This window comes from Myzus persicae, unplaced genomic scaffold (genome assembly GCF_001856785.1).
Source record: "Myzus persicae strain clone G006 unplaced genomic scaffold, MPER_G0061.0, whole genome shotgun sequence".
NCBI classification, from domain to species: domain Eukaryota; kingdom Metazoa; phylum Arthropoda; class Insecta; order Hemiptera; family Aphididae; genus Myzus; species Myzus persicae.
In genome coordinates, this window is record NW_019100802.1 from 47,938 (window position 1) to 120,026 (window position 72,089).

The 72,089-nt window shown below is 28.6% G+C and overlaps 4 protein-coding genes across 12 annotated transcripts; 2 read left to right on the forward strand and 2 right to left on the reverse strand.

Moving 5' to 3' along the window:
- Positions 1-16,573: 16,573 nt before the first annotated feature.
- On the forward strand, positions 16,574-20,898 carry LOC111043148 (vesicle-associated membrane protein-associated protein A). The gene is made up of 6 exons (XM_022328008.1): positions 16,574-17,166; positions 19,084-19,236; positions 19,465-19,580; positions 19,771-19,881; positions 19,948-20,055; positions 20,129-20,898. Exons 1-6 carry the CDS (start codon positions 17,106-17,108, stop codon positions 20,300-20,302), a joined length of 723 nt encoding a protein of 240 aa, XP_022183700.1. The 5' UTR covers positions 16,574-17,105; the 3' UTR covers positions 20,303-20,898.
- A 1,885-nt stretch (positions 20,899-22,783) lies between these two features.
- Positions 22,784-23,951, reverse strand: LOC111043069 (COP9 signalosome complex subunit 8). Its single transcript, XM_022327862.1, has 2 exons — positions 23,684-23,951; positions 22,784-23,597 (listed from the first exon to the last, which is right to left on the reverse strand). Exons 1-2 carry the CDS (start codon positions 23,722-23,724, stop codon positions 23,066-23,068), a joined length of 573 nt encoding a protein of 190 aa, XP_022183554.1. The 5' UTR covers positions 23,725-23,951; the 3' UTR covers positions 22,784-23,065.
- Positions 23,952-25,810: 1,859 nt separating this feature from the next.
- LOC111043068 (NEDD8-activating enzyme E1 regulatory subunit) lies at positions 25,811-30,365 on the reverse strand. Of its 3 annotated transcripts, none has more exons than XM_022327861.1 (11): positions 30,071-30,365; positions 29,911-29,999; positions 29,030-29,194; positions 28,781-28,963; positions 28,345-28,697; positions 27,390-27,541; positions 27,198-27,331; positions 26,934-27,136; positions 26,284-26,420; positions 26,102-26,219; positions 25,811-26,010 (listed from the first exon to the last, which is right to left on the reverse strand). In XM_022327861.1, the coding sequence occupies exons 2-11, from the start codon at positions 29,976-29,978 to the stop codon at positions 25,898-25,900; spliced, it is 1,626 nt and encodes a 541-aa protein (XP_022183553.1). In that variant the 5' UTR covers positions 29,979-29,999; positions 30,071-30,365; the 3' UTR covers positions 25,811-25,897. The 3 variants fall into 3 exon arrangements, with proteins under 3 accessions (XP_022183553.1, XP_022183552.1, XP_022183551.1); XM_022327860.1 differs by having other exon boundaries at positions 29,911-30,002; XM_022327859.1 differs by lacking the exon at positions 30,071-30,365 and having other exon boundaries at positions 29,911-30,064.
- A 166-nt stretch (positions 30,366-30,531) lies between these two features.
- LOC111043067 (F-box/WD repeat-containing protein 7) lies at positions 30,532-39,275 on the forward strand. Of its 7 annotated transcripts, XM_022327856.1 has the most exons (14): positions 30,532-30,653; positions 30,719-30,861; positions 30,931-31,122; positions 32,467-32,803; positions 33,272-33,363; positions 34,366-34,489; positions 34,575-34,709; positions 34,775-34,966; positions 35,113-35,292; positions 35,392-35,573; positions 35,661-35,886; positions 36,044-36,254; positions 36,319-36,423; positions 36,491-38,116. In XM_022327856.1, exons 4-14 carry the CDS (start codon positions 32,468-32,470, stop codon positions 36,652-36,654), a joined length of 1,947 nt encoding a protein of 648 aa, XP_022183548.1. In that variant the 5' UTR covers positions 30,532-30,653; positions 30,719-30,861; positions 30,931-31,122; position 32,467; the 3' UTR covers positions 36,655-38,116. The 7 variants fall into 7 exon arrangements, with proteins under 7 accessions (XP_022183548.1, XP_022183545.1, XP_022183550.1 ...); XM_022327853.1 differs by lacking the exon at positions 30,931-31,122; XM_022327852.1 differs by lacking the exons at positions 30,532-30,653; positions 30,719-30,861; positions 30,931-31,122 and adding exons at positions 32,017-32,174; positions 38,173-39,275 and having other exon boundaries at positions 36,491-36,672.
- The last annotated feature ends 32,814 nt before the right edge of the window (positions 39,276-72,089 follow it).

The window sequence follows — 72,089 nt, forward strand, 5'->3', positions numbered from 1 at the left end:
GAAACATAAATTAGTCCCCTCTGCAATGTTTTCCCACTTTAAACCCTGTATAAACAGGAGTCCAGGAAAAGTGATGCAAGTCATTCCAAAATCATAATAAGTTATAGTTTAATTAAATAAGTACTCAAATGGTCATCCCCCAAAAATAATTTGTATGCTATTTAAGAAACTGCAGTAATTCAATTCAGAATTTATCACTAGCTTTAACACTTAAAAAAAAAGACATAAACCTACGTAAATTATTAATACAATAATAAATAATTTGAACTCTTAAAACAATTAAATAAAACCCAAATTAGAAGAAAGTATATATTTTACTAAATAGGTTACTGCATAATACAGCTCGTCAGTTCAAATAATTTATGTGCCATGAAAAACTGTTAAAATATCTGCCATCTTCGTATTCTGGTTATTAAATATTATTTAACTTCAATTATAATTAGGTATATGTCGCAACTTGCAATTAAGTATCTTCAACAAAACAGTATCACATTATTTGTAAAAGTTATAATATAGAATGAAATGTTTTGATTTTGTGGTTTCAGAAAATAAAACTTACCTATCATTAAAAATAAAAATATGTTTTCAGTCAATGAATTGTTTTACAGGAAGAGAAAATTTTTATTCACTTTTGTGGTTTGCCGTTTGAATGAATTGAAAACTCTCCGTAGATAATGTAATTCGTATCATTTTATTGAATAATAATATAATTTATATAACTAATGATATGAACAAATTTCATTTTCTTGAACATGAAGTAACGTTGTAACTGTAATCTAAATTCAGAAAACTATAGAAGAAAATCGTTTCTCGTCGAATTTGAAATGGTCACAATAATTTATTTTCTAATTTCTAATTTGTATGTATACCTAATGCTAATTTGTACATGTATAATATAACAATATTAATTAGGTACTTGGATAATGAATTATGTTACTTATAATTATGAATGTATCGATTTATTATTATTTATTACAGCTATAAACTATATAAATATGTTAAACTTTTTCAATAGGTTAAAGTAATCCAAGTTTAAATGATCTACAACTATCTATATATATATATACATCTATAGATAGTTGTAATATGTTTATAATATTATATGTATATATCGACACTACATTTGTTTATAAAAAATGTTATGTATTAGTAGGTAGCCATAAATATATATATTATATGTTGTTCATATTAAAATGATATATTTATATAATATTGTCTTAAAAAAGAGTAGATAGTATACAAAATTATACTTTTGAATAAGTACCTATACAGTAGGTATATATCTATCTGACCCCCTAATTTTTATTTAAAATACATCGTTTAGTAGGTCAGTTGGTGGATATATTATAATATTATACATTATTATTAACAAGTATAATAAACATTTAGTAATTTAAGTGCCCGATTGCAGCTTCCTTATCTCGGGTACGCATTAGAATATTAAATCATAAATTAATTTACTATGGAACATTATCTAAGACCTACGCATTTGTAACGCCCTGTATTCTGTAATAGCCTGTCTTGCGTACCATATAGGTAGGTACCACAAAATTATACCATTCGTTTTGCAACTATTTAATAAAGTAATAAGACATTAAAAAAGTATCCGTTTCAACTATATTGCCAAGGTTTTTTTCTAAATTAAAACGTACAAAATAAATCTATATACTGTAAATCTGACATCATGGTGTAGCCGTGAATCTAGTTATATTAAACTATTTTTGACACTCCATCACGCACGGCACACACTAAATGTTGAACAACTAATTTTATTCTTTTGAGTATTCCGCCACAATGATTATTCTGTTGACTGTAAGTTCTATAATATTTGCTGTTGCTTGCGCAGGCTGCAGTAATATTTGCATTCGTAAATATCGTGTATAGCCGTATAGGTATTATTGTAAATGACCGATTGTATAGTCACGCACGCATTCATAGTTATCTTCATATTTTTATAATATTTTTATTCTTATGGTCGTGATAATCACAATAGACTGATGAAAAATGTGTGCTATGACTTGAGTCTCTCGCTATATCACACTCTCACGGACATAGACAGAGGCTAGTGTCCCGTCCCGACAAAAGTATGCCTTGCCACTTTTCACCTGTTATAAAGTAAATTATTTGAAAAAAACTATAAAATATTTAAAAACCGTATAAGTAGTTACTAAATAGTACATATAAATAAGATCACTTATAGCTATATAATAGTATAACTCTGTATACCACTGTACCAGCGCCGGAGTTTATTGAGTTTGTACTTTGGCGGATGCCGGGGTACGCAAATGATTTATTGAAACAACATTTTATTTTAAATTTCAGATAAGATTTTGTAAAAATTACCTACCTACCTATAACTTAGAATAAAATAAGATCTACGAATTAAATATTAATTGTACATTTATTTTATATATTCATAAAAAAAAATTACTCAGTGGCAATAAGAGGCAAGATGGTATCCCTTCACTTTTTTACACATTAATCTTCCATCCTATCACTTATCTTATCCAAAAAATGTAACCCCCCTTAAAAATGTATACTTAAAAAGTATGTGCATTATTGAAATAGTTTTTATCAAAGCGGTCTTATACCTACATGATTTATTGAATTTTAAAAAATAATATACATTATTATATATTAGTATATTACCTTATATTACCTGTTATTGATAAACCTTGTAGTGTTTTTTACTTTTAAAAAAAATTTTTGTGGGATAGAAATTTTTAAAATATGAAATGAAGAAAATTAGTGAAATTTTTTTCCAATCGATGCACAATCGTTGTTTTGTTCCTCCTTCTACACCCCCCCCCCCCCCCCAAAAAAAAAAAAGGATATCACCTCTATTATAGTTGTGCTAATATGCTGTCGTAGCATGCAGACAAACCGCCTTGTCGGCGTGTTGTAGTCGTTTGTTTTGTTAGGACACGGGCAATCGCGGTGACCGAATATGTATAAGGCACAAGCGAACAATTACGCCGACAGAGATGTCTCGTGTCTGCGTACGTCTGTGCGTGTGTAATAATAATGAATATGCGTGTGTGCAGTGTGTATAACATTAAATACGAACGCACGCGGAAACTCGCGAGTGGGTTGGTGCGCCCCACTCGCCAACCGGTTTTTACGACGTGCCGCGGCGGCACACGGGTACCGCGTCCAAAGACAATGAAGCGCACGCACGCACACATGCTTACTTATACCTCGCCGCCCGCACACAGAAACTTGTGAGCGCAGGGTCAATCGCATTCTTCACCTCCCCGTGAACGATTTCCTCGTACTTTTCTGTCTTCTCGTCACATATCGGTGTTCTTTTGTTAACGCGCGTCTCCCACACACACACACACTGTGACGGCGACGTTCAAGGCCGATGTATATTGTATATATTATATTATACATTTTATTTAATTGTATCTGTATAATAATATTATTATTACATTATTAAGCTGCCGTCACCGTCAAGCTGCTGATACGTATCAAGAGCACTTTAATTTTTCGGAAGTTTCTTTTTTCCTTTGTCGGTGTACCCTCGCTTTATGAACTAATTCGACCGAGATCGATAATTATTATTCGTCTATGATGGAGGACGGATATAGCACTCGGCGGCCAAGTGCCACTTGGTGTAAGTTGAACGTGGTTCAAACTACTCTATAAAGTTTCCTGATATGTCTCAAAGAACAATATGAAATGTTCACAAAATCGGTCAGTTAGTAAGCTGTAAGCTACAATTCAACTCTCATAATTGTATAAGATATTATTTCTTTATTCGAGGCCATATTACCATAAAGGGATAATGTGATATATGCTTTTACAGTTTTACCTCATCTGCCGAGTATCCAATGGCAACAATTTGTAAACAAAAAATGTTTTCGATTTTCATCCTAAATCTCAATGTCCAAGTGTGGTCACCTCTTCCGGGCAACATTTCTTTTCATAAAAATCTTATTCCGACAATTACGAACATTTAAGCAAAATGTGTCCACCCGTTTTCAAGTGATTACTTACTTACGCACAGAGTTTAATTTCAATTTATAAATATTTTATTAGATGCTTAACCATTGGAAACCAAAAATGTATACGCAACATTTCTATACTAATCATCATGATATTTTTATATATATAATGAATTACAGATTTACAGCCCTAAAGGCTATAAAGAAACAAAATAAATACTCCTTTTTCTGAGTAGAAAACTATATTAATGTGTGAACTACGCTTCAGCTAACTTTAAGGGTTTGAAATAATACACTAAACCACACACTCCATAACTAAAAGAATCTATTGTATAAACTTATTTACACGTGTTTTTTTTTCTTCTCTTTGTAATTGTTCGTATTGCTTAAATTGTTACACTTTAATCCTTAGTTCCAACTATGAATACCATATATTGTGATCCAATTTTGAAATGTTAAAAAATATTTAATTGTATATACATAAGTGTAGATGATGATTGTCAAGAAAACTTTAAAATATAATAAAAAAAAAATTCAAAGAATCTATTGGCTTAACTCTTACGTCAATCGGGCAATTCGTTCAAAAATTACATAATCAATAAAAGAATTCACCCAAGCATTATATTATGTATGTAAAGATTAAAAGTACTTAATTTTCTACTTATATTTAATAATCCAAATTGTGTTTCAAAATTCGGTGTACCCTCTTCACTAGTACAAAAAAATCTAGTGGAATTATCCCCCTAACCATGGTTACGCCACTGGTGTGCAGTAATTAATAATTATCCCTAAGTACTGCAGAAGATTCAGTAAGAATACCAATGTATATTGTACAGTACCAACGCAGTACGCATTACGCTAGTATAATGTAATAATATCTAGTAAATAATATTACACAAATAATGTAATATGCTTGAAAATAAGTATGTATTTATTCCATTTCCAACATTCTATATCACTATTGATTCTAAATATAATATATTTAGTAATTAGTATTACTAGTATTAAGTATTTTTTTTTAATTGGTTAAAATATTGAAAAACTGTAGGTAATAGTTACTTAGTAACTAATGAGTCCAAAGTCATTTCAAATCAATGATCACTTGTATAACTTTCGGACAGGACCTGTTTTTACCTAATTCTACGATTCTCCTTGTTACCCGAGTCAAGTCATTAGGCTTAATTTTGTACAAACTTACTTAGACAATGCAATAAAAAAAAGGAAAAAGTATCTTCAAGCTTCACATGCTATAGGGCCTCTCATAGTATTCACTTAAATGTATCGTTAAATGTACACTTCTCTTTCTCTATAACATTCAATAACGATTTAAGAGGACATCCATATGTGTTGTCTCAGTCTTAAAAACATATACGAAAGCAATTATTCGTTTGGCAGAACCAGCAATAGACTGAGTTGTTAACTTTAATAATTAATATCGTAGTCACTGACCCAGCTATAATTAAATTTAAAGGTAAAAACATTATGCGTGTTTGTACGTTGGTATTTTTATGATATTACAATTTTTAAACTGGTAACTACAACGTGTATATTAAATATTACAAATTTAAAAACTAGTGTTAAAACCAACCTACCAAGTACCAACACAGTCACACAGATTACATTTTATCTATAATAGTTTAATAGTAATTTGGTTAATTTATTCTAATATTAAAATTAACAGCATAGAATTACCCATATTTTATAGTTTATGAATCATTAGCATTTATTGTTGTTAATATTCATAATGTTTATTGAATTGTTAAATTGATTTGTTTGCACATTTACTAATATAAGTAACAATAATATTATTTCCACTGATGACAAAAATTAAAAAAAAAATAACGTAATATAAAAACATTAAAAACTGAGTCTGAAATCAATGTTATTTTTTTGTTGAACACTGTAACGTGTTTGACCTTGAATTGTCGAGGTTGTTCATGCCCTTATAATTACTGTAGCAACTAGCAACTATGTAGTATATTATGTATAATAATACAGTAGCAAAAATTACCATTTAGATAGGCTAAATTACAAATTGTTTTATGTAGGCAGTGCCTATACCTAAGTACCTAACTATAGTTAAGACTATGTAAGTATGGACGTATTTTATTAACAAACATTATTTTTCTTTTTATTAGAGTCGGTATTTGTGTATACTTTATATTATCAAACACAGAGGTGTATATTATATTACTATTTGCGAGAATGATGTACAACTATAAGTACCTAATACTATAATTACCTATATAATTCAATAAAATATGTAATCCGAAAGGCAAAGTCATATTATTTTTATATCATTATACGATCGAATAAATTTAATAATTATTGGTAATGGATATAGTAACACCGGAGTTTTGCAAAATATTATATAGACATTTAATATTTATAATTTGTCTGTTTCTGAATAGGTCATTTTACCGAAAGTACCTACAGTATGTATAGTAAAGAGTTACACCACCTAAAATAGTTGAAATATCAACTTTAAAATTGTAAATTCTGTTTAAAATCAAATTTAAAAAAATATTTATGTTTATCAACTTCTTAGTTATTTTACATATAAATAAAGTTTTAATTTAATGATTTTTAACTTTTATTAATAGCCCTACTTATTACTATATAAACTTGGCATTTAGCTGTTACTCTCAATTAATTATTGCTCTAACCTAACCTAAGAGGGGTGAAATAATAAGGGAATGGGGTATCCCACGAAATTTGATTATATTAAATTCAAAACTATAGTAATTATTCGATAATATTAACCTAGTAACATTTTTAAAAAAGTTTTTTGTTTTAGATATAAGTTGACATAATGGAAGAAAAAATAAGAGAATAAAATGTTAGGATTGAGCGAATGATCGAATTAAAAAATGTATAACTACTATAACATAACACAATAATAAGGCTGTAATGCATGTAAGCATAAGGTAGGTATTAAACATTTAAACTAAAGTGGAAAAGTTAAAAATTAATTATAAAGTGTTTTATTATTGAACTCATTATTTTATTCCTTATCAATGACTTAAATACAACAACAAAAATTGTTTTATTTCCACGCAAAGTGCAACAAAAACACTACCAATTTTTAATAAATCAACCAAGTTAACAATTTTAATAATATAATATATTACAGTTATTTTCCCAGTTTAAACTTTGCCTATGGCGTATATAATATATTGTATAAATATATGTCTAATATCATTAACTTAAGAATATTGTAAATTCATATTTCAATTTACAATATTCTTAAGTTAATGAGAAATATACAAAGGGTAACAAATATATTATATAGTGAAAAAAAATAACTGTAAAAGAAATTTAGTTTTGAATTATACTGTGAGGTAGTATATTTATATAGGTAGCGAGTTCGGTAGGTATAACTGTATAAGAATAGTAAATAGTAAGCAGATATTTTATAGGTAGGTTACCTTTATGGAAATATTCAAATATATCCTCAGACTAATTTTAGATTTGGAAACTAATAGTTTGTTAATTTGTCTACGCAATTGAAATTCGACTAGTTGGAAAAATTGATTAATTTACCCAGCTGTGTAAAATGATATTAATAACAACGCATGTAGGATTATTATTTACTTGCTCAGCGTTTTCTTTTGGTTAGCCGACTTCTGGTTTTCGATTAGACTTCTGTGTAATATAATAAATAATAATACTATAGAGTATAGACGAGTGTAAAATAATTATTATCGTCATGCCAAATGAGCATTATAAACAGCCCACTGCACATTTGCACAGGTACATTTTATGAACTTGTCGATGTTTAAAATATTATGTTAGTGGTTAGTCTACATAATTTCAATATTGTGTAAATGTATGTGTACAGTTAATGCGGTGTTCAGCAAGAAAAATAGGTATGCATTATTTATTTATTTTAAATTTTAAGAAATCAGTCTTTTTTTATGATAATATTATTTTGTGATAGGTTGGTACATTACATTTTTTATTAGTCCAATATACTAATTACATTTTTCAATACTAATTTTACCAAGTACAAGCAGATACGTCAAATATTATTTAATTTCGAAGTTAACAATAAATATTAGTTTGTAGGTATCAGGAATGTAAAAGTAAAAAGTAAAAACAAAAAAAGAAAATCTCGTGCAGAGACACGCAATTAAATTGTTCAACGAAAGTACGTAATCGCCGAATTAATCATTGTGAGATGTGCCACTTTTCAGAATACATGGGAATGTTTTACTATAAGTATAAAATACTAAATAGTGTACCTATGATAAAACAAAAATGTATACTCTGCTTTCTATTAAATGCTCTTTTGTTATTAGTACAAAGTGTAATGAAAAGTAAAAAGTAAGAAGTACAAAATATATATAAGGAGGTAAACACAAAATGTAATTGATTATAGGCACAAATGTGAAAAAACATGATTAGTTTTGCTCGTTGAAAATTATGAATACAATATTAGTATATAAATAATCAAAATGTTCTCGAGTATCTAAGTGTTTTTTTCTGATATGTGCATTTCATATTTATTTGTTTAACTATTTTAATATTATCAACCCTTTATTTTAAAATATATTGATCAAAAATACGTTGTTAGATAAGTTCTTAAGCAAAAATGTATTTGTAATAAGCCACGATAATTAGCTTAGATAATAATAGTATATTGCAGGGGTCTCTAACCTACGGTCTACCAAGGTATTCTAACAAACCCTTCAAGCTATTTAATAGGCATGTTTAGATAATATAATAGTTTTGAACTTATTAATTTTTCACTAAATTGTAAATAATAAAAAATACCTAATAAATTATAAAATAATAAAACTATTCGCTTAGCTTTCTTAAATTGCATTAGTCATTAGCCATTGGGTTCACGATGCGAAGCATATATTTCAGATTCATCCCACATAAAAACGGTTGAGACCCCTAGTTTATGGCATATTATAGTTTATTAAATATGTATTGGAAAATGTATCTATATGTATAGACTATAGAGAAGTTAAAAATAAAATAAAATGTCATTCTTACCTTGATGGGAACAATATCACTTCAGCATCTGCTGCTGCTCTTTACCAGAAGTAAATACGCAGGTAATACAATCAACGGCAGTAGCTTGAAGGTGTATGTAGAAAATAGTTACTGCAAGTCTGCCGCTAGGCACAGTTTAAAATTGTTTTCACTTGAACTGTATGTTATAGATGACAATAAAATCGTAAAACTGTCTAAAAACTACAAAAACATTAATCGTCCTGGGTATGACAATATAAACCACGTGTGGCACATGTAATATAATATAGAATATTTTAATAATAAGATTTATATGACTACGACGACGAACCAAACGCACGAAAACAAAACCGGTGGTGACGGTGCGATCAGAACTGCCGCAATGGCCAATGACGATGTTGATGTTTATATATAATATAACAATATTACAATCTAGTTGAAACTGACAAAACCAGGAGGTAGAAAAAGCAATACGACTTGTAGCAAAACGGTCGATTCGAACTGATGCGTCGGACACGACTATAGGTAAATCGTCGTTGAGCGTTTTCCGCGCGTGAGTGCTTATAATATTGTGTAATAACTTGGTGGCGGCTCGTTTCTCTCTCTCACTCTCTTTCGCTCTCTCTCTCACACACACATACAAACCTCTCTCCCTCACTATAGTCACTACCAGGCAAATATCAACCGCCAAACGACGACGCCGTCGCAGAACTGTGAGACTGTGATACATAAGTAAATAATTTATTATATTGTATAATAAGAGATAAAATGAGAGGGGTTAGATTAGGTTAAACCAAGTCTGGTTTTCGACCATCGAGGAAGCACCACTCAAGAATTACCCTGTATATGGTTCAATGATCATAGGAACGTCAACCATCTACGTCACCACGTTATATATACGGACACAGCGACGTGTCGTATTTCTAAGTGCAGCTAGCGGGGTCATCGGACCAAAAAAAAAACAGTGCGCAACACGTCAAAAAAGCTACTGGAATTCACATGAAATGACGTGACGAGCACGGGTGTTCATTGCTACGTTCGCTGTTTGCATGCAGCAGGCCATAATATGGCTAACAAGGTGATAGAAGAGCACTAGGTCAACTTACATCTGAAACAGAAAAAAATGTCCACTTTAATGCATTCACTTTAAAAGTCCAAAAAGTACTTCAAATATTGCAATATGCAGTGTAGGTACCTAGTTGACTTTGATGAAAATATTAATTTATTTTCGAAAATGTATCTTTAATGTTATACCAAGAATATAATTATTTTATTTTTATCCTAGCACAGAAATAGTACTTACGCGTTAAGTTACCTTTTTTATTTTTTTTTATTTATTAGATAAAATAGAATATTTACAATCTGTAATATTTATATACATACAATAAGTAAATTTGATAATAATAAAGGAACAGCATTAATGGCGTGAGGAGGGAGGTCCATCAGTGTGGATATCCTCTAGCTTGGGGGAGAGAGTTTTTTTTTTTTTTAATTAGTGCAGTTCGGGATTCAGGAGATCGTGACACCAGTGTCTTTTTAGTCGATGTGGGGGGTTATTAGGCATGAAGTCACTGGCCAAGTTGGAAATCAATGGATTTGTGTGGTTAGCTGTTTTGGTGTGTACAATTTTATAGTAGTTTTTGGCCGTTTTAGAGACTATTTCAATTTTAAGATCCTTATTTAGTGAGAGGTTTGAGACGTACCATGGCGCAGATGTTATTAGGCGAAGGGAAATAGACTGGAAGATTTGTATAATCCGTATTTGGGAAGGCTTGGCACATCCCTAAATTTGGATGCCGTAGGCCTAGATAGGATTTAGCATTGGTATATTAGTAATTTGTTGTCAATAGAAAGTTTGGACTTGAGGATTGACCGTAAAAGGTGAAGTATGGTGTTAAGAGTCTTTCTTTTAATTTTAAGGTGTGGGCTCCAAGTTAGACGCTGTTCTAAAATTAGACCTAAGTATTTGGTTTGAGTTGTGGTTTGGATTGGATTCTTTTGAAAATAGATTGTAGAAAGAACAGCTTTTCTTAAAGTAAAAGGGATGTGAAAGGATTTGTCTGTGTTGATTTTTATTCTCCATTTGGTGGACAATTTTGAAATATTATCAAGATGAATTTGGAGGTTTTGGTATGCTGTTGTGGAATCGGAATGGGATGAGAGGATTGCCGTGTCGTCGGCGTAAGTGGCTATCTATGTGTTTTCGGAGTTGGGAATGTTAGCTGTGTAAATGTTGTAGAGGTCTGGTGATAAATCACATCCTTGAGGTACTCCTGCTAAGGTTTGGAAGTGTGATGAGAGGGAGTCTCCTTGGCGGACGAGAAATGATCGGTTTTGTAGATATGATTTGGTCAACAAGTAGAGTGGAGTCGGGAGGAAGTTAAGTTACCTAGATAATTATTACTGTAGTATTTTGAATTCGTTCATTACCTGGTCAACTTCTACGCTATATTTAAAAACAAATTACAAACAATAGACGTACCTATAGATAAAAGTATTAGAAAGGAGCTTTATTTTCATTTTATAAACTTTATAGTTTACGGTTGTGTAAGCATAATAGAAGCTATATTATAATAATATAAATATCATACTATTTACTATTACATAGTATATTACTGCAGCGGTATTCAACATTTTTATACTTGTATACCACCTACGCAGCTTAAAAGTTTCCATGTAAAACTTGACAAAATAACCTTATTATATAATAATATATATAAATACCATTAGGAACTACAAAATTATGTCAATATAAGCATTTAACGACAAAAAGAAAATGAAATATATATATACAATTATTATTATTATTATTATTATTATTATAAATATCAAATAAACCAATTAATATTTAATGTGTATAATCATCCATTCCATTTTTTTTTATAAAGAGAGATTTCTTCACGTATATAAACTACTTATGTGCTTTCCAAGTACCACAGGTTGATAACGGTGGTTCATTGCATGTATAATATGTATTAATATAAGTATACTGTAGGTTGTGTAGTCAAGATATCACAGTCCCTCCCATAACACATACTATTTATTCATTATTATTAGTTATTAACACTTTATATGGTCGATAGTTGTTGATACAATATCATAATAATACTCCCCCCCCCCCGTGCCATATAATTCCTGCACTTGTGTAACCTAACCAAGTATATTTGGACACATTTTTAATATTACAATTTATAATATGCTTATATGGATTAATATTGCCCCCAATAATTTTCAAAACAAAACTAAATATTACCCTTTTAGTAGACTATTATTATCCTTTGTATTTAAAGTAGAATAAATAGGAAACTTTCAAATTTTCAAATTTCGATTATAATAGGATAACATTTTTAGAAAAATCTTCTGATTCACAATTTGTATTAATACATATAGGTTTTCATTGGAAAAACCAAAGTTGGTATCGTAGCAGGATATTTCCTTAAATTATGTGAAAAATCTAAGTATTCGAAAATATAGTCTTTCACTATCTATACTTAAAAATTCAAAAAACAGTGTTATAATGTATATTATATACCTACGTTCTACATATTACATAATTTAAACATAAATATGGTGTGAGCATGTTCAAAAAATCACATTGTACATAATCATAAATCATAATTAGTAAGTACATAGCAGTTACAGCCGTACAGGAAGTGTTACTTTTGATGATGGATGCACAACTTACAATACTTAAATAATAAGTTATGTAGTATAGTCGATAATTGGTATCGGTGGCATAAACAATGAGGGGGTTATTATTACTGTACCTATTAGGTATATATTATTTTGTGTAATTAGCTTTAAATATTAAATTTAAATGTATACAAGTGTGGAATTTTAACTACCAAATAATTGCACGTGTTTTCAATGGTTTTAATAATATTTAGTAATAATATTTATTTTTATTATTTATTAGGTATTTTTTTTATATTCTTGATCCATCATCAACAACTATAAGGAAGGTACATTAGTTTAGATTATTAGTTAATAACTTATTAGAAATTGTAGATGTTAATAAACAATTATTATATTTATTATTTTATGTTTTTTTATTGTGCATATGAAACGAATGCCTTGTATTACTTTATTTTTCCAAGTGTACTATACTACTTGTCTTATATACGGAAATAACTTGTATTGCACATTTGCACCAAATCCAAACTTAAATATCTGAAAAAATGTAATTGTTTATTTGCTTGTGTATGAAAATTATTGTTTAAATCGCTATTTCTAAAAAATAGTGACTTTTGTCTAAATAAAATTTCACATAGAAACACTTCAATTAGGAAATAAACCAACTAAAGATTTATCATTTTTTTATTTCCACTCCTACCTTACTTTAGATAGTACATCTTTGAAACTTTGTCGTTAGATTTCATGGACGATTTACTAGCCAGTATCATTTTAATGACAATTTTCAATGTCAAGGTAATTTATATTTTATTTTTTGAGCATATTAGGGTTTTTAGGCATCTAACACTAAAATCAATATTGTAATTGTTGAAACTAATGGTTTTCAACAAGTTTCTTAAACAAAAAAAAAAAACACTAAAATCCTATTTTAAGATTTAACTTAAACAAACAATTAAGTAATATTGTAACCTGTCACCAAGGTTTTTAGGTAAGCGAATATATTATAAATCGTAATTTTCTTAATGGATCCGTACCACGTGAATATCAAGGTTATAGGAGTGGCGAGGGAAAATTAAACAAAAATTTTTTTTTTCAGAATGAAAGTCCACGTAAAAGACTTGAAATTGTATAGTTCTGCACAACTCCTTTTACAATTTAATAAAAAAATGTAAGATCATTTTGTATGTGCATTGTTTTGAAATTTTTTTGTTTTTTATAGGTTATTATAAATGCAGCCCTATAGATAATTCATTAATTATTATACATTAGTTAATACTTTATGAACGTATAAGACAAAAGGTTTGTGGGTAAAAAAAAATTATACATCATCAAATATTGAGGGATATTACTCGTATATTAAACGAGTAAGGGCTTGTATTTTTATATATTTAATATTAGAATAAATACTTCAGTGTACAAAATAAGTGATTTATAAGAATTTTCCATCTTCTAGTACAACTTTTCAAAAATTATCGTGATTGCAATGGCCTTGTTTTTATGAAGTTGACTATTTTCACAGAAGTTCAGACCTTTACCTTTTGACATAATTATCGAGTCTTGAAAATTGTCTAAAATTACGAAAAATACCCATAATTATAATAACGAAATACATAACGAATTATTTTAAATAATCAATTTAAAACCCTTCCATAATTTTCGGAATTTATAATTTATGTTTTAACCGTTTTCAAAAATCATAATTTTCTTAGAAACTATATAATTAAAAAAACTTTTTGTGACATACCAAGATTGACTCACGACCCACCAGTGGGTTGCTATCCACAGTTTGAGAGACACTGCTCTAAATCTAAATGTATTACGACTAACCAGTCCACTAATTTCTCTCCTTTTACCACTTATTCTAACGGCACTCATCACCAAAAATCTACTGTTATAAGTTAGGGCTCGGAACTTAATGCACTTAAAAAGTACTAAATATGCATGCTCTTATGCGCTAAAAAAGTACAAATATGTTCTAAAAATATGCACTTATATTTTATTTTTTTAAACAAAATTTTCATTTGCAGAAATATTTTGTAAAATTATAAATATGGAAAAAGCACAGTAATATAAATAATTTTTATTTTTAATTTTTAATCATAATTTAAACAACAAAAAAATTATATAAAAATATCTCCAAAATGTTCCTTGAATAAAATAAATACGTAGTCGGAATTGACAATAATATGTGGGCAGTAGGTCTGTTAATGCCATTAGCCCATCAACAATAATCATTGAATTATTTACCTAGAAAAGTATTTATAGAAAATGATCGTATTTCTATTGCAGCTGTTTCTATTTTATATTTATATAATAGGTATTCTATTTTAGATAAAGCACGCTGTAATTATAATTTATAAATATTTATACATTATATTAAACAATACAAAACATTGTTTTTAATGCCAAATGAAAATTTAAAAAATACGATACAAGAATATCTAATAAATTCTTTCAATATGAATCTATTTATTTTTTTATTTGCGAATCTTCATATATTATAATTTATAAAATATACTCTAAAAAAATGTAAAATTAAGAAATATGCTCTTAACTCTAAAAATCATTAAATATGCAAAAATATACACTATAAACTTTTAATATGTTTTTCGTAATGTCTTAGAATGGATTTCTAGTTAGGTTGTTAGTTAGTAGTAGGTAAATACTAAATGCTTAATAGTTATAACTAGTATTAACTGCTAATTACAAATTAGTGAATAACTTGGTAATAAATTATTAATGGAATTAGATAATGTAAATTGCATTTATTAAATCTGTGAAATTCTAAACTTAAACGAGTTAAACGCAAACCATTGATTCATTATAGTAAGTTTGTAATCATACAAATTATTATTAAACAATTGAACACCTTGAACTAATATCATTTTGCCCATAAGTTCATTGACTTTAGATTATACTTATTGTTTTAATGTACATAAAAATGAAGTTAATTCTTCCAAATACTCTTTATGTATCATAAATAATGGGTTTCCTATAAGGCTATAAACCATTAAGCAGTAATGTACTTAAAAATTGATAGCATATAATATTATATTCTTGACTATAGGGCATAGGCTATAGTATATTTTTTTCTCTTTTCTTATGATAGCATTATAATTGTAAGTATTTATGATCCACCGTGATTTACTATAATTTATCTGTACTGTACTTAGGCCTTTTAGGCGATAATAACAATAAACAATAAATAAATAAACATATCCGTATAGATATTGCTGTTGCTTGTTTAACTGTTAAAAAATGGAAGTATTGAAATAATAATCATTAAGAGTTAAGAGAACGCTTGAGTTTTTTATACCAGTATTTACTTGTGGACCACTGGAAAACCGATTTACGAATATCTGTAATAATAATTGGAAATACACTTAGAGCTGAAACCTGAATATGAAATAAATATATTTTTGTGAACGTCTCGTAGTTTTTTTTTTAAGTTGTATTCAATATGAAAATTGTAATTCTATGTACCTATACTAGTCAAATACTGAAATACGTTTTACAAATCATTATTGCAAGACATAACATGCTGTGAGTTTAGAAGATTCTTGCACCTTAGTGTACGGTGTACAATATTCTCTTCAAGCACTAATAAAGATAACAAAATAATAAATATTTTATTATAGTCAATTAGCCATCTACAATAACTAATAAGTAATAATCAGTTACTACAGTATACATTATATAGTATACAAATGTATAATGAGCATAGAGTATAAGGTATAAATAATAAATGTAACTACAAAATGAGTCTGCCGCTAAAACTGTTCACAAATTGTCACAAGCCCGCCAATATCATGTCATCGGGCATGGAGGCAGCTTTGGGCGACCACGGTTGCGGTATGTTGCGGTTTTTTCATAACCTCATAGCAACAGCTGCTGCTGCTGCTGCTGCTGGTGTTCCAGTCAAACAGACGGTTCTACTTGTGAGTTGTGTTTTTGTTGTTTTTTTTTTTCTAATCATCAAGTTTTCCTCTACGAGCTCTACCGCGGCTCAGGGCTTTACAATACTCATGCGCACTTGTCGACTAAACTACCATAGTGATTTTCCATAACCTTTTCGGTCTCGCGTTCCCCAACGTTTGCCATACGACAACGTTTCGAATTCCGACCGTCTTAAAACGAACTACCGAAAACGTTCTGCTTCGACGTACGGACATAGGTACAACTGTCCACCGGTCAGTCGTTTGTCACATCCGTCCTTTTCTCGTGTATGTGTGTGTGAGTGTGTGTGCGCGTACTGTACTACCAACACTGTGTGCCCCGCGACGTTTTGCAGCGTTCGTGAGAGCGTGTGTGTGTTTCTTGCGTTTGTGTGCGTGTTCCTTTGAGGTGCGCGCCCGCGCGTGTGTGTCAACTCATATCGGCAATCGGCTATCGCTTAACAGCGGCATAGCAAGTAGCAACTCGGGCAATATCAGCACCAGCCACCGTCGACTACGCCTCCTCCAGTTCATTCTTGCCGCCTGCGAACAGACTTGACGACAGCTCTTTCACCGTCTTGATACCACTTGTCCCGAGCAACAAATCATGTCGTCCAAGATCGAACAGATACTATTCATCGAGCCGCCGCACGAGCTCAAATTCAAAGGTTAGTAACAATCGGCACAAAACACGGAGGGTTTGGGTCTGTGTGTGTCTATGTCTGTGTGTTCTGTTTTTGGAGAGAACCCTTTTGATCGCCTTTTCCGTAAATGTCGGAAATCTTTGTAGCTACATAGTTATGTATGTCGAGGAACACATTACATTGCACGTAGGTATCCCAGAATTGAACAATTTTGCTTAGTGTACTCTGTGTCTTCCACACATCGTTCATTCTTTATTTTATTCATCTATTTGATTACTATTGTTTCCCTTTGTATTCCATTGTCGCCCTTATTTAAAGTTTTCAAAACCGATTGTTGGTTGTTGTATGTTGTCCATTTGTGTTGAAATCAAAAATACAGTGAAAACTCTATGACGTAAACATTACGTAATAATGATGTTTGCTATACAACCCATAAGTCAATTCATTCTCTATAGTGTATTAGTCATTCTCAATAACTAACAATATTTTATGTTCCGTAATACAATATTAACATCTTATAAAAGTAATCTGCATAAATGACAAAAAAATAAATATACCGCTGAGTGAGTAATTATTCAGTTCAATACCACATACTTTAATTCCTGAAAATATACAAAATTATGTAGGTAGAAATAGACAAGAACCTGATAAAATAATGATAAATGAATAATGAATAAAAATTTTGTTTTTATTAAAACCTATTACAAAAACTCTTTAATGAAAGAAATCTCTTGGTTCCTTCAAATTAGTTATAAAGACTTCGCACTGTATTAATTATTGTGTTTTTTTTGTATGTACCTAGAACAAAAAAGTGGTTTATTTCTACATATTAGATGCCTAGTTTATGTCTAAATTGTTACGCACATTTTAATAAAGTGTACTTCTGTAAATGTTGACTGTCTTCTTGATAATCATTTATACCTTCCTAATACCTACTTAACTTTACTACCCATCACAAAAACCTATGACAAGTACTTTATAGCAAACTAATTGTAGTAATGTAATTAAATATTAAAAAAATGGACTAAGAATGATTCCTTAGTAAACAGTAAATGTTACACTACCGAATACAATATTTATGAATTTGCTATGATCATAATTTCTAATAAGTAATTATCTATTGACTAGCATGCCTAATACTAGCAGTATAATATTATAGATTTAAAAATAATATAACCACTGTTTAAAACTTAACATTTCTACTGTTACATTTAATAAATGCTCGATAACTGAAATCAAAAAATTGTAAATCCACCATATTATTTCTAATATGTATAGTTTAAGATTATAATTTTAGATTAAAGAGAAATATATAAAAATGGTTTGGTATGTGAAAAGTTTAATATTTTATAAGCAACAATAATTTCCACTAGTGTTTTATATTTTTATCTTATCATGAATTCTTAATGCATGGTGTAACTGCGTAAGGCGAGGGTTCTAAACATTAATTGGCCTAAACAATCCTTTAAGCCTTAATGTGGGTATAAAAAAATAAATATAACTGTTTTTAGTATAAATTATCATTGAACATTAATTATAAAATTTTTATTATGATTATTGAAATATGTTAAATGTATAAACTTTTAGACCATCATTTCCACATAAGAATAATTTTTTTTTTATTAGCTTTTTTTACAACAATTATGGCTCAATAACTATATAAAATAACAATTATACAATAAATAATTATATAAAATAATATACAATAATTAAGTACCAATATTTTATTTAAAAGTATTTGACGTAGGTTGACGTCAACTAACTATGAATTCTATGGACTTCGATGGTAGTTTTACTGAATACATTATACCTACCTAATTTAGTTATGAATTTAAGTATAATAGTGAGTGCAAAATTTATTTATATTTACCTACTTATTATTCTGAAAATGTAAACACTACAATTTAGGTGATAAAAATTTACAAAAAAAATTTTTTTTAGGTCCATTTACTGAACCAGTTCAAACAATAATGTCTCTGAAAAATCCAAGTGATAAAAAAGTGGCTTTCAAAATAAAAACTACTGCACCTAAGCGTTATTGTGTCAGACCAAATTGCGGTGAACTTGCTCCTAAAGAAAAAGCAGAAATTTCAGGTACCTATAAACAAATGCTCATAAATAATATTTTTATTGATTTGCATTGAGATCTTTAGATTAACAACCCTTTTCAGAATTTTTTTTCCTTTTTGTTTGATTATTTTTCTTACCAAGCTTATTTATTTACCATTTTATAATATTTTAATGAACCTTAAAAATACTTTTCCTCAATATGATTGTTCTAACTTGCGTTTTGTTGGTGTGTGTTATGAATTTGTTATCCAGTAATATTGCAACCATTCGACTATGATGCCAATGAAAGAAATAAACACAAGTTTTTGGTACAGACTGTTGTTATCGATCCTGTTGCTGACTACGGTGAAGATGGCAAAACTTTTCAGGTTACTTCAATCTTTCATAACAATTTTTAAGTCAAAAAATATTATCAACTTATTTTAAATAGATAATATATGTATATATATATATATATTACAAATTAAATTTTGTTTTGGGTTTACTTTTTTTAGAATATAGTTGATCTAAAACATAAATTATATTTTAAATGAATAAAAAATATTTATTTTATTATAGTGGAGAGATGTTGAAGAAGGTAGAATAATGGATTCTAAATTAAAGTGCTCCTTTGAAATGCCTACAGTCGAACAGTTATTAGAATCTAAAAACATTCATGATGATACAACAGTAAGTTTTTTGATTAGTCCCATATGATGAAATTAACATTTTAATTTAAAAATATTTTTTAAACAGGCTGTATTAGAAACAAATACTGAAACAGAACTACAAAAAGCAGCCAGTGAAGTAAAAGAATTACGTGAGGAAGAGACAATCTTAAGACAAGAAAATATGAAATTGAAAGTGAGATATTGCCAATTATACATATTTTTTCAATTCCCGAGTTGCTTTTTTAATTCTATATTTTGCATCATAGGAAGAATTATTGCAGCTTCAATATGAAATGAAAAACCAGCAATCTCAAAAGCGTTCTGTTGGTGGTAGTCAGCATTTGGATATGCAAAACAGAAATGCCAATATCGCTCTGATGGTTGGCTTGGCGATAGTAGTTGCATTGTTGGGTATTATCGCTGGAAAATATGTATTTTAGTAAGATATTTTAATTTTACGTTTGAAAAAGAAAACATTTAAATTTGAAAATAAATATATAATATTAATTTATAAAACGAAAAGCAAAACATTGTATTTTTAATTTTTAATGCAAATTCTTTGTGCATAGTCCTATCTGTTAAGGTCTATAAAAAAATAATATATATATATATATATATAATTAAGTTGCCATCAATGATTATAATCCAATATCCTATAAATATTCATGCGCATATTAATTTGGAAAAATATATAAATAAAAACCTTTCTTTATGCACAGATCAATTAGCTTATAAGCCCGTTATGGTGCAGGTAATTAGTTAAAGATTATTTGGTTATTGTTTTTTCTCCTGTGAAAGTTATTTTTTTTTTAGTTTGTTTGAATTTTTTAAACTGGTAAATATCTTTGACGGCTAAATATATTGGATTACTGTTATTCTCTCTTTCTATCTTTTTCTAATAGACTAATATTGTATACAAACAAAATGTATTATCTTTATTCTAAAAAATGTGTTTTATCTGTCAGTTTCAACTGTTTGTATTTAATTTTTAATAATAAATTATTGTAATCTTGTATGTATTAACATCAAGTTCTTATTTATTGGTTTTTACTCATATTCTTATTATTACTTTTTAAATATTTTTGTGAAAATATATTCATACTGAGGAAAACATTGTGTTATTTACCAAAGTGAATGAAACAAAATAATTAAAAACTTAATAATATAAATTATTGTTAATTCTATAGAAAATAAATCATTTTGTTTTAAACTAAATTATGTGTTATGTACATATTGTACACATTATATTCATGCAATTAGTACTTGAATAATATTTACATTTTTAACTCAATTATGTTTAAAATTCTACAATTATTAAACAATAATTAAAATGTACCAAATATCAACCAATGAATGTAAATATTTTTTAAAAAATTTCTTTTTGACTTTATCACATTTTATCTAGAAATATAATTAATATTATACTACATGACATTAATGTATTTGTTCTAGTTATGAGTATTGTACTACAAATTAATTACAATTCAACTGATTAAAATGTACCATAATAAAAACGAAGCCCATGATTTTGTTCCATTGTCAAAATAGTTTAATTTTCGTAAGCATAATTCATGTCTCGCAGCCACATGTATTGTATGTATCCGTTTTACAAACAGTGTGTGTTGATAGCTATAATAGTAAATTAAATTGATCTCTTATTAAATTTAAATGCAGAACTAAGTAAGTGTTCTCTTGTTGGTTTTTTATTACACTTACATTTTTCATCAAGCGCCGAATAATAAGCATTTTTAAATTAAAATTTTTTACATAGCCATAAGTCATAACTAAAAACTCACTTAAAAGTTAAAATATCTTAAAATAAGATCAATGAGACAACATAGATAATGACATATTCTCACCCTCAGGCTTGATAATGGGTCAATTCATTCTAAGATTAAAGATTAACAACACAAAATTAAAACTGCTGGACATATGTTTTGAGTAGTAAGACAAAGATAGCACACTCGGATACAATATCCTCTGAAGCTACCAAAATAAACTATATGATTTTTACTTTTAGTCCATGTACAGTTATAGACACTATACTCTGTTCAGCGAGAGAATGCACCGGTTTTTCCATCCCTCCTAAAAAACTGATTAACCTGTGGTAGGGTGTTACGTGAGGAACCAGATTTGGTCGGTTTACTTCGCGTTCTCTCTCTAGACAGTATAGTAATAATTGGTTATTTAATTATTACACATATTGCATTCTTTGTTACTCAATGTTTCTTATATATTAATAATTGATAATTAATAAAACTTTAAATTATAAGTTGAACTTGCTATAGGAATGCTTTTCTTCTAAAAAATACAGGTAATTAAATAGTACTGAATATTAAAATATAATATAATATAATATACTATCAATTAGTTTAATGAGAGCTTAAATGGCAAAAAACTGGATTTGTCGGGGCAGCGAGTCCTCCTCTACAGCTAATGGGTGTATCCTCACTGGCCACCCTATATATAAACATATTTTTTTTTACTTTTTATAATTTTAAATGTTTCATTATACTATTAAAATCCAAAACTTTTCAATTCATATCACTTTAATGCATGCGTCCTTAAAGGTATCAAATTATACACTTAACTAAGATCTTGGACTACGGACTGTCGCTGAAGTGGCTACATCCTTTCACAAGAGATTCTTTAGTCTTACAAACCACCATAATCCACTTATTCTTGCACTTAACTCAGTATACGAGTTTGATAATACATATATAATATATTTATAACATTAATAATTTGAGAAAAGGTTTGTACATTAAGTTGCAATAGAGTATAAAATGTTAGATTAAAATAATAACATATAACGATATAACATAAAATCTGCGCATATTATTTTATGAAAAGTTTTTAGAATCTAATAAAATAATTTTAAGTATGGATGTTAAATTTTTAAATTGAATAGTTTTCATATCTAGAATGCAATAGATTTTATTAAACAAAACACATAAACATAGTACTAAGTATTGTTTATCAACTTAAGTAAATGATGTTATATATAAATATAAAATAAAAAAGATGAAGATATTTATAAAAGATATAGATTTAATATTATCCTTATGTATAGATATTACATTTTTATACACTTGAGTACTTAACACAACAGTTGTTTGTTAAAATTAATTTTAAACCAAGTTATCTTATTTGACAGGTTAGGATCAGCCTTAAATTGAATAAATACACAGACATAAACTGATTTAATTTTCAATATAAGACGTAAATGATGATAAAGTCACCAATCTATCCAGGATTTCTTGACTACCACCTAGTCCCAAATCGGGTTCATTGATTGCTATTGGCATGACATATCCATTTCTACATGTCCAGCCTTCACTCTCCACTATTCTCTCCGCTTGTTCTTTATCAACCCCCATGAATGTTTGAAATTTGTCAAGTTGTATGTTTTCATAGTGCATGCTAATGAACTTCAATGTGTCTTGTTGGATGCGACGCTTGATCGCAATCATGATAGGTTCCAGTACGTTAGACCATTTACAGTCAATCAGTTCATATGCTTGTGTGTAGTGTTTCGCCCAGAGGGCTTTGCCAATAGACCAGACTTTATGCAATTCGGGATCGGCTTTGACTGGCTCGGGCACACGGCGCCACAAGAATTTTGCGGCGCACAGTTCGTTGGTGTACAAGTAGGCAGAAAACAATTTTGTGTACTGTTCGGCCGTCAGACAGCCCTCTTGGATCTCGTCGTTTTCGAGCTCTTCGATGACAAAACTGAAACACGGATAATAATCGACTATACTACTATAGTAAAACCTCAAATCATAATATATACGTGAACGACAATAAATTATGCCTACCTGACGTCGAGTGGTTCGGAGATCATGTTCGGTGACGGCATGGCGTGAGAGACACTGACTGTCTAGTGTTATCCAAATACTAATTACTAAATACAGAATACACTTAAACTAGGGTCTAGGATAGTGGATAAAAATATTACTAAATTTAATATTATGATAATATCAATAATCAATTGAAGTTTAAAGTCCAATAAAATATCAAAATATCAAACGCTGCAGCTTGCTATATATTATACTAACAAGTATATAATTTTGTTATTGTTTCATGTCAATGTGTCATGATAAATTGATAAATGATAACTCACGGTCGGTACTCCAACTCAACTATATATATATAGGATTTTATCAAACAGTTTTTATCATGGAATAAAAATAAATTTATAGTTTTTTCATGAAATTGTGACGTAGATCCACAGATATATTTATAAAACTAGGGTACTGGTCTAGTTGGCCCCCGCCAGGAAGGCAATTCCCCCGCCACTAATGTATAATATACTGATATACTGCAGAGTGCAGATAAAAAAGGTACGAAATCATATACGTTAGTTTATGTGTGAAATTCTCTAATTAGATATTTTAAGAATTATATTTGGTAAAATCCGTGTGATAAAATGAATTATATAAGATAGGTATAACAGCGGGTGCCGTATATAATATTATGAAGTACCTACCTCAGTTATTCAGTTGTTGTCATCTGAACAAAAAGAAAATGAATTTCCGACAAATTTATAGTGACGTGCATGATAGTATATGCATGACTCAATTAGTATATGTCTCGTTTGTACCCGGGACTCAATTAGTATATTAATTTTTTCCCGTTCAGGTACAGGGACTCAATTAGTACACAGCGATCATGCACGTCACTATAAATTTGTCGGAAATTCATTTTCTTTTTGTTCAGATGACAACAACTGAATAACTGAGGTAGGTACTTCATAATATTATATACGGCACCCGCTGTTATACCTATCTTATATAATTCATTTTATCACACGGATTTTACCAAATATAATTCTTAAAATATCTAATTAGAGAATTTCACACATAAACTAACGTATATGATTTCGTACCTTTTTTATCTGCACTCTGCAGTATATCAGTATATTATACATTAGTGGCGGGCGTCAACTAAACTTGAGTGGCGGGGGAATTTCCTTCCTGGCGGGGGCCAACTAGACCAGTACCAAAACTAGTTTTTTGCAGCGGCCCCCGGGCTAATCGGTTATGAATCCACGAACAAAAGTCCGGCGAACAGAAGTCTACATATCTACGATTATTAACAGGTGCTCCTGGGTACATCCTCAATGACTCACTTCATGAAAACATTTGATTTCCAACCTTAAATAATCTTACTACGTTCACCTATAAAAAAAAACTTACAGTTCTCATAATCTCACTCACATCTCATCCAAATAAATTCTAGGTAACCTACCCAGACACCTTAAAAAGATCTGGTGTACTGATAATGGACCCACTCTCACCCTAAAAACGTTCACACTGGGTGTCGTCAATGGGGATTACCCCTTCAAGCCAATAATCCCCATCAAATTTACTCATTGTATGACTTCCTTTGTAATTTTACAGATTGTAAATAAAAAACTTTTTGTTCAATGAAAAAAAAAAACTATTTTGTACAATATGAATACATGTTCATATGGCTGTACTTAGGAGTTGGGGTATGCTGGACAATTTTTTTTTTTGGGGCAGTGGTTCTGAATATCATGGTAGATGGTAGTTATGACAAAAGATATATAATATATAGTTCCAAAGACAGTTGTCGGAACAAAGGGTCATTTAGTTTTAAAAAGGGATATTCCCATATTATACAGGACTTTGGCAACCCTATACTCAAACAAAGTATTTTAATGTGATATGACTTCTCATTTTAGCTTTGAGGTAGAAGACTTAAGAGGTCTTAAAAACTAAATATTAGGTATGGGCATGAGGCTAGTCTTCCCTACGTGGATACATGCCATACCAGTGTGCACGCCTATGTGTTATAGTATATTATATTCTATCTACAATATGATAATGTAGTAATGAAATGTATTATTAAATTAAAATAATGAACCAAAACGTGTGTATCAAATATTGATTATTTACAATTTATAGGATTTTTAAAAACAATTAAAAATTTGGTTTGCTTTTTATTGAAGTAAGAAAATATAGTATTCATACAATTTTGCTCCTAATTATTGGTTCAAAACCTTAATATTACAATGTAAAAGATTCTGTACTGCAGTTAATAGCGTTAAATACAAACGAGTTGTTTACTGGTTTATATTGCCGTGTGATTATTTTTATTATTTCATGTGATACACAACCACCTGAAAATAAATATATACTTGTAAATATATGAAAATTGAAAAGTAATTAATTTGGTACAAATTCAAGAATAAATAAATAATAAAATCCTACCAATAAACGAAGATACGCAGTGTAACTCAGACTTGCCATAGCGACAGTATTCATGTATGTAGTCCTCTTTTGTGGAAGACAAACAACCCCATTCACTTAATAGTTTGGATATGCATAACTAAAGATGTGCAATGTGTTACAAAATGTTAAGTTTGTGTTCAAGATATAATTCTAGTGCCTACCTTCAGCTTAGGAATATCAGGTTCAACTTGTTCATCAATTTCACCAGGGTATGTATAATACTCTGAATAAAATCTTTCTATTCCACGTAGTATGATATAATGTTCAATCAAACTGTCTGGATCTTCAAGGCTTTGAGCTAACAACAAGTATAAATCATGTTCAAAAATAAAAATAAAACAGTTAACTTGACCTAAAAGTAGTAAAATACTTATTCCTAATTTATTTTTGTCATTGACATGGATTGGAAATAGCCGTCATCGGCAGGGTATACAAAACCAATAATTTAAGACCCAAAAATAATTAGGTTTGCACAATAAACAAAAAAAAAGGTGCAGTAATAAAACCAAAAATTATTAGTATTGAATTATAAAATTATAAAATTGGTATATGAAAAAAATATTTTATTTAATGACTGAAGTTTAAGTCACTTTTTATACCAAAATAAGCGTTTTTCAGATAAAAATAAGGGAGTTTTTCATTACAAAGAAATTTTTCAAAGCAAATACTTGTAATGCATTATTCTTAAGTTATTAAAGAAAAAAAATAGATTTAAAAGAGTATTAAAAGGTTTTTCCTTGGAGTCACAGAATATGTAGTGACATACCCTGCACGTCTATGACTTTTGAATATAGCTAAACAACAAACTCACATATATCATTATCAGCATTTCCCTTACGTTCATACTCGTCAGCTATCCTTGTACCTCTAATAACACATAACTCAGATGCATGTTTACAAAATATTTTAATATCTTGTTCCGTGATTGTATCATCAGGGAGGTTAACATTCTGAAGAAGTTGTTGGACACGGTTATAGACTGCCTCTGCGTCTTTGGCAGCTTGCTCATGATATCTAAACATTTCTGTTAGTGCTACCATGTTAAGCTATTAAAAGGGTATCATGAAAAACTTACAATTGTTGCAGACTGATGTACTTAAAAGTATCAGCTGTCATATCAGGTAGTGTACCACGGACTGGAAGCCTGCCACATCCTTCATTATCCACAAAATCCTTAAGAGCTTTAACCATTATCCAGAAAGGTTGACTCTAAATTAGTTTATAATTAATTAAATTAATTCACAATATTTATAATTTAGTTACCAACATTTGATGTTAAATTCATTAACTTATCATCTTTAAGTATAAGCTGTATATTTTCTGGCAATGATGTACGATTATATGCAAAATTTACAGACCGAATTGCTTCTTCAAAATTCTCTTCATGATGCAAGGTACCATTTTCGTGTTTTCTGATACCTATAGTTACATTTAAACAAAAATTATATTTTTTTAACTGAATTGTTTGAAACTTATGGTTTGTTATAATATATTTATATATTCTACTTCAATCAACAGTTAGTCTGATTACTTAGAAGGTTAGGTTACCTACCTAACCTAATAACATCTTTTGCTTTTTATTTTTTAATACATTTGTCTAATTGTATTGTTAAGTTAAAACAATTGCAAATAAAAAGGTTATTTAACTAATAAAAATAATAATAATTCTATAGCGAGGAGGGATATGTTTTTTCTGTATTAAAATTAGTTTACATTTAGTTTTACATCAATACTTAAACTTGTAATTTTATTTTTGGGGGACGAGGTGACCGAGTGGTCTGACGCGTCCGCTGCGGTTCGATCCTCGGCCACCGGGCGGCATTTTTCTCCGGACAAGTCGCGGTGACCGGAGAACAAGTGCTGCCATCCCCCACCCCCGGGGCATGGCAGAAAACTAAGGGTGACCCATTCGAAATTATGCCAAATCAAACACACACGTGTTCCCCCCTACCGTCCCAAAAACCTACAATACAAACCTATACAACACAAAAACCCAATGGCCTATGTCGCCGAGGGCTCTCTCCTTGAAATTAAAAAAAAAAAAATTTTATTTTTATATTCATTGAATAAATTAAATAATACATAAACATTTCTAAATTGATATTGATTTATAAAGGTATAGTTTTTATCTATATTATACTTATATACATAATTATAATTTAATTTGATCAAATGTTGTTTAAATTTAGCTGAATGGTTAAAAAAAAGAAAATAGTACTAACTGTTTTTTATATTTTCCCGGATAACTTGTTTTTGCTTATATGTTTCAGGCAGTACATTGACATCACCAATATCATTACGCCATTTTTCTAAATGCTTATATAATATTACAAGATAAGGAACATGTAAATGATTTGTAAGATCAAGAGCTTCTAGATCATAAGTATCAAAATGTGCTTTAAGTTTCTGAAAAGGACAATCTAACCGAAGATCCGGATTCTGGTTGTCTGGATGGGTTTTGATCATAGTATGTTCAGCAAGCTGAAGTCTCATAGAACCAAAAAATCCATAACTTTGGCATACTAAAAGAGGAATATTGTAAGTCCATAACTTATGGGACAAATCAATTATTTCTCTAAAAAAAATAAATAAAATAATCTTCCATTAAAATATAAATTTAACATTTTAGGTATTACATTTAGCTATTATTATTTATACTTTTCATGAAGTGACGTAGTGACAACCACGGTAAATGTGTTAAATAAACCGGGGTTCAAATCTAATAACTTTAGTAAACATTCATCAATAAAGTGACCCCTTGTGTCTGGATTTAATTCACATAGGAGTTGTGAAGCAATTGATCCTCTTTTTTCTCCAATTTTATCAGCTGTGAGAAAGAAACTAATGGAGAAGCAGACGATTACAATTTTAACCATTATTAAATAATATAGATTTTGTAGAACTTACTTAGAACCTACATCCTCTTCAGTTATAACTTCATTGTCAATTATGGTGAATGCTCCAATACCAGGTAATACTAATGATTTCAATATCTCTGTTCCTAATGCCGTAGCATTAATTAAACACACATGAGCAGTTTCTAAATCTTGTTGCCCTTGATCACCCCATAATCTAAAATAATAAATATTTTAAATTATATACATAAATATTATGATTAACATTTTAACGGATTTTGTGCAAGTGTCATAATTTGTCAGTATTCAAAACATTGAATGATATTACTCTAATACTCTTGTTGTGATATTTTTGTCCAAGTTATATAACAGTTCTGGTACACAAATATTTCTTTCATTTTAAAGCTATAGACTCCTGTAATAATTTTCTTAAATATTTTTTTTTATTAGCCTTTTGTGGTACAACAATAGCTTTTTGCAGTATTATAAACAAAATTTCACCATAAAAATTTACAAAATTGAATGAGGAAACCAGCCTCCAATATTAATGATATTTTATTAATAGCAAGTTCCAAATTTGAGTTAAATAAAAAAAAATTTTTTTTTATATTAAACATGTAGCACAAAATTTAAAATATTGATTATAACAAAAGTTATTGCATTAGCCAGTTCTATTTGTTACTTCTTGAATAGTATAACACACATATAATGTTTGAGGGGCTGAGCCCCACAGTTCCACTATATTCAGTTGTGTCAATTAGACAGCCAAAGATAACAGTAAGTTATAGATCAATAAAATTATACAATCTTCTAAAAATGTCTAAAATATTTTTTAAATTCTTTATATTTTAGTTTAAGATTTTTTTTTAAAAACTTTTAAGTTATAAATGTGTTATATTTTAAAACAAATGATGATAACAATTTAAAAATCACCTCAGTTGTCTGTCATATTTTCGACTTCGTTCTGACTGTTCAGGTGATTTTGGAGACGGTACAGCCATAATAAATTTAAAACAAATAATCTACTAACGAATTTATATAATTATAAAAAAAATAACACTTCTTATAATTAAAAAAAAAAAATAGTACACACGTATAAGTAGTTTTCAACAATATATTGTAATTTGTGAATGTTTGATGTGACAATACTATATTATGATATAATTTATCTTTATAAATAATTAAAAAGTTGTTATATTTGTAACATAGAGTAATACTCTAATACTCTATGATTTGGTATGAGTATTGAACACGAACATAAAATAGGGTAAGAGTATATGAGTTTGTCATCCAATAATTATTCAATGTTTATTGTCTATAATTAAATATAATATTAATTGAATGAAGTATGAACTATGAAATATGAAAACATGATGGATGTAAAAATGTAATGCTAATATGCTATTATGCTATATCAAAATTATAAATTATATATTTTATTTTCGCGTTATCATGGATATTATCTATTAATCAATTGATAAAAAAATATTTTTGAGGTTATATCTTTATTATTTCCCAATTTTAATGATAACAATGAAATGGTAAATACATTTTTTTGAATTATACACATTAATAATTAGGTGTTAAAATTGTTTAGTATTTTGTGCTTTTGTAAATTATGATGATAGATGGGTAGAGGAAGGTAAAGAATTTTCAGTTTTGAAACGTGAGATTCGGTAAGTTTAGTATTTCATTTCATTCTTATCACTAACAATATTGTTGATTGTTGATAACATGCTAGTTCGTCATGGGTCGTTGGTGAAGGAAGGGTGTCCCAGGGGCCAGTGACGAGTATTTATTTCTCATAATCGTATCTGAAATTTTGTCGTTCGTTTTCACGCGAGGAGTCCGACACCTGCTAACATTAAGAAGACCATATTTATGGTAATTATCATTATTACGTTATTCAATTGGTTTGCTAGTAGTATTGTTTGGAAGTGTTCGGTTTTGCAGTTAAATTAAAAACAACAGTTACGTCATCGACCAATTAAATTGAGATCTTACTGTGGAAACGCATGTTTTACCAAAGTCAGATTTTTTATGCACTTTAAAATCATTTGGTTGTGGGGGTGTCTCTGCTAGATGGTTTGAAATCTCTTGCACTCCATTTATTGAACGTATAGTGTACTTGGACAAACACTGTCAGTGAGTACATATAACCTCAAACATATTCCTACCTAGACTCTAGGACTTATTATTATCTATAACTTATTATGTATAAACAGTTTAAAATTAATTCCATTGAATAGTCATTCTTAAAGTTAAATATGAAAATAATTTCCTTACAAATTAATATAACCAGCCATTATTTTAATTTTCTATAGTTGCTAAATCATCAATCATGCATATACCTAAATATATACACATTAAATGTATATATGTATGTGTGTGTGTGGGAATGTGTTTGGTTAATTTAAAAAAAAATGTTAGGATTATTTTTATAGCTGAGCATGTAAAGTATTATTTCATACGCTACTAATTAGATTAGTCTGTATAATTTAGAAGTGGTGGAAAAATATGCATTATTTGATAATACTTACCATGCAAGAAGACAAATTCATATTTTTGCTTAGTTGAACTTTATGAATCGTCATTAAATCAATTTAAATTCATGACCTGTACTTATTTTGTTTGTATTATTTTTTTGACCTACAAAGCGTGTATCTGTTAACTGTAAAATATATTTAATTATTAATAATTATTGTTTAATACATTTAGCTAAATATATAGGTCATTGGTCAATATTTATTATTTCTATATTTTCATTATTTATTTATTTTATTTAAATACACTGATAAAATTTCCATATTCAACAATTATAAATATACTAATACAACATAAATGTCTTGCAATGATTTTTAAAAATGTACTTAAACTTTCTTATCTAGGTACTAACTTACATTATTATCTAATATTAATATTTCTTAGCATTTTTAATAAAATGTTCTATTTATTTTCTTAATTAATAATTGGCATGAATTAGTTACAATATGTACTTATACTTATCTTATGTAAATCATGTAATATTGAATTAAATAAAAAAAAAAAAATGGAAATGATCTGCTTTAATACATTTAATAAGTGAATCTAAAAAAAATTATCAATAGGTTCAATCATCGCTCCAATCACAGTCTAAAAGTAAAAAAAATGAGTAGGTTAATTTGCTAACTTGTTTCAATTATGTTTTATATGGTAAGGTATGTAAGAATGGTTTTATGAAATAACATACTAATAGGTACATGTAATAAAATTATAAATTGTTATCTTATTACAATTGTTTAATTATATTTTTAATATTCATCAAGAGTTATAAACCACAAGTATTATGGTTATTAGGTATATGCTTATACATTTTTAAATTTTTAAAAATTGAGAATTACTTTTTTTAATAATCCAGAAAATTAGAAAACCTATTATTGTAGAGTTTTTGTATAAACTATATATTTTTTAATTAGGTAATTATGGTTTTTCATAAATATGATTTTTCAGAATGGAAGGCAATCAACTGGATTTTGAAGACCCGTCTACATCGTGCCTTGAAAAGTCTGACTCTACCAGCCAAAGTCCGACCATGTGTCCTGTGATATTGGAGACAGCAGAACAAGAATTGATAGCAGAAGAATCTGCTCCAACCACAGATTCAGATGAGATTGGAGTAGCTAACATTGAAATGAAAAGTGTATTTAATCTTCATTTAGTTGATAGTACATGTACTGACCAGGATATTTACTCCGATGAGAGTCCTTTACCTGGTGACTGGGTTAATGATGATTGGACGGATAATCCTAGTGAACAAGAGGATGCTTCTAATGCTAATGGCGTTATGGTAAGTATTTTTTTATTTTACTAATATTTTGGAAAAAATAATAAAAGTTTATGAAAGTTATGTTTTAGGATTTCTAATTTCTATTCAGAAAATTATGCTGTGTTTTATTTTTGTTAACTTATTGGTAATAATTTTATATTTGAGTTCCTTGAATTTATCTTATAATCAAAAGTCTTAATTACATTAAAATGTTAAAACAGTTATCAATCTACATTTTTTTTTAATCACAAAGATATTGAAATTTGAGATAACACTAAAATACTAAGTTAATATGTTACTAAAATCTGCCATATGAAGCTACCAATTTCTATATTTTCATATTTTATTAAATTTACATTTTTAAGTAAAAATTAATTTTTTTAATTTAAATTGAATTATTCTAAGAATATAAGTGATACTTGATATAAAGTATAAACAAATATTAAATAAATTAATATTGCATTTTGAAATTTATTTTATTTCTATTAGCGAAAAAGAAAAATATCAAATTCCACAATAACGTCTGAAGATTTTCCGTCCAAAAAACAATATTATGATCAAAACAATTTGAATCTTGAAAGGTATGTTATAAAATCTAAAGAATATATAATATTATTATGTAGTTCTTAAATCCATCAATGTCCCCCTTAATCTTTCCTCCATCCTCAACTCCAATTCTGAAATAGTCGTAAATATAATTATTAATTTTATTTTGGAGACTGGTTTTATCATATAATTTACTTTTAAGTTAATTGCTGTTTTAATTTTTTGTACTTCTTTTAAATATTTTATTGTAATTAGTTATGTTGTTTTGTTTAATTGTTGAACTGTAATAGTAAAACTAAAAGCTAATAAAAAAATATATTATGTAGTTGCTTAATGTGGATCATACATTTTATACTGTGGTAGGTGCTGTAAATACTAGATGTACCATATAATTAAAACAATTACATTTAAAAGTTTCAAAAAATTGTGTATTTATAGTAAATTTATTAATATTATATTTTATATTGGGGTTTAATTGTAAATTGTACATCACTATTTCTTAGTTATTGATAGAGCATAGACGTAGCCAGAAGTTTTTGTTCACAATATGTAGAATATGAATCTGCTTACACATTTCATCCTTATTGCTCCCATTTTTGAGAAACAAGGCAAGCAGCCTCTCTTATAAACACATTTTGACTCTATGCATATTCCGCTATCTTTTTCTTATACACTTGGATAAGAATAAGGTTTTAGCTCTACATTTTCCCTCTTTATCCACTTTCTACTAGCTTCAATTTTGGTTGATCTTAAAATAGATCACATTTGAAACCTAACATTTCGCTGTAGTTCATGCAATTCACAAATGCCAAAAAAGTATATGAAATGCAATGATATTTTACATTGTACAAGAGGTAATGTTTGATATGTAAAATGTGTTTCCTTAAATTAAACATATATTTTATCATTGCTTATTATTCATTAGACATTTATTTGAAACTTATTTTGTTTTAATTTTATTTAAACATCTATTAATTATAATTTATAAATTTAATGTATAGTGACAATTAATTTAAATGAAATTGTGTTATTTTTAGACTGACGCCTAAATTGGCTGAAAATGAATTAGATAAAATTGATAAAATAAAGATACGGCGAAGTTGTATACCGTCCAAAGATGATCCTCCTGAAGAAATGATGGAATGGCTAAAAACTTTTTCGGTTTGTACAATTTTGGTATTTTAACTAATTTAAATGTTCTTTTTTTCCCTTGTTATATGAATTAATTTCTATATTGTTTTTACAGAAATGGTCGAACGCAGAAAGAATGTTAGCTATAGATATGTTGGTAGATGAATGTGAACCTACTCAAGTTCGTCATATGTTACAGCTTATTGAACCCCAGTTCCAACGAGACTTTATTTCTCTACTTCCTAAAGAAGTATAATAATAATGATTTTTATTTTTGTGAATTTATTTTTATTGTTAAAACTTCTTTCATTGCAGTTGGCCTTATATGTATTGTCATATTTGGAACCCAAAGACTTGTTAAAAGCAGCTCAAACATGTCATAGTTGGCGGTTTTTATCTGAAGACAACTTACTATGGCGTGAAAAGTGCCAAAACGCTAGTATACCTTTGACGGATCCGTCTACTATTAAGTGTTCAAAAAATCGCAGTGTTACCTCACCATGGAAGGTATGTTTGTGAACTTAAAATATTATAGAATATTTTATTTTAAAATATACCATAGGTACAATTTTATTTTTTCTAGTATTCACAACTACATATTTAGTACTATATATAATATTTATCATTGATGAATTTTGTAATTTTTTTCTCAGTCTTCATACATGAGACACCATGCAATTGAAATGAATTGGAGAGTAAAACCAATAAGAATGCCAATAATACTCAAAGGCCATGATGATCATGTTATTACATGCTTACAATTTTGTGGAAATCAGGTTGTTAGTGGTTCTGATGACAATACACTTAAAGTTTGGTCAGTTCTAACTGGAAAAGTAAGTTTTAAAGCAGTTTGTTTTTGTTATTCAACTTTTTAATTATACTGAGTAACTATTATTTACTATCATTATTTAATATATTGGTTACTTTTTTAGTGTTTGCGTACATTGGTTGGACATACTGGTGGTGTATGGTCATCACAAATGGCTGGTAATGTAATAATTAGCGGTTCCACTGATCGCACTTTAAAAGTTTGGAACGCAGAAACTGGTCAATGTACACATACATTGTATGGTCACACTTCAACAGTTCGCTGTATGCATTTACACGAAAATAAGTATGAAGACATTTGTTATTTTGTATTATATTAATTTATAAATTAAATTTGTAAACCACAATATTTTTATATTTATTAATTGTTTAGAGTTGTAAGTGGTTCAAGAGATGCATCACTCAGGCTGTGGGATATTAAAACTGGTCAGTGCTTGTCTATATTCCTTGGTCATCAAGCTGCTGTACGTTGTGTCCAATATGATGGGCGATTAATAGTTAGTGGTGCTTATGACTACCTAGTCAAAGTATGGGATGCAGAAAGTGAAATTTGTTTGCATACATTATCTGGTCACACTAATCGTGTATATTCCTTACAAGTTAGTTTTTTTGTTTATTTTTAAGCACTTATATTTAGTATATTTTCACAACCTCTTGTATATAACTATATTATAGTATAAACACTATAAACTAATATTTATATGATCATGTAAAATTATGAAATTATATTGAATAATTTGATAAAATTGTTTACAGTTTGATAGTACTCATGTTGTAAGTGGATCTTTAGATACTAGCATAAGAGTGTGGGATGTAGAGACTGGTACATGTAAGCACACTTTAATGGGACATCAATCGTTAACATCTGGCATGGAGCTAAGAGATAATATCTTAGTGTCTGGAAATGCAGATTCTACAGTTAAAGTGTGGGATATACTTACTGGGCAATGCCTACAGACTTTGTCGGGTAAATATTTGTAGTTAAATATTTTTTTAATTATTTATGATTTATTTAAATTTTTTATGAACAGGTTCAAATAAACATAATTCTGCTGTTACGTGTTTACAATTCAACACTAGATTTGTGGTTACTTCTTCTGATGATGGAACTGTAAAATTGTGGGATGTGAAAACTGGTAATATTATATTTTTTAGTGTGTAAATGTTGCATTAACTCAAGGAACTTAATTATTTAAATTTTAGGTGAATTTATTAGAAATCTAATTGCACTAGAAAGTGGTGGTAGTGGTGGAGTTGTATGGCGAATACGCGCAAATGAAACAAAGTTAGTATGTGCAGTAGGCAGCCGCAACGGCACCGAAGAAACCAAATTATTTGTATTGGATTTTGACGCTGACTACAAGTAACATCCAACAAAAAATCTGGTAGTTTGCATCACATTTTTTTTGTGGTTTAAGGAGAGTTACGAATATTTGGGACTGTTATACTTAAGTTTAAGGATGTCCCTTATATATTATCAGTTATCACATTTTACCGTTATCATAATGTTTCAGTATTATGTTTTTTTTTATTATTATTTATAAAGGAGGGGAATTATAGTGGTTTCTGGATGATCTAGAAAGATTTATAGTGTTTTTTGTGATTTATATCACAATATAATGAAGTTATAGATTAATTTGTATATTATTTTCTAGTCTTTAAAGCTATAATAATCATAGTTTGATATTCTGTGAGCCGAATAAATTAGTTATTCTTTTTTATTATTCCCAGTATACTGTTTAATATGTTATTTGGGAAATAATTGAGATATAAATTATTAAATATTTTAAAAATAGGTAGTGTAAATTTATAATAAAACTAACTTGGATACTTTATACATTTATTAATTACAAAACTTCCAATAAAAAGGTTTTAGTTTTTAAGTTAAGTTCTTTCTATCTTGTTAGGAAACAAATGAAGATGTTAACCTATCACAAATTTGTTTATTAGAAGTTTTAACAAAAAACATTTCAAAAGTTCAAAGATTTATTTCCTTGCAGAATGATTTTAAGATTTTGTTCATTATTATTATTATTATTATTATTATTATTATAAATTTTGTTATTGATAAAAAGTATTGGTATTTTTTAACTTGCCATAAGTGTTAAGTTGTAAGGAGGAGGAGAGTTTGAATTTCAAATTCTGATTTTCTTGATGTATTTTTCTATTTTCTTCTTCCTGATCTCATAAAGAAAAAACATTAAAACAATTAATTATAATCTATTCTAGGTAAACATTTTCTAAACATTTATTTATTTATATTATTTTCGTTTTTATTATGTTCTTCAAAATTTAATTGTCCGGCTATGATAATAGAGCTCTAATTAATTATTTCATAATGTATTTTTGGATGATTTTACTTACAAATTAAATACAGAGTGATTCCCAAAGCATGATATTCATACCCCAGAATTTAAAAGACATATTATTCAATGAAAAAATTGGAATGAGCATGCTTAGTAAATTTCCTTGTATATAAGTAGATAAATTACTTCTTTTTGGGAAAATATTTTATTTTGGCCCATGTTTCAGAGTCAGCATTCACCAATGATATATATTTAATATAATCATACCTGTTATATTCAAAAACAATAGTAAAATTTAAAATGTCATATTTGCTTTTGGGTATTTGAAAGTGAATGGTGTTTGAATTGGTGAGTTTTGATATTTTGGTATCAAAACAAAAAACTTGTTTGTGAAGATTGACTGTATGATTTATTTTACTTATTACAAGCTGTAGTATGGACTAAGGATACCAAACAATAGTTACCAATTCAATTGTTGAACTGATAAATACAAATAGTTTTATACCTGCAACCCTATTATTCTTATATATTGTCACAATAGTGACAGGTTTTGAAAATGTAAATCCAAATATTTTTCAGAAGTATTAACACTGCCTAAATAGTGTGAATATCTAAATTATGAAGCCACAGATCTTACATGATGGGCGTTAAAAACAAGAAAAATATTTGTTATTAAACATGTATAATTATAATTTATTTCTGATCTGTAATTTGTATTGTAAAACAAATAATTGCTGAACTATTTTTATTATTACTAATATAAGAGTGGTTAATGATGAACAATTGTTTCAGCTTTTTGATTTGATTAAATTAAAACTTTTAAAAGATCTCAATTGATAGTGGATGTTTCTAGAAATAATGCATACTATTCAAAGAATACTTTGACATTATTCTTAGGAAAATCTAACTAGTGATGTGTTATGTCATCAGCTAAAGTTAAATTAAATATAATAAAAGTATAATTAAGACATTTTTGTACATGGGAGAAGGGAACTTAAGAAAATGAAGGGAGACTTAAGTGCAATAAAATTGTTTTCTTAAATGAATATTTAATAATATTGCTTTAAATGTAAATAAGTATCTTTATTTTATAATTATTATTAATTAAATTTAATGATTAAATTTGTTGATTATTAATTAGACCATTAATTATTTTCTATTAATAATTAAGAACTTATTAATTACAATGCTCAATGTTGATAGGGTGTAAATATTATATTAGTAATAATATTATTTAACTATCATGTCATTGATGATTGTGTAATACTATTATTTAAAATGAACAAAATTACCATATTTTGTTTTGTAAGTGCCAAAAACTAGACTATTTTGTGGTTAATTTATATTACAGCCCCATGTAATTAATAATTACAATAATGTTGTGTGTCCACCTACCATATTCGTAGTTGCCAATTGCAATTTTATAATTTATTATTATATATTTTTTTTTTTTTGATAAGAACGTTTTCACTTGTTTCTGTCTTGATATGTATTTTCTATAACATTTGAACCTGGTGTCTGGTTAAGCAAATTGTTGTTACTAGATATTAGGTTAACTGTTATATTTATTAATGTATTACCAACAAAATAGTTTCAGTTTAACTCTTTTATTTTATATCATTGTTTTTGAAACAGTGACAAATAATAAATGTGTATTTATTTTTTTATTTTATGTAAATTATATTTGATGAATTTATTATTAGTTTTATTGTTACGACTGCATTAGGTACATAAACAATAAACATAGTAACTACATGCTAAAAATAATAAAATTATTCTTAAGACCTGTGATTTATTAATTTACTTCTTTCTTCTTTCGTTATATTGTAACTTCACCACAAAACTATACTTTGTAGTTTTTATATTTTGTTTGTGAATATATTATTAAATTTAAGTAACTTTATACCAATAGATATTTGTAATGAATAGTAAATTATTTTAAGTTACAGCTAATGTTTAAGTAATTCTGTTGTTATTTATTTTTCTCTTGTTTATAGACGTATATAAAATTGTACGATTTGCATATAAAAGTAATAAAAATGTTTGTATGAAAATATATATATGTTGTTACAATTTCCTTATTGGGACCAATAACTATAATGGTATATATATATTATATATGTATGATTTTATTATATTTACATTATTATTAGGAATTTGATAGTCTTAGGATTTATTAATTTTATAATCGAATTCATTAAAAAGTGAAAACAATATATATTGATATAAATAAACATTATTTGATGTGCAGTTATTTGTTGAGTACAGTGCTACAAATAAGTATAACAGAAATTGAAAGATATACAATTGTATTGTTTTGCTCTGATTGCTCACCTTTGCGTTATACAAATTATTATAATATTGTCAAAACTGAGTGGCTTATTTAAATCACAATATACGAAAAGTTTTCACACGTTGGTAATAGATCAAAGAAAATGAAAGAGAAAAAAAATCATATCTAGTTTCTGCTTTAAAAAAATTATTCAATTTATAATAAAATAATAAAAATAATAAATATTTTACAAATGGATTCAAATAATGTATATTTTTATTTTTTATTGAACTTGAGCCCGGCGACTAAGGCCATTAGCTGTTGTAGGGGTTGTGAACTGTGGGATATGGTCGAATTGCACTTGTGTTCAAAAAAGTATTTTAATAAAATTATCATGCATTTGAAGGGCTTTTTTCTTTGCTGAATTTGAAATCATTCTCCTAGGTAAATTAAGTGGTTTTTCATGAATATGTATCAATTAAACAAATTTGACCGGTAAGTTGCGTCCCGTTTTGGGGGACGCAAGTCAGCCATATTATTATTATCGATATTATCTTCAGAAATCATTTAAATCGATAGTATCGTGTCACTAAAACTGATAGTTCATAAATTGTAAATTCAGTATGATTCGGTAATGATTTATTATGACAAAATGTTTAACATGCATTTTTTTATTATTTTTTATTATATTATGCTATATTTATTGTGACAAAATGTATAACATGAATTGTTATATTATTATTATTAATAATATTGCGATTGAATTGAACTGATAATTTATTATAACCATTTTCATATTGTTATTATTATAAATTAAATTTGTATCATCAATGTACATTTTTATATCGATTATATCGATATTTTCGGGACGCAATTAGATCATAGAAAAAGGTATACCGGGACGCAAATACGCTATGTCCTTTTTGAATCTTTTTTTTGCGGGACGCAACTCATCTACTGATAATAATTTCGGACGCAAGTAGTATGCTCCCGTTGGTACGGTAGGTTGTTTTTTACAATTGTTACGGTAGGTAGCAAACACGTGTATGTGTGGCAAGGTTTTTAACTACTGTGAACCGGGGTGGTCACCCATCAGGGAGCTAGTAGCTATGGCCGTTACTTACTCCCAGTCGTATTTCGCGACTGGCAGCAGCTAACGCGCCATGCCGAGCCACTAATGTATATCTGTATAGCCTTTAACTATTAACATACATCACATACATAATATTATTTTTAAATGTCCCTTACTTTTAAAAGGGTTAATTTCAGGATTATCCGGACAGTTATTATTTATTTTATAACAAATTTTAGTACAAATTCTTATTTTAAAATTGTTTTTCCTCAAAATATTAGATTTAATTTACTAAATTTGAATGCATTTGAAAAAAGTAGGCAAGTTCTAAGTAGGTGGTAACACTAACCAATCTAGTGTATAGTAGTACCTAGTCCAGTTGTTCATGTTAATACATGTGTTTAATTTGAATGCAACAATAAACCATTGCATGGGAAAAACAATTCTCAGTGTAGTCTGTAGATGATCTGTCAGCATATATCATATATTATGTCATTAGTGTACTATGTTTGTCAGTGGCGCCCAGATAGGTTAGCAAGGGGTGCAACTGCATGTGCTCTCGTGGTGGGTGGGTGGGTGGGTGGGTAGGTAGGTATAGACGCCTATGGTTATAGGTACCTAGATAAAGTATAGGTTAACAATTAGTAACAGTTCAAAAGAACGTTTTTTTAAATAAAAAATGGGTGGGTGGGTGGGTCACTTTTGTTAGTTGCATGTGCTCTCAAAATACTTCTGTGCGCCACTGATGTTTGTTGAGAGACCAGGACTGCGCGGCGGACGAAAACTCGTCGATTTACTCGTAACGGCTACGCGCCACCTGGCAACCGTCAACTGCTCATAATTCGGGACATGCATGCATACAGTGTCATGTTTTGTTGTAGTGATTTCAATTTATATGTTGGAGCGCGTTTCGTGTTATTTTTTAAATAATTAATGAAAAAAATGTGTTGAATGCATCTTATAATATAATATTATTATATGTATTATTATCGTTGGTTTAATACAATAATACGTAGCATATTATTATAACGAACCACACGAACGTTTATTTGAACTCACTGCGTATATAAAATAGTTTTAGTCGTAAAGAGGGGATGTTTGACGGAGTGGCCGTAATACCGCCAGTCGCATTCGCGAAACGGTCCTGGTCTCTCGGCTAACAGAGTATATTATTCTAAATCTAAAATATTATTTTTATAAATAAATTATGATAGTAATATATTTGTTTAACTTTTAGTAATACGGTAGGCGTTATACGGTATAAATAATCAATAGTTTAAAATTAAAGTGAATAGTTTGAAATTGTTACCTAAATTAGAAAATATTATAATACAGGTTCTTAAATGTTTCAAATAACCACAAATATTTTTGAATTACACAAAAAAACAATGTACTAACATTTCAAGCCTTAGTTTGATCATTTTCGCAATTTTAATGAATTTAGTAGACGTGAAATATTTTCCAATTTTTTTTATAATTCTTAATAAAAAAATGTTGCTTGATCAAAAAATGTCAAAACTTCATACAAGGTTCCTCATAAGTCATGACTTCATGAGTTTTTTACTTCAATTAAATTAAGTTATTTGTATTAAAGTTACATCGTACGCATATAGACATAAATTATCATTAACATCGTTTATTATTGCAGAATAACAACCAGTAAAAAAATATGTATTCTTGACCGAATTTAAGTTTAACACCTGACATTTTAAACGAATAGCGCACACAGACGACTGAATACGTCAGGCACAATCTTTATACATTATTTTTATCGCATTGTGATTATCATGATCGAATTCAATTCTTAAGAGAAATTCCTATTACGCATGTGAATGTGAAATATAAAATATTTTATAAAACAAAAAAAATCAACATTTTTGAAGAAATAATTACTAATAGAGGGCCACACCGAAAGAGTTAGAGCCTTAGAGGGCCCACTTGTGGCCCTCGGGCCGCGTGTTTGATACCACTACTATTAGCAATGATTTTAGCAAAAATTAAACTACCCCACCATAATATTAACAGTAGGTAAACTAAATTACAAATGAGGAATGACACTATAAATAAAATATAAAATATCCTGTAGGCCGTTCATAATATGATAAAATTGTTAACGGGGCTGTCTAAGGTTAGAATAGTTTTGATCAAAAACATGATAACTTCATTTGTGTTGATTTTAATGTCTTTTTTGCATGAAATCATCATTAGTGATTCCAATAACACATTACCCATTTATAATATTAAATAAGCTATATATTATATAGTATATAAGATATCACCAGAACATCTTGAACCACCACCAACACACCCATCCGCCTATCGTTATATAATAGGGGGACAACCTCCCCTCCTAACTCCTGAGGGGTGGGTTCGGCCCCACTGTTCAGAACACCTAAGTCAGCTGACGCACACTTGGTGCGCACTCATCGAATCCTACCTGGCTGAACGTAATTTTAGAGCCATACATGAGGAAGCAAAAACTTAATGGAAGAACATTTCAGCCGGAGTACGTACCGCAAGGCGTAGTATCCTCGGTCCCATTTTGTGCTTATTTGACACAACTGACTTTCCTGCAACTAACTATTCAATAATATCCATGTTTGCGATGACACTGTGACAGCAATAATCCTAATTAATGAAGATTGAAACTGATCGACTTCGATGGACAATTAAGAGGACGCTTCACGAGAATTATTATTGTCTCTGTCCTATACAAGTGTACAGCAATCACGTTTAGCTTCTTTAGTTTAAAAATTAGAGTGAATCGAACTATAATGGAAACTTTATGGTAAGAACATTGTCTGTATTTGTATGTGGGTTTTTACGATGGTTTAATTTTTAGCAAATTCTGAGTATATCATATAGCTCACATTAAAAATTCTCCTAACTCACTCATAAACTGAATTATCGTACAAAACGCACATAACAACACAGATAATGTTCTTACCATCATGTTTCATAAATCATAATAGGGCGATTCACTATAATTTTTAAAATGCGTGTAGCGTTGAAAATCAAAATTAATAGACGATAGTGAACAATTGCGGAATGTAAAACAAAAATTATTTATATTCCAGTTTTGTTGGATCAACAGATCATCCCACAGAATCATATTGTAAAATATCTAGGAATGTATTTTGACACATGACTCAACTGGAAACATCATGTTCGTCAGAAAAGAACTGTAAAATGAGGAGAAAATGAAGAAACTTTATGGGTCGGCCGAAAGAAACTCCTAACATGACCTTATAAGCAAACGTATGCAGGGATAATTAAACCAATATGGACCTGTGGAATACAACTGCGGGGTTGTACCATTGAGTCTAACATTGAGACTATTGAGCTCTCCCGAGACCTCTCTCTGTACTTTTGTCTGTCTCAGCATAACGGTACGACAGAAAAGATATTATTCTGAATAAACAGATATGATGATAACCATTGTTCAGGACGAGATGACTATGTTCGTCCGCGAACAAGGCTAGATCAATACACCAAGCTGAAATTCAACTACGCGATAACACTTAAGACATACGGCGTATTAATTGTCAAATGCCACATGACTTAGTATTAAATATTAGGCCGAGACCAGAGCCTCTCCACCGAGAATGATAACCTAAACATGTCTTATTCATATATCCACCAAAAATATGTATGTATACCTTTTTAAAAGTATTAATAAAAATCATTGCTTTTTATAATAAAAAGGGCTGGGTGGTTTTTAAAAAAACTGACAAGAGACTATATTATAATGGTAAAGAATAAAAAAAACTCACCACATTGATTATTGTATGATTCAATACATTTTTGGATGAAAGTTTTGAATTTGAAGTTTTGGAGATTTTAAGTTATAGTTTAGTATGAATATTGAAATATATAGTAAATTTAGGTATATTTTAGAAATAACGAATATTTTACATGCACACGTGACACCAAGTGAGCTAATATGATTATCTGTGTTGTTTGTAGTATTCCCATATAGATTGTGAAAAATAAGTAATTAAGGTAGCCGGTAGGCACCTATATTGGAAAAAAATTAATACATAGGTAATAATATATTGTATAACTAGACGAGATAAAATAATTCAGTCAACGCGTTCGGATGATAACTGCATTGAAAAATTGGTACTCATTTTCATCACTAGATTACGCAGCTATATTGGTTATTTTTATTAAATTGAATTTCCAGATATTGGTATTAAATTAATAAATTGAATCAGCAGATTTTTTACAAGCGATTCTTTTCCAGACTAGAAAACCACCAAAATCCGTTTATTAAAGTCATGCATTATCCCTTCACTTACTGTAAATTCTTGTCGTAGATTGAAAAGAAAATGGTGTCGCGATCTTCTGATTTAATCCTCAAACGTATCACTCCAAAATCTCAAGCTAAGTGTCACTAGATATTGGTTTTTTACCGACGCAACCCTAATATGTTGTATCACACTACATCACATGACACATAATATTATATACTTATGGTCTGTTTTTTTTTTTGTGAAGATGCCTCGTGAATTGATCTTGTATATAATATTCTTATTTCTTATTAAAAAAAACTTCCTTTTTCAGATACCCTACTTTTAGTTTTCTTTATTCTCGTGACAATTGATCACAACGCTATTTTGGATTTGAGGGTAGTATAAAATGTTAAAATTATTATTGAAAATTTAAATTTAATTTAATATTTCTTTAAATCTATAATTGTATCGAGTATAACAGGTATATTAATTATATATAAATATATAATATTATATAGATACAGTTTTAAATGATTATGTTTCCTTTATCGTAAATATTGTGCAATAAACAATAATGCTAATGCAAGATACTAAATGATAATTAATAATTATAATTTATAATCAAATATAATATTTCTATAATGGTGAAAAAAAATGATTGAAAACATCAGACCAATTATTCAATACAATTTAAAAACCCAGTTTTTATTGAATATATTATTTAATAAAAATAAAGGTTTTTATTTCCAGTACGAGACCAATGATAAAAATGGACTAAAATTAAATGTAATTTATGTAGATATATATTAATCATTTAAAAAAAATAAATGTAAGTAATTATATTTTGTTTTGGGGGGAGGGGGCATTGATATTATTTGAAAAGTACAAACCCTATTCTCGGACCTTCGTATAAGTATATTATACTTAGAGAGCATTATTGTCGGACTACCGAGAAAAACAGTTTCAAGAATCAATAATGCGATTTAATGGAACAATGTGTAGACAACTACGTTATCAAATATTCGAATGTAGGTACCTATAGTATAATCTATTAAGTATTAACACTGATCAATTTACGGTATATAGCATAATACACGTGTATAAGTAAGTATAGAATAGTTGTGGTACGATATTTAAGATTCTGAGTGGAGCGATAATAATATACCTATTGGTTTTACAATTATATGTAGGTATGTGTGTGTATTATTTTTTGGGAATCAAATACGCCTTGATCCCCAACATTGAGGGTAGTTTCTAGTAGTAAATTGGATCTAGTTGCTTGTTGAAGGGGTTCAAAAGTAAAAACTCCCAGTAAGTAATTTTCAGAAAAATTAAGGAAAAATAAAAATTGAGGGAAAATGGGAATTTTTAAGCTAGGTGTACATTGTAGTGTACCTAGACAGTAGTTGGTTGCCTATACTTCTTACTAGTCTCTAGGTACCTATATACACCTTAACATATTACATTGCAGATTATTAGACACAGAAGAATATACAACTAAAAATTACGCACAAGTATTGTATATTATAATATAAAAGTATTGCAATACCTAATATTAAGTGATGAACATGGTACCTCCTATATAATATTGTGTGCATAACGCGTCATGATAAATTATCTAAATCTCACGCAACAATAACAATAATAGGACGTATTAGGCACAGTGTCTGGCGGCCGAGGGAAAACGATATTTAAAAATGATATGAAATAAACATTTATAACAGCTTATGACCTATAGTAGTCGAGGGCACCTATTACCTCCTCCACGACGACTGACGACTACTACTCGCGTACGGTCGGTCGGTCGGTCGGTCGGTCGGTCGGTCTGTCGGTCTGACGGTCTGTCGGTCGGTAGGTGCAATCACGGCGTGGCGTACAGCAACTACGCGTACGGCAGTGCAAAGAGGTTGGAAACAGTGGACCGGCGCGGGCGGCGCTCCGGTCGAGGGCCTATTGATCGCGGGCCCGACGTGTGTGCGCTAGCGGCCGGCGGCGGCGGGCGTATCCTCTCTCCGACCGGGTCCCGCGCGCGCGCGTGTATGTGTGTGTGTGCGTGTGCGCGAGCGTGTGTGTGCGTGTGTGCGTGTGTGTGTGTGTGTGTATCAGCCCGTGGGTCTGGTAGTTGCTTGCTGCTGCTGCTGCTTGTGCCTGCGATTCGCCACGCCGGGTTTTTGCATTTCACTTTGTTGTTGTTTTTTTTATTAAATTGTGATCAGAATATTATACAACAGGTAAATTAAAAAGACCCGCCGGTTGAGTTTTGATTTTTTTTTTTTATCTTTCCGTTCACACCTTCGTTTTGAGTTTGAGTTAAGGGCACGCGTAACGCTTACGTACGTGGTTATGAATAGATGTATTTCACTCGACGTCACAAAGCAGCAATAATAATTACATTTTATAAGCAAAGAAACAGTACGTTTAACGACGTCTGACAAGTAAATAAATACCAAGGGTGATCTTTAAAGAAGAAAAATACCTATATAATTTACACCGGTTTGGTACAACAACTGACGATTGATGTTCACGTGACAATCACGGCGGACGACCGACCCCTGCCAGAGTGTGTGATAAGCTTCGCCGACATTCCGTCTTTCAAATCAGTCCAACAGGTTTCCGGTGAGTTTTTCGTTTCAAATGATAATATGGTGTATGTTGAGGTGTATTAATTGTTTTTTTTATGAATTTACCTTCCAAACATATAAAACCCTAATGCAATTGGGTAGCCCCAAAGTAAAATACTAAAATCATTATTTAAATGAATCGTGCGTTACATATTATATTTGTAATAATGCATACAATTATAATATTTCAATAAGTCCCTAACATAGCATTATCTTTATAACATCTACAACGTTCATTGAGAATATAATATACTGAAATTGTGGGTGGTTACATTCCTAAACAATATTCATGTTAATATTATAAATATTATAACCAACTGTATCAAGTGAATTTATATTTGTACTTTGTATTAATGACTATTGACTAGGATTATCTATACATAATAATTGTTATATATTATAATTTATGATATAGTACCACATTGCACAATTTTGTTTTCTTAGAAGTTAATTAAGTTAAATCAAACATTCAAGTTGTAGAAATACATGTAATTTAAACATCTGTAAAATAAATAAAATTATGCATCACACGAGTATTTATTAATAACAATACATAACAGACATTTTTCATTTCGTTAAAGCATTGAGATAAAATTTAAATATCAAAACAATGAGTTATTAAATTGTATCGTATAGTGTTAGCATAATATAACATAAAGTTGGTTAACTTACGATAATGTTTTCAAACTATCTGTGAATATGTGGTACTATATCAAGATAATTCTGGTAACAGGGCGTTTGAAATAGGCAATCTCGCTACTTACATGTCGTGTGGCACAAAATATCATTGTGCATACACTCAAATAATCGAATAACCAGTTTTTTTTTTAAATTTATGAAAATAAAAAAATTAATAAAAGTTAATACTATAACATTACTAATACGATTTTGAATGCTTATGGATCTATGTGGTATCAATAATAATTAATGAGTAACAACATGTCAATATTTGTAAAAATATTTTATAAATTATATTTAAAACATCGCTAAAAATATTTGTTCCGTAAATTATTTTTTAAAACGCAATACCTTATAGCATACTTAAAAATCATAAGCGAAAAAATAAAGATAGAGTTTTGAATATCAAACATGAATAAAAAATAAAATAAACTTAATTATTATATATTAGAAGTTACACAAATTAAAAATACTTGTTAGCCCTTAATTTTTTAAATTTTTTTCATTGCACTTTGTAAATAATTAATGTGATAGTTATTTTGGTAAATATAAATTATAAGTACATAGATATATTTTAGTAAAATAGTAGTAATAACCCCCAAATTCAATAGTTTAATAAAGCTAAATAATATAATATAAGATATACAGTACTGCATTTCACTATTTTAGATTTTGAACGAAGCGATGATTGTATTGATTTTACAATGATGTGTGTTTTTTGTCTGTGTACACGATAAGTAGTCAAAATAATGCTCCGATATTCAACTTCGGTGACTCATGTTGAACTATACTCATGGGCATATACAATTTTCGAATATTATTAGTTTTTTTTAAATTTATGTCAAAAAAAAAGGTTTACTGGGTCAAAAAACTTGAAAATGTAATGCAAAGTTTTTCGTAGGTTGTTGTAAAAGGAAATAAAAAAAGTTGAGCGAAAATGCACAATGATTTTTTGTGAACGTTTGAAGTTTAAATTTTTACAATATTGGATATTCACTTGATTTCTCATGGAGCGATTTTCTTATTTTCTTGTAATTCAAAAACGAATAACTGTATATAGTTACTTGATATTTATAGTATATGTTTATTTTATCATTACCTATACTTTTTTAAAATTTTCAAAAGAATTTGACGCGTTTTGAGCCGTTAACGGACATTTTCAATTTTTTTAGGTTTTTTTTAAACTTCAATAAAATTGTATTCGTTGTATCAAAAAGCCTGAAAAATTAATATCAGGCTCCACCACATTGTTATGATATCAGTTAAAAAATATATAGGCAAGATTTTTGTTACAAGAATTTAAGGTCAAATTTTGATGAAATTACATATTTAAACCAAAAACAACGATTATATTTATTTTGTTGTAATTAAAAAATATTATTCGTGAATACTTGATACTTTTAGAGTAGGTATATTGTTATATTTTATAAACAGTAGCATTTTCAAATGAAATTTTTTTAACAAATTTAACTTACTGTAGTACGAGTGGCTAATAGTAAAATAATTACTTTAATCACAGTAATACTATAAAATATACCAACTTAGTAATTGTATAGGCTGACAGGCTATCTTCAATCAGAATCGTTTTTCGTGTACAATGATTTTATATCATTAAATTCAAATTTAACACATCCATTACAGTGATTTTCTAGATACCCAATGTACAGCAGAGCGTTACTCACTTGTCATCGATAGAAAATAAAGATCAATTAAAAAAACCAAACTCAAATATTCTAATATTCTCAAATCTATAATTTAAATATGCAATAAAACTAAAAATTATTAGTTGTATACAATATCGTCTAAAAAATATGCAAATCAAATTTTAGTATTAGAGTGGTAGTATCTTGTTTCAAATTGGTACCTACCTTTCTAAATTTGAATTCAGAATGAAATTCACCGATGTGATAAATCATTAAATTCACATCTCTGTAAAAATAAAATGTAAACAGAATAATACAAAATAAATCATATATATAATAATTATTCATGTAATAAATATTAAAATAATGTCGACTTAACTACTTAAGTCCAATTGCATAATCTTATCATATATTTATAATATTCATAAAATATCTTATTTCTTTAAAATCTTTTATGCTTTCTTTTTCTTATAATAATGTCTACATTCACTTTTTAACGAGGGTCAATAGGCATGTGGGAATTGTGCAATTTGTTATAAACTTGGTCTCTAAGGATAAAGGTTCCGAGTTTCATGAATAAATTTATATTTTATGTATATGTATATAACATTGTAAATATTTTAAAAATGACTGGATTGTACACTTTTTTTTTTTTAAATTTGAATAATACACCAAAAGTAGCGACATTTTATAATTTGATGTTATTTAATAACAAAAAAATATTTAATAAGTATCAATACAAATATTTGTTATTTTTTTTCAGTTTTATTAAATACAATTACCTATAACGAATATTTGAAATTAGGAATCTATTAACTAAAAATTGAATATAATTTAGTTTAATCAATATTATATTGAAAATTATTAAATAGTAATATATACACATTTGTATCTAGTTGTTTCAATTATCATTTAAATACTTAATATCATTATATAAAACTGTTAAACCTATTCATATTTCAAAGAGTAGTAATTAGGTATGTTAAGCGATTATGATAATATATACGAAATTGTATAAAAGTAAAAAATAAATGTAATCTATAATGTGCGGTGGAGAAGTTTAAGCAGTATTGAGAAAACATTTTTGAAAACTTTTAAGATGACAATAATATGATAACAGCATTTCAAATATTAGAGGTACGTTCTTCTATTATTCAATTATTTATTAATCAAGTTTAAAATGTCAGTAGATAATATATATGCCTAGAGCCTATACCTATCATGAATTTTCAATTCACAAAATATAATGTTTTCATCTAAAAACAATTAATATAAATATTAATTATAATGATAGGCTGTACTAATTTGACTTGCTAAAAAATATTTTTTCAAAGTTTTTGTTGAATTTTAATGTGTCCTAAAAGTTTTTACACACGCAATACGTAAATAATATATGACCTTTTTTTCTCAATGTTATATGTGAAATGCAGTTATAAATTCACACGCAGCCCAAAACAAAGTACTGATTTTTTCATTATTGTTTTGTACACAATTAAAAATAAATATTTGTATACCTATTTATTTTATTTTTTCTTTCATAAGTACTACATTACACGCTACAAGTTTATGGAAGCCCATAAAGCATTCTTTTATTTAACACTCAAAAATAATAAAAATAATATTACTAATACATTTGCAATACTCACCATTATGTTATCAGTGAACACTGAATAGTCAAAATAGTTTTTTCTTAATGTTATTTTTTTAGTCTGAATTTGAATTGCGTGACATTTAATAACAACAATTCAGTGTGTTCCGTGTGGGTAAGTGCTCTATTGCAGATTATTAAATCTGTTTTCGCTAAATTGGCGTTTTTTTTTGTTTTTAATGCCACTGTAACGAACGTTTAAATAAAATCTACAAAAGCTTTCAATTGTTAAACGATTTGAATTGATTTCAAGTGTAAACAATGGACAGTCACAGAAAAGTTCCCTGACGTAACATTGTGTACACACCTTGTGTCATTGTTATTGCCTTTATAGCCCTGAATTGATTTTTTTGAGCTGAAGATATAATACTCTATTGTTGTTAAATATTATTTTATGATTTTTTTATTTAGATAGCAAAATAATGGTTTAAAAACATTTAAAATAACAAAGTAATACTATGACTTCAAAATAAACTGATCTAATATTTTTAATCACTTATTATTACAAAACTTAATTGATTAAAGCTAAAATTAACATAGTACAATATTTGTATTTTATATATACTTTGATATTTATTTCTTAAAAAAAAATCCAATATGTATCCCAAGAAACAAATAAGCAAATTTGACTAACAAGTAACATTGGTAGCACCTATTTTGAATGACTAGTTTCAAGTTTTTATTAAATATCTTTTTGATAGTGTTTATGTTTACATTTCTAAAATATTAATATTTTTAGTTATCGATACAAAAACAATTTGTAAAGAAATATATAATACAAATATAATTTTTAATTTTTAATTAATTTCTTAACTAACTCTCTCAACTGAGAGATATATTTATTATGTTTGTAAAGTAAACTATTTTATTTATCAGTTGAGCTTACTGTTCATATTTATGTATAAAAAAACAAAAATATAAATTTTTAAATTCTGAAAAAAACAATGAGTTTTATCAAATTTAAATAATTTAGTTCAAAATTGAATGTATTTATTTAAGTAAATAAATGTAATTATAAATACTTTACTTTCTCTATTAAACAGTGATAAAATAAAATATTGATAAAAACACTAAATATGTTTAGAGTTTCGAATTTACGATGATGATAAATGTATAAACAAATTAAACTTTCTGTAATCTGCAGTTAAAGTTATTTCTTACATTATATTATATTCAAATCAGTTTAAAAGTGTATAGATAGTTTGTGGACTATACTATAGTATGTGAGATAAATTTCGTTTTGAATTAAATCGTAATTGTATTGTCTTGTATTGCCAATTAAAACATTTAGTTAGTAAAAGTTAGTACTCTTAAAATAAAATAGACGTAATTGTAAAACCAATAGTTAATAGCATGGTTAGTTTAGAATCTATGAAAAGAAAATACCATTACTTAGAAGTGGTTAAAATAAAATAATTAAATAAAAATATGTGGGTTTGTCAGTAAAAAAATGTAAAATTAATTTTCCGTAAAAACTATAAGAGACAGTTAAAAAGATATTAAAAGCTTAACGAGGTGAACATTTAATTGGATTCTTTTAAATAAGTAACCTGGTTAGTAGTATATTAATTATTAACCAAAATATATATTATATGAATAAATATTTAATTTTTGGAATATGTTTTATCTCTGAAACGTTGTAAACTATCGTAAATAAACACTAAATGAATACAGAAAAATTATATTTTATTATATAATACTTAACACATTAACCTAACCTTAAATGCAATGGGAACAGTTAGATATCAACATTTGATTTCAAATTATTTATTTTCAAATAATAAATATTCTAATAAGTAGATATTAGTTAGGTATTTAAAATGTTCAGCTATCGTATAAAATCTAAACTAACTAAAACATTTGTTTGGAATGTTCGTTGTGTTTCTTAAAATTAAATTAAAAAGACGATCTTTAATGTTAGATAGGTAGTCCAAAGTCATATTATTCTAATCATTCTAACAAAGTTATAATCCGGCAGTGTTTCGGACTAGCCAACCTTACCTCCAGTAAAAGCTAATATTATAAATATACGTATACACCGTAATGCACTATATCTTAAACATTTGTGTTAATTTTTATTCAGGAATCAATACAAAAATTTTATTTTAGTAAAAGTTTTGAAAAGAAAATTTGACACTAGCCTAAAAATTACAACTTTCAAAAATGTGTATTTGCTATGCCCTCCGGAAGTGTTCTGTATAAGGAATACCGGAGAGCTGTATCTGATGATGGGAGGGGGCAATGTCTTGGTGGGAAAAGAAATCAAATAAAAATGTACGATGTTAAAACCACTGCCACCTCCACCACAACTTCCACCGATACTTACATTATCGTAGCACTATATACCCTATATAGTATATATGCGTATTGCTATGCTATCCCCGTGGTCCCTACGGTCACCCAACCAACACTGTTCTTTGTCAGAGTATATATATATAAATGCGGGGTGACTTACCAAGCATGTTCATCCACATTTTTTCCTTTAATATTGAATTTATTCAAATTTTGATTTTGTAGCTTTTAAAAATTTTAAATATATAGATACCATATTTACAAATACTTAGATTTTTTATACTATCTGAAATGTCTTGTGCCGACACCAATTTATTTTTTTCAAATGAAAATCTCCATATTTTTTGTAAATTGTTAATCAGATGATTTAAAAAAAAAAAAACTTATTACATTGGAAATTCTAATGAGTAGGTAGTTTTTGAGTTATTTGAATTAATTCGTTACTTAAGGAAAAATTGGGTGAGCAGGCTTGATGAATCACCCTATTACATATTATGCTATATGTCGCGTGGGGAATCGACGGCGACGGTGGTTTCAGGTCAAACGCGCGTCCGTCCGACATACGAAACTAGGCCACACCGAGACTGCAATGACGTCATTCACAGTGGTATCCATGGTTACGGGAAACGGAATGACGTCACTGTTAACCCAGCTTCCTGGTCCGGGGCCGCGCGAGGCATTCATTAAACGAGGCCTATATATATATAAATATAGGTATACATATATACATACCTTTTGACGTATTTCTCCAACCCTAACCCGTCTTTAAACACACCCGCAAAACGGCAAAACTACTAACGGGCTGTATACATGTCGCCTACCCTCTTATAATATGTTTTTAGGGATTCCTTTTGTACCTATATATATGTTCCAAATGGTAAAAAATTTTGTCTATGGTGAATAAAATTTAGTTTATTTTTTCGCTTTAAGTTATGCAATAAATATTCTTAATTTTTTCATCTATCCTATAATAATACATACATTACATTCACTGCAACATACACACACTCGCCAAACACTTAGTTACACTTGAATAAGGTACATAGCTAGATAACATTGTACAATTAAACATTAACACTGAAAAAAAATATAATAGATTGAATGACAAAATCTGCAGCATAGGGTTGAAAGCCGTTCACGAATATACAGGCTTACTTGTTGAATGGACGTCGTCTCACCCTTCGAGTTGCTCTTCACTTCCGGTGTACAGCATCCCATCTCGTATCCATTCATCCGTCCGTCCGTCCGTCCGTCCATCCATCTATCCATCTACCCAGCAACCAGCACCTCTGTCGTTTATATTCATCGACTCATTTTTTACCTTATACAGTTATACGTACAGACTGCACATTGGGCTAATAACGTGCGTGAGCCACATCACGCACGTATTGTTAGATCTGATAATTACGTAAACAGGGGTAACGCACCTACTTTATTTACACAAACCTTTTACGATTCATACTTTCGAACCTACCTTCATGTTAATGACGTATTTGACATTTGAAAATAAATTACCAATCTACCGTTGTTCAAGGAATAAAAAATATTACATAGTATAAAAGTGATATAACTTATAAATACACATGCAATTAAAAGTTGTTTTTTTTAAATTCATCTTTAGCTTTGGTGACAGGGGACATTAGCTTTGTACATTCAATTTTACTTATTTATGGTGATAATTCAATTACAATAATATAGAGGGGGACTTTTTTTGTGTTTCTTTTGAATCCATTAAATAGTTTAATCTTAAAAAACAAGATAATAATATCCTACAAATTAATTTTCATAAAAACTGTATATTTTATAGAACATAAACATTATTGATGATATATGGTTCTATCATTAATTTAACGTTTATTATAAATTATAATGTTTAAGATGTTGTTTATATATCAAGTTGATAAAAAAATAAATTGCACGTATTATATACTTTGTGTAACATATTATTCAAAGATATAATGACTGTTAAAGAAAACAGTAACAATGCGTGTTTAATTTAATTTTATTAGTTCATAGTATATTTAAATATTTGGTGTGTAATATAATGTTTAACAGGCTAGGAATAATATTTTTTACCTTCTTAGAAAATGAAAATATATTGAAGGGATTTATAAAATTTGTTTTTATTTAGTTAACCAGAAGTAAATTGTAATATATCAATCTATTGTCTGGTAATAAACTAATAAAGATTGACTAAACTACTAAAGCAACGTATCATAGTTGTATAAATAATTCAATAGGCATACATATTGGCGTGCGTAGTGCGTACCATGTATACATATACATGTGTATATAATGTAATAATATGTATAAAATATTTTTTTCCTTCGGAAGTTAAAAAATATAAGAAAATAAATTGAACAATAATACATTTTAAGGGAATAACATAATCTCGTCTTTGAGGTCCTGCTTGGAGTATATTGAAATTACGCATTGGCACAGTCGCATTCCCGGACAGAGCTGTGCGGTACTCTTTCGGATGACCGAACATGTTATACCACCACTGCTGTGATCTCCGCTCTTGGTTGCCGTGGGTTCTCTGATTGGATTAAAACTACTCGAATTGCTTTAACGCTCTCGATTTTTTTTATTACGTTACTTCCGGCCAGTAAACACCCCGTTTTATGGCTAGGTTGCTTTAAGTTCTATATCTGTGTCACTAAAAACTCAATACATCGATAAAACGAGTAATGGAACCAAAATTCATAAAGCAGACATTTTTAATACAGATATTATTATAACCTTATTTCTTACATTACTTTTATCACCTTTTCGTATCACGTGAAAAAATATGTGTGGATGAATGGATGATTACACATCATACTTTGATTTATATTTCAATAGATACATATCTATTATTATAGTTATCTAAACATATACTTAAGTGTACTCAAGTTGCTTAGTTAGTTATGCGTTTTGTACTAAAAATTCGAGAATGGCATTTATTAGTAATGTTTTGATTATGTTTTATAATTGATAATTATGTAAATCTTGGTGTGTAAAGTACCAATAACATATTATTATTGACAAAATCATTTAGTCATATTTCTTCTATAAAATGAATTGGCTATATTTTTTATTAAACACATACAGATATTTAAAAAAGTATACTATTGCAAAATTAATACATTTCTTACAATAATAAAAGTCTAGGTAATTTTGTTCATAGTTTCATCTATAGACTCTTGCTCTTGTGCTCAGATCATTAATTTACAAAATATATAAACAAACATGCCGTTATTGTCCAAGAAATATAGATACACGTCACACACATACACATACACACACACGCGCGCGCGTGCGTGGAGATTTATGAACATACATATAAATAAATAATAAATAATGAATTGAACCAAGGAAAAAAGCACTTCTATATGGCTATATACTTAGAGGCTAGAAAATACATCTTCCCGTTTTTACTTTCATAAATAATCGTACTATACGTGAAACGGTCTGTAAGTCCCACGTGGAATATAAAAATATTATTGTCAAATTTAATGGCTGGAATGAAATAATTTTAGTAATTTTTCGTGAAAATAATGCATTAAATTCAACGAGAGAAACAGTAAATAACCCTATGACGGAAACATGCATCTACTCTTCACTTATTGACATCCATAGGAATGTTAACACCTATTGTACCAATTTAAGGAAATCCGGATGGCAGCGTACACCAAATATCAACTCAGAGAAATCAAAAATACTACTACATACTGGCCTAAACTCCATTCATTCAATCGCAAAGATAAAGTAATTATAAATTGACTATACATAGGTCACTCAATAAGATGTTCTACGATCATCATCGTATGCGAAGAGAATAATACCAGCACTATACATTTATGCCAACCTGTGGAGATTGGAGAACCTCTTAAAGTCAATAGCATTGTGCACTGTCAAAACTTTATGGAAACTAGAGAAGCCTAGGAATGCCTGACAACCTCTTTGAAGCATTTAGCCCAATCGATGACATCATCAATAAAATGGATATATTAATCTAGAAAAACTACTGTATTTAACCATATGTAGCATTAATATTGTTGTAAGCTAATGGCCCAAGTTCTTGAAGCTGTACAAAGAATAAATAAAAACAAAAAAGTATAATTTAATAATTTAAAACGCAATATTTACCAATTGAAATTGTACAATTATTTAGGTTTATACAATATTTAAAAACAACATTATTACTACTTTTACTTTTAATTTTCGGTACCTCGAATAACGTTTGAGTATAGAAAAATATAATGGTTGGATGAAATCTGCTGGTTATTACAAGAGGCATTTTCATTGTTTAACTTTTAATTAGTTTTTGCAAACTGAATCCAACTGTGTGCGAAATGCGAATAATAATCAGTAATCACAGTTGTTTCTTAACTCGTTTCATGGTTTGATTGTCACGCATTAACCAGATGATATTTATCTTGGCCAATGATGTAATTTTGGCTTTAACCATTATCATACATACATTTTTTTAAAACAAATCTACACAAGGTGTTTGTTTGGTAATTGATTATCATTCATTTTCACTCAAAGTTTTTAGAAATATTTTTTTATTATATTCACAAAACAATATTTTGAAGAAAAAAAATAATATGTTTCACTATCTTTTATCGTTAATATATTTTTATTTTCATAATCCTAAGCAGAATATGTTTCTGAGAATTTAAACTCATAAAAACCAAATTTGGAATGAGTAGTTAATTGATAACTAGTAAGTAAGTACCTATATTATAAGTATTTATACTTGCCTATATGTATCTATATAAACGGTATAACTTGAAAATTGAAATAGAAGATTTGCAAAGTAAATAATCATAGAAGAAAACTGAAAAATTTTACGATATCAATATGTGTAGCAACATTCTACGACGAAAATAATATCAGTAGGAATAAAGGCAAACATTTTTGTATGATACTCTAGTACAATGCTTTTATATAGTAAACAAAATAACAATGCTAATTATCGCCATGGAAACGAAAGTCAAGATGGATGGGGTCGACGATTTCAAATATAAAATAATACTGGCATACATAATAACAAATTAATAAGCCATAAGACGTTACAGCTAGGGTAGTTTTTCAGATGTTTAAATTTTTAGTAGAGCTTAAAATATATTGGCTTAAATGTTGTATGGTTTTTAAAAACAATACATTTGTTTCATAACATTATGGTGATGAAGTAGTGGGTTGCAGAGAATTAATCGTGGGTACAATTTATTGGTCACCGAGATAATTGATCATAAAATAAAAGCTACTTTAAAATCTTTTTAATTAGTATATTATACCCCATTATAATCGATACAACAATTCATTTTCATACACAAATTATACATTACAAATATTACAATACAGTAAGTTATGTAGTATTTAATTTAACATGAAATGATTAAAAATATATTAAGATTCTAATTTATATTTATGTTGTATTGATATTTAAAATAATTTTTAGTTATACTTGTACCATATATTACCTATATATCATATATAAATCATACATTTTACATTATTTTATTTTAGTTATCTAATTAAGAGCTATACTGATTCAGCATACTGTTTATGGTTATTGTGTTACAGTTTAAGGTTGTCAAAACGTTGTAATTTTACCATAGAACAGAATCAATCAAAATTACAATATTATTATTAAATAATTTTACTAATCTGTACACAGAAAAATTGCTTACAACAAATTATTCATTATACGTTTTACAATTTTGTATACCTATACATATTCATATTCTTTATGAAGTACCTACACCAGGTCAAGCAAAATAACTAAAAAACTAAAAGCTTTTATCTGATGATCAATAGTCGCGGATACCAATTATACCCATGACGATCAATTCACTGGCGATCAATCTAATTGTTCGTGACCAATTAATTGGACACTTGAAGTAATATTTTAAGAGTTTCATTTAACACATTCAGCATAACATCTTTATTTTTTGGATCAATTAATGGAACACTTTTCAAACTCAATATTAAAACTTATTTAAAAATAATGAATTACAGATGAGATTACAATGACAAAATTACAGATTTAATCAAAATAGCAATGCCATTAAATTAAAAACTATTGCATTAGGTTATTAATGTATTATAGACAAACTAATTTATTTTATAATAATTTTATTCATATTTAATGTGAATTAATGTAATTTAATAAATTTTAAGTTTTTATACATTAAAGAAACTATCATAATGTCTACTGGTGAAAAATTGGTAAAAGTGCAAAACGTGTCTATGACATTGGTGTACCTAAAAAGACTATACAGAACGCCGTGAGATCACAATTTTTTGATATAGATAAAGGAAAATATCGTAATTATTATAATTTTCAATAATAGATAAATTAACCCATTTAAGATCTAAACTTGGGAACATTTTCTGACCAATGACAACCCCTTTGTCGCCATCGAACGTTTGCAGAATCATCGAATAAATATGGAAGTATGGTATTGAAGATGGAAAATAAAAAGAAACAAAAATTCTTCACTAGTTACCTTTACCCTCAGACAAGGCGAATTCCCCCTTCAGTCTCCCTATAAAATGATACCGCTGGTTACTAATGTCAAATATTTGGGCCTAATCCTTGACCAACGCTTAACTCGTCGAGTGTTACTGCTGAGTAGCTACTCCCTTCAAACATTCACTGCCGTCTACCAATATATCTACGCGCATATGCGTATTGTAAAAATGTTACAGATTGTATATTATATTCTAATAAAAGTAAAAAAAAAAATAATAAGTGATGGTAATAAGTGAACAAAAAATTATTACTCTTGATATATAATATTTATACTTAGATTGTAGACCAGGTAATTGTATTTTATTCTTCATTTTATTGGTACACCATGCTTACTGTATACAATAATTCATAAAAAATACAATATCGTAATTATTTGTCATATAAAGTGTATAGGTATAAGTTTATATTTATAATAAATTAATTACTTCTATTTTTTTTAGCAAATCTTAAGCAAATAATAGTTTATATATAAAAGGGTAAAATGTGCAAATAATTACTTAAAAGAGTTTTTTTTTCGTTAGTATTATTTATTTAGAATAATAAAGATGAAAAAATACGTACTTTTGGAATTAAAAAATACAGTCGGTCTGCCAAATCTGATTGGATTGAAAGTGTGCCAGATTTTTAATTTTAATTTTAGAAAACTTATTCGAATGTGGTTTTTGTATAAAATGTCCCATTTTCCTAAGTTTTTCCACTGACACACTCTTAACAAAATTACCTTGGCACAAAAAGGCACGAAAGTCCTATCTGTTGTAGATCTTTTTACGAGAACCATGGTTATTATAATAGGGAAGAAAATACCAAATCTATTGTTGGATAATGCGAATTGAAGGAATAGAAAAATATACAACAATTCCGTCTCTCGTCGTGTTTTTCCCATTAACATTATTGTTTATCATCTCAAAAGTAAAAAAAAAAACGTTTAATTACAGCGGCATTATTGTATAAACTAACAAACAAATTATACACAAAACCTCTTTTTTGTTTTTGTCTTTATTTTTAAATACATATAATAGTAATGTTTCTTTTAAATTTTCTTGAACCAACTTATAATTGTATAATACTTATTATTTTTATTTTTTGCTTGAAAATATAACCAAAAAAATGAATTATAAATGTAACTACTTATTTCACAGTTGTATGATATTTCAAAAATATATCTTTGTATAGTTATCTATAAAAGTTCATAAAATATTCATTAGTGTTTTAACTAATATTAATTATTTAAAAAACATTTTATTTTTATATGAACTGCATTATATTTTGATGAAAATTTCGTTTCTCAGTCGTAAATTATTATGCGAATGTGGAAAAAATATGTTTTTTTTACTAACCAAGTTAAAGGGGTTGAAAAAGGTATCGTTGGTTGTTCATTATGAGCTACCCGGGTATTAAATGTAAACCCCTTTAGTTTAGAGAAAATGTATGGTGCTGGTTGGTACCATATAGTTAATTCACTTTAGAGCCAAGTTAACTTGGTCAATATGTCAGGAGACTCTTGGACCGGTTCCAAAAACACCACACCCTCAAGGAACATGGCACTGAAAGTTCTAGTTTTTTATATATATATATATACTATATATATATAATGATAATAATAATAATAAAAATAATAATAAAATAAAGAAACGGTCGTTGTCTTGAAGCCAAGAAAACATAAGAGAAGGACAAAGAGGAAACAATATTTTACAACAAACTACTGTGTATAGTAGATGGTAAGGAGAAGGGATAAGGGGATTATATGGTATAAAGCTTCCTAAATGCACCTGGCGCAGTCCAGACATTATTTACAGCTTTTAATTTATGCGGAACGATAATGGTTTATATTTACTTATGGATGACTGGGAAAGATAACTGCAAGAAAAACCAAGTAAACTTTACTAGGAATGACCAAATGACATATAGTTTGCTTATGAAAAAAATTAGCTTACGACATTTTATCTAATCATTATAATTAACACTTTTGTAAACACATCAATTAAAACAAATTAGTCAATTTCAATAACTGACTTAATATAGGTAATGTGTTTAGATTCATTTATCGTTATTCAATATTTATACTAATATTGTAATATATAATGCTGTATATAATATACATTAATATATAATATATTATGTGTATTGTAATTTAATATGATACATAAATATATATAATATTTTATATTTAAGTGCAATTGTAAACACTAATATTATGTTTTATGAGAAAAATTGTACCTAAAGTATGAGTGTATGATACAATAATATTACACTTACCAATGTGGAGTATTTTGAATGATTTTTTTTCACATGCATAAAAATATAATCATAGGAAAATATCACACAAAAACTAACTCTCCCCTCTATCACTTCCCTTTAACGCACTCTTTTTCTCATGCACGCGCACACACACACACACTCTCTTTCTCTCGCTTTTAACAACATGGTCCAATAAGCTCAAATAAAATACGTTCCGTTACGTCCCAAGAATTTATATCTGCGTGTATGAATTTACAACTATACACGCGCGTGCAATGCGGGCAAAGGCGCACAAAAAGGTTTCGCACGCGCACCGTACCAGTGATTTATACACAACTTACTGAACTTGTGGCCGAAAGGATATAATACGACCGAGCTGGGTCGGGAAGAGAAACAAACATACCGTGAAATTTTTGGTCTAGGTGACGTTTCGACAAAGTCGTTTGCCAAATAAATATAAAGCTGTATAACATTCTGAAATAGTATATTATACGAAAAAAGTATAATATGTATAGAAAAAAAAATACACCCACACACGTGTAGTACCTACACATAGTAACCCACTGGACTTCATGGACTGGAAATATGCGTCGTCATTTTTGCTTTCCGCCGTGCACAATTTACTGCTTGTTACATTTACTCTAAGTCATTTGAAATAATATATTATTGTGGCCGGGAAATTTCACTCACTGTGGATTATGTAGCTTATAAAGTACCATAATGAATGTACATGACATTTACAAGAACTATATGTATGCAAGTGTTGACACAAATTGACGATAAGAGTTAACATTATTTATAATGCAGTAACTAGTAACTATAGTAGTATAATTTACCGTTGAAAACTAATTTCGTTATTGAATTTCTAATATCATTTAAAACTTAATAGCTAAAAAATGATTGAGTTGGTATTGGCATACGTGGCCAAATTTAGCTTTGTTTTTAATACTATATACTCGAGTAGTTGAGTCAATTTGTAAGCTTCATGTTCATTCATGTCACACAAATGATGCAAGATGATGAAACTTCTTTTGTCGTTACAATAGGGGGCGACCGGTCTACGCTTTGATTGATTGTTGTCATTTCTGCCACTTCGAAATTGTTAAGCGTTCTACTTCCAATATTCAACCACTTCATTTATCTTCCCAAACTGTATATATTTGGATAAACAAGTGACAAAATCACGTCATGTTAGCTTATAGAAATTTAAAAGCACATTAAAAAGGAGTTAAGCGAGGAGTATGTAAACAGTTTAAGTATACATTATGTTTAATATTATTCTATTTGATGTTCAATAAGAAAAACGGTTTGCGGTGAAATACTCGTCAGCAGAAGTCTCAAACAGTTAAATTCTTGTTAAGTTTGCTTAAAAATAAATAAGAATCAAGTTCTACCACTTATTGGTAGACGCATTTAATTTGTGAACTCATTTGGGTATATCGAACTTAAATGTTTAAGTATCCCTGCGTATATATATATCAATAAATACTTTCGATATTAAAATATATAAATATACCAACTTGGTACCAAGTAATAACATTCAACATTTCAGCCTATTTAATATATTTAATTTGTGTCTATAGATCCAATAAAGTTTTAAGCGATATATTTTATATTTAATGAATTTAGGCATATATAGTCATAAAGGGTTTATGAGAAACGCTTAAAAATATTTTAAAAAAGTGTCGTGTTATATACACTTTTATTTTCTGCCATATTTAATGTTGAACCAATAACAGATTATACTGTGTAATGTGTATACGTAATAACTAATAAGGTTAGGTAAATAAAGAAGTATTATAAAATTCTTAGACTAGCGTGCTGAAATACGTTTATTTTTCAATTATTAATATCAAACAGATTTAACCGAGATGATTAATTAATTAATCACGGTGTACCTATTTTATCGGCAGGTCTAAATTAAATATCTTTTAACGGCATGTGCTTTAATTGCGGACTAACTATAGACTTCAACCTGGAAAAAGGCACTACCTTAAAAATTTATCAATATACGACGAGTTTCCTATAAATAGTATTTGATATATTATTATTATCATCCAAAATCCGTCTGTAGAACGCTTTTTTTTAAAAGTAACTCATTCGAAGCCAAAGTGCCTATGCTTCCCTTGGGGGCCATGTCGATTGCAGGAAATTTGTAAGTACCATCAAATAGTTTTACCCGGTCTCTCTTTATCTATACAAACGACGAATTTATCCTTCGAATTCAAGTGCACTGTATCAACCGTGCAATCACTAATTCTCAATATGTATTATATCATAGTATAATATTACAATATTATAAAAGTATAACATTATTATTTATTACCCCGTGTATAGGTGGTGCCTATATCAGGGGCGTATTTTGCGTGCTGCAATCGTATGCAATTGCATCCCATAGATGCTCTTTATACGTGTTTTACATAATATTCGTTATTGAAAATGACAGACGCTTTTCCAATATAAATAATAAAATACTCAATGGTCTTAGACATTTTTGACGATATAAGATAACTTTGTTAAATCTAAATATTCTTTTTAGATGTATAGCGATTAGTGATATATTTATCGAACTATCTGAACATATTAAGTACCTACTTTATTAATATCAACTATCTCGAATTATCTTCTGAATTTCCTTGTTTCTAATAACTTTTGAAAAAAAAAAATGTCGATAGTAGTAATAATATTCTTGCATTATACCTGCACGTTTTAATTTTTTATCAAATAAAAAATGATCAATTAATATTACCCACGCCATATAGTGCTTGATAATAACTGTCCACCTAATCCGGAGGTACTATTATTTTTAGAGTAACTCTAATATTATAGTCGCAGGCTATTGGCAAATTTTTTTCCACACAACGTTCTCAAACGATACTCGTGCAGGTGCTCGTGATATCATATTCGACGTGCTTGATCATCTGTGATCGTAAAATTGCGTCGTAATCATTAACACGTGATAGACATACACGCGATACAATAATATTATTATAATATATTTAATATTTATACACGGGAAGTGACATAATATATAATAGACGTGAGTGCGCGCGCGCGGGCGGCCGCGTGGATACATATATATATAAAATATATATACGGATATTTAAGCGAGAGCGGAGCGCATTACGCTGTCTCTCGCTACTACGGCGGCGGTGTTCCCCCCGGATCAATACGCCGGCCGGCCAGCCAGCCAGCCAGCCAGCCAAGGGTAACTCAGGGCGTGGCGCTCTCATATGGACCGGTCGCCACATCTTCACCCTTCCGCACCACACTGTGGCCACCGCCGCCGCCGCCGCGTACTCACCCGTAAGCCCTGTGCAACTGCCGCTGTTTTCGTTTTCATCTGTCGCCGCCGCGTCATCCGCCCATCAGCTCGAGCGTAATATTATATTTATTCTGAAATACATCACAGACGTGGATCCGAAAAGATGGGGAAGGGGGGGGGCTTTAGCCTTTGGACACGTCATAATGTGTTATTATGTTTTCATTTATATAACAAATAGTTCGTAAGTCTTGATATCCACAAATTTAAAATATAAATAAATTTGTCGATATCGCTATAGAATCTCATCCGGACGAGAAGAAATCGATGAATAATATTTTAAATTGTATTTTTTGTGAAAACAATATAACCCCCCTACACCCATTTCAGATTTCTCTATCCTGATTATACATATATTATATATTATTATTGTATTATCATTGCATGGTTTTATCATTCACCACCGCGCTTAAGGAATCCGTTTCCCAATTACACGTGAGTCATATTATTATTATGCAAAATTAATATATGCATTGTACTCTCGAGAAACGAACACATTTGCATAACACGATTGCCTATTGAATATCAAGACCTAATAATATTTGCCTCCCCGTCAACCCCCGCGGTCTGCACGAACCACGCGCGATACGATTTAGATTTCGCGGCCGAACATATTATACACGCTATTGTATAATCGCATTATTATCTATATTATATGCGGATGCCGGATGGATAACAATATTTAACCGACTGGACGTAGAAGTAGTAGGAGAAGAAGCAATATATGTTGTAGCACTATATAGTGTTATATTTATAATAAAATGACGATCGTTTAAATTTTAATTCAAAGTCACATCCACCTGGGTTTTAACTCGGAGTTTCGATATATGCACTATTAAATGTGTTTATTTGAATGTTCAAGACTATGAACTATGTACATTACAGCAGTATTGCAGTACAGTATAGTATATAGTATACATACTATACTCACTGATTAAAATAGTTACTGATTTTTCACTTGTGACCGAGCGATCTACCGTTCACTGAAATATATTAAAACCAAATCATCATCAAGTTGCATTAGAAAATTATTCAAATTTCTCGTATGATCGAAAACTAGCTAGGCACTTACAGACACCCGTGCAGCAGCTAATGTTCGTATACACTGCATGGATTGTAATTGTTAATTACAATGTTCGACGGGTGTTATGGTGGTAAAGGTAATCATTGAGTTTGTATATATCAAACAATGTTGTAAACTTTTATATTTTCTACTATAGTAAAATAAGATAAAATGAGCGAAGTGGTAAAGCGAGTATGCTACACTGCATATTTCATGCACAATTTTTAAAGTCTAAGAGAGCAGAATGCACAATTAAACTTTCAATGCTTATTCGAATATTTGTTCAGTATTCTATAGATAAGCTAATTAAAAATTTACATTTTTTTGAAAAATATTGATTTTATACTGTTAACATAGTAATATTAACTATGGATCACTATTTAAAAAAATTTTAACTATAATTTTGAAAAGATTTTTTAGTTAAAAAAAAACTATAACTAAATGTTTTAAAATGAAAAAAATGTTATTTTTCATTCAACATCACAAACATTATCCGAATGATTATAAATTAATTTAACAGATTAAATCACTCTATAGTCTATACAAACATTATTATAACATTTATGTGTTTTACCAGTGTATGTATTCAAACATTATAGCGATAAATCAAACAATGCCTTTTATGTTAACTCGATAAATGTTATTACGCCGATAAGTGATTAGCAGCTAATACCTAGCTCTAGCCACCTGTGCTCATTGTAATACCACAAATATACGCATCTACACACAATACACAAATATAATATGTTATACAGATATTTATGTAAGTGACTGTGGTCTGTGGACTGCGATCGATTTTCATAATCGGTTAATTCATTCATTGAATTTATATATATTGTAAACTCAGTTTATATAATAATAATATGTTTATTTTTGGAAATAATTTTCCTTTTTTTACATAGAATATATCCTACGAAATATGATGGATTACAATGAATAAAAAATAAAAAGATATATTAAGATTATAAGAGGTTATAATACTTGAACATATGAGCATATGAGCATTGTTCGTCAGTAAATGTATTTTTTTATGGACCTATATTAATATTGACAACATTTAGTACTTTCAGAGACGTGCATAGAAATTTCAAATGGGGAGATGAGGGTATCTATATCTTGACGAGGATTAAATAGATAATATAATAATAAATCATAATTCATAACAGTTGAAAAATATCAGCCAATATCATGATAATTTAAGTTTCCGATTTTAAAGGTCAATAAACTATCCCTCGATGTCGTTTTTAAAATGAAATTGTATAAAAAAAACTTTAACACAATATGAAATGCGGGAAGGCTGAGCATAATAATCCTCATTCCTCCTATGCGAATACATTTCCGCAGTTTGTATAATGTATATCTCATCGGTTTAGTCACAGATTGTATAATGTTAAATTTTTATTTGTCGCAGTTTACATATTGACTTTTAGAAAAAGGTTAATTTTGCCGCAGTTTACCATCTCCCGCGACTCCCTAACTCAATAGAACTATAGAACCCACTACCAAACTTTAATAGTGGCTGGAATGCTGGATTATTACCTATATAATAATTAATAACATCATATCATAGTATTTAAACTTTAAACTAATTATTTAATCATACTTAAACAATTATTATCTAATAGGTATGATTAATTCTTAACATCTATAATACATCGGAAATATTGTTTATTAATTATTAACTAAACATACAAGTCTTTTAATGTATTTTACTCAGAACTAAAGGTGGTTACGTGTGAGTTTTTTGATAATTTACTTATTTACGTCAAAAAGTTAACTTATCAATGGTACCAATTTTAAGATCACGAGCAATCATTTAAACATTACTGAAGCCTTAAAGAATTATCGAGAACTAAAAGATTCTAAATCAACTCCTTACAATTATTTTATTATTTAACAGTGACAAAACATCTAAATAAAACGTTTCAATTCTTAACTAGGTATGGTGTTCAAATAGTGTTCAAGGTACTAATATGTTCATGATATATTTTTTTTTTATGGGTACTCTTGTTCATAAGTTCCCTCGACTGAATCAACCTAGCTCAAAAATATATAAAATATAAATTTACCATTTATTAGTACTTATTTACTGCAGGTTAGAATATAAATGTTGAGTATTTGAATTCCTGGATAATTAACGTTGAAATGTACATTATTAAAAAAAAATTTTTTTTTATTGAACTAAAGCCCGGCCACTATTGCCATCGGCTGTTTGTGGGGGGAACGGTTGGTTTTAGAACACGTATATTGTGTGTGTTGCAAGGATTTTGTAGCTAAAAATTCCAGGTGGTCACCCATCCGGAAGCTAGCAACGTCGGCCGGTAAGTACATTCAGAGCGTTTCCGCAGATTGAGCTTACGCCCGCGCCTCACTAAGACATAGTACATTATTTATGTACAATGCATATTATTTCCAGATTTAGTAAATGAGCTATAATCTAAGACGGCCATCATTCAGACACATAACATATTAACATCGTTGATTATACAAGCAGAATTATAACATATATCGATGATCAATTTTAGTATTGCCCTTATTCTTTAATGGATTAATATTTAATATTTTATTATAAATGATTGGTTATCATTTGAACATTAATCTTTAAAGTAGTAAATACTAATCCAATAAAAATGTACTTTGATCTTGCAGTTTAAACAGTTAATTTGACGGATTCGGATATTGTGTAATAGGTACTAAAAAGTAAATAGCTTAATCAATCATGTTAATTACACAAAGTTTACAAATATAATTTCATCCGTCAAAATTTCCAACTAATTGATCAATAATAGAGTATAATAAAGTATAAGTTGGCGGAACTTACAATGTGAATTTTGAGTTCAATTATATAATAATTAAATATTACATTATTAATTATTACCACACTTTATATTTTTTATCATCGAAAAAATTGTATTTGACGGATTAAGTTTTTTAATGCATACAAACACATTTTTTAGTGAAATTTTATTTTAATTTAAGCCATTTTTAGTATATGTTATTCAAAAACTTTGTTGGGTTTTCTAGGTTTTTTAATACAAAATCTGAATATATATTAGAAGGCCTAGGCGTCGATTAGGGGAATGAAGCTTAGCTATAAAAATAATTTATTTGAGGCCGAAGATCCCATAAAAAAAATACTTATTTTACAACCTTAAATAAAATTTAGTTCAAATTATCTATTAGATTAAATTATTATTTTAGATTATATTAGTATAAGGATCTATTAGTTTTACGATAATATCTATTTGTTCTTAATTTTTTTATTCAGTGTACACTGTACACGTTTATGGGTAGATATATCGGTCTAAAAATGTATATATACACCCCTTTAAATAAAAAATCGCTTGATAGTTTGTAGAGAGGTAATTTTTTCGAAATTCTCAATACCTAGTTATTAAAAAATTAAGAAAAACTATCGAAAATTTATTTTTTGTTCATAATAACCGAACTGTTTAAAGAGTCTCAAACTTAAGTTTGACTGTTAAAATTGGATTAAAAACTTCAAATTTTCGAAATTATGAAATTCAGTATTAACTATACAAATAAATGGTCTTTCAATACTTATTAAAATATGTTTTTTAAAATATTAAAAATACAGACATTATAAGTGTATATAAAAATAAATTGTACTAGCCATGAAACATAAAACATAGATAGAGAACCTTTGGTAGATGAATCTTTTGGTGACATTTGTTTTTGGATTTGATCAATTTTGAAATGGATGGTGCACATTTTTAATTGATCTAGACTTAAGATGTTTAGGTCGAATCTAAAATCTTAATATGGAAAAAATTCTCATTGAACTTTTGATACTTTAGTAAGCTTATTACAATTTGTAATTAATTTTAATACAAACTACATCATGATTTAAGGTGGACTGTAGGTTAACAAATGTAATGCTCTAGTTCTGCAAAATATATTCTTTTCTAAAATTATATTCAGCTCTGTTGGTTTTATTAACATACCAAAATGTAAAAAGTAAGTATTGGAACGCTAAGGCAGATGTGGGTGCAAGGACCCACGGTCCATGGATCTGTTTAATATCAAATAACTAAAACCCCTCTCCCAAATATTTTACAGGATCTCAGCCTACGTGAAAAGGTCAATAACTTTAAAACGATATCATTCAAAATAATATTTGTACTAATTTTTAATATTTAGGTATATGTTTATGTAATATACTGTATACTCATTTAAAAATTAAAAAAAAAAAACACAATATTTACCTACATACTGAATATACTCGTTATTTAACAATTATAATAAACTATTTTGTTAATATGCTAATTTGTTTGTTCTAGATTGTCAACTATAGTTTTGAACCAATAAGTACAAGGATAAATATTTTCTTCTTGCTGAACACTCGAATCTCAGATAGTTCAATTGAATAGAATCATATCCATGTTTACTGGTAAGTAAAATTATAATAATTTTGATATTATTACTACATTGTATAGTTCTTGCAGACATTACATATTAGTAGATAATAAGTAATAATTAATAATATAAATTAATACAATTTAGGTAATCATTAATCTCTAATCGTATTATACGGACCTATGTTAAGGTAACCTTGATTAGTACACGAAGCCGGATTTAAGTGATCTAAGTAGGGAAAAGCTTACATTGTCCACTTGGAATGTGCACAATAACCAAATCAAAGTCGGCTAAGTAGATGGATTAAAATGTAATCAAGTATTACAACATTTCAATTTACGGAATTAAACATTGCTATTGTCAATGAGTATTATTTAATTTCTAAAAGAATCTTATTAATTTAAATTGTATTAATTATAATTAAATATAGTTCAGATTTTAATAGTTAAAAGTAGATTATTTTAATTTATAAACAAATTTTCCTACATTTTTATAAGCATAGATATACA

Bases quoted from the DNA above. Each gene is read 5' to 3' on its own strand.
- LOC111043148 (XM_022328008.1), top strand. From the start codon at position 17,106: ATGTCGTCCAAGATCGAACAGATACTATTCATCGAGCCGCCGCACGAG. The intron at 17,167-19,083 runs GTTAGTAACAAT...AATTTTTTTTAG, and splicing joins GCACGAGCTCAAATTCAAAG to GTCCATTTACTGAACCAGTT. The intron at 19,237-19,464 runs GTACCTATAAAC...TTTGTTATCCAG, and splicing joins AGAAAAAGCAGAAATTTCAG to TAATATTGCAACCATTCGAC.
- LOC111043069 (XM_022327862.1), bottom strand. From the start codon at position 23,724: ATGCCGTCACCGAACATGATCTCCGAACCACTCGACGTCAG. The intron at 23,598-23,683 runs GTAGGCATAATT...TCCGTGTTTCAG, and splicing joins TCCGAACCACTCGACGTCAG to TTTTGTCATCGAAGAGCTCG.
- LOC111043068 (XM_022327861.1), bottom strand. From the start codon at position 29,978: ATGGCTGTACCGTCTCCAAAATCACCTGAACAGTCAGAACGAAGTCGA. The intron at 27,332-27,389 runs GTTGGTAACTAA...AAACTAATTTAG, and splicing joins TAATGAATTTAACATCAAAT to AGTCAACCTTTCTGGATAAT. The intron at 26,011-26,101 runs GTAGGATTTTAT...ATTTATTTTCAG, and splicing joins CTGCGTATCTTCGTTTATTG to GTGGTTGTGTATCACATGAA.
- LOC111043067 (XM_022327852.1), top strand. The intron at 33,364-34,365 runs GTATGTTATAAA...TGTTATTTTTAG, and splicing joins AACAATTTGAATCTTGAAAG to ACTGACGCCTAAATTGGCTG. The intron at 35,887-36,043 runs GTTAGTTTTTTT...AATTGTTTACAG, and splicing joins ATCGTGTATATTCCTTACAA to TTTGATAGTACTCATGTTGT.